General features: G+C 42.7%; 1 protein-coding gene across 4 annotated transcripts; it reads right to left on the reverse strand.

The window, feature by feature from the left end:
• Nucleotides 1-14,160: 14,160 nt before the first annotated feature.
• Nucleotides 14,161-51,531, reverse strand: LOC106610803 (centrosomal protein kizuna). 4 transcript variants are annotated; one of them, XM_045723430.2, is made up of 16 exons: nt 51,313-51,528; nt 50,538-50,600; nt 48,911-49,073; nt 47,327-47,404; nt 44,931-45,540; nt 44,412-44,718; nt 41,047-41,166; nt 40,223-40,387; nt 38,790-38,940; nt 34,466-34,628; nt 33,886-33,948; nt 32,500-32,580; nt 32,161-32,230; nt 31,592-31,631; nt 15,200-15,246; nt 14,161-14,839 (listed from the first exon to the last, which is right to left on the reverse strand). In XM_045723430.2, exons 1-15 carry the CDS (start codon nt 51,375-51,377, stop codon nt 15,202-15,204), a joined length of 2,184 nt encoding a protein of 727 aa, XP_045579386.1. In that variant the 5' UTR covers nt 51,378-51,528; the 3' UTR covers nt 14,161-14,839; nt 15,200-15,201. The 4 variants fall into 4 exon arrangements, with proteins under 4 accessions (XP_045579386.1, XP_014065870.1, XP_014065869.1 ...); XM_014210395.3 differs by lacking the exon at nt 31,592-31,631; XM_014210394.3 differs by lacking the exons at nt 14,161-14,839; nt 15,200-15,246; nt 31,592-31,631; nt 32,161-32,230 and having other exon boundaries at nt 32,260-32,580; nt 51,313-51,529.
• Nucleotides 51,532-72,089: the final 20,558 nt, after the last annotated feature.

Consider the following 72,089-nt stretch of genomic DNA (forward strand, 5'->3'; position numbering starts at 1 on the left):
GCTTCTAAAGCCATGACATCATTTTATGGAATTTTCCAAGCTGTTTAAAGGCACAGTCAACTTAGTGTATGTAAACTTCTGACCCACTGGAATTGTGATACAGTGAATTATAAGTGAAATAATCTGTCTGTAAACAATTTTTTGAAAAATTACTTGTGTCATGCACAAAGTAGATGTCCTAACCGACTTGCCAAAACTATGGTTTGTTAACAAGAAATTTGTGGAGTGGATGAAAAACGAGTTTTAATGACTCCAACCTAAGTACATGTAAACTTCTGACTTCAACTGTATGTAAATGAGACATTTCTGTATTTCATTTTGAATACATTTGCAAGAATTCCCAAAACATGTTTTCACTTTTTCATTATTGGGTATTGTGTGTGGGTGAGAGTTTTTATTTATTTAATACATTATGAGTTCAGGCTGTAACACAACCAAATGTGGAATAATTTAAGGGGTATGAATACTTTAACAGACAAAACAACTATTTAATTCTGTGCTGAGGTGCAGATACAGTGCTTTCTGTCACACCTGCTCCCGCACTTCCCCCATGGCGCTCGAGGGCGCCAGGCTCCCCAGCATTGTGCACTCCTGCCATCATCATTACGCACACCTGCCTTCCCCCGTTACGCGCATCAGCAATTATTGGACTCACCTGGACTCAAACACCTCTGTCATTACCGTCCCTATATCTGTCTGGTTCCCCGCTCTGTTCCCTGCTTCTGCATTGATTGTCGTCTGTCTTTGTGTTTCCCAGTTCTGACACTGTTCCTGTCCTGCTGCATGTCCATTCCAAATTAAATGTTGACTCTTCGTAACTGCCTCCCTTCTCCAGCGTCGTCCCCTACAGCTTTCCCTAGTGGACAGAATAGTATCAGTGGATTCAATACCTATACATGTATAGGTTACTGCCAAAATAAAGGAAACCGTTGAGTAAATGAGGGATACAAAGTATATTGAAAGCAGGTGCTTCCACACAGGTGTGGTTCCTCAGTATAATAAGCAATTAACATCCCATCATGCTTAGGTTCATGTATACAAATGCCCAGTTGCCCATTATTTTGGCTACCATGGCTAGAAGAAGAGATCTCAGTGACTTTGAAAGAGGGGTCTCAAAGGAGCATAGGGGGTTTACGTGTGTGTGTGTGTCAGTCACCAGATCTCAGCTCAATTGAACACTAATGGGAGATTCTGGAGTGGCGCCTGAGACAGCGTTTTCCACCACAATCAACAAGACACCAAATGATGGAATCTTTCTCGGAATAATGGAGTCGCTTCCCTCCAATAGAGTTCCAGACACTTGTAGAATTTATGCCAAGGCTCATTGAAACTGTTCTGGCGGCCCAACGCCCTATTAAGACACTTTATGTTGGTGTTTCTTGTAGCTCTTTACCTTGTTTGGAGCCATGAAAAGGCTTTGTGGGAGCACTTTAGACTGGAGCATTTACCAAAGTGACAAACTAAAAGCATGTCCTTCATGTGTCCTTGAGATACTGTATGTAAGGAGTATACAGGTAAAATAAACAGTTGCCTTCCAGTGGAAAGGAATTCATCTTACAGGGTACAAAAAGGCATAGAGCCCCTTTATATTAGGCATTCTCTGCTCCAAGAGGAAACTCTTTGGAGATTTGATGGAGAGTGAATTTTTCATTTCTACAGCACTTTCGGATGCCTCAAAGACACTTCGGGGTATTTTAAACAGGAACATAGGCCTACCCTACAGGGTGTTGCCCATAGAATTGCAAGACACAACAATCTAGTCATTCCATTTCAAGGTTTTATTAGTTGAATGTAGAGGATACACATCAATAGAGGCTCCTCAGAGGCGGAAAGGGAGGACCATCCTCCTCAGTGAATTTCATAAAAAATAAAATTGTGAAACATTAAAGTTATACTTTTTAGATAAAACTATACTAAATATATTCACATCACCAAATAACTGATTAAAATACACGGTTTTGCAATGAAGGTTTACAGTAGCCTCAGAAGACCTCTGTAGGGTAGCACCATGGTGTAGCACCAGCTAGCTTCTGTCCTCCTCTGGGTACATTGACTTCCTTACAAAACATAGGAGGCTCATGGTTCTTACCCACTTCCATAGACTTACACAGTAATTATGACAACTTCCGGAGGACGTCCTCCAACCTATCAGAGCTCTTGCAGCATGAACTGACATGTTGTCCACACAATCAAATGATCAGTCAATGAATCTAGTATTGAAAGCATAAGCTACAGCTAGCTAGCACCGCTAGTAGTTGAGTAGTTAACTCAAAGAGAGAGAGAGAGACAATAGTTGAACAGTTTTGAACAAATTAAGTTCTTCCAAAATTAAAAAGAAGCAAGAGAGAGAGAGAGAGAGAGAGAGAGACCTATCTATATTTGGTTGCAGCTGCCTAGTTTAGCCAACTCAAACTCCCGGCTCAAACAGAGAGGGATGCTATTTTAGCTAGCTGGCTATGGCTATCCAACACTGGAACTCTTCCAAATCAAGGTAAGATTTTGATTTTATAAATGTACTGCCAGCAGGGCCCACCGGTGTAACTGCTAAAATGCTTTCTGACTGTACACTGTACTGCATGACTATAGCGGGTTTACTAATGCGTTAGTTCTAGTATGTTGACTATGAGAAACAGTGACATAGGCCTACATTCTGAATAATAAAACATTCTGAATCCCATATTGGTCTTTCACAGTCAGGCAAACCCAAGATGTACTGTGCAAGTAGGCTAATAGTAGGACTACCATTGAAACAGATTCATGTAAAAAAAAAATGCACAGGTTTTCAGATTGATGCAAATAATCATGTAGCTACTATAGTTAACATTTAATAGAGAAGGCCTTCCCATCTACCAGAAGATGTTAGGCCTATCATTAGCATGGCTATATTTGTTCTATTCCTTAATTGTTTGAAACCTGGATGTTTTACTTCATATTATGAGGCATGTTGTAACAGTGCCTCTAGCCAGAGGGGGGTGTGGAATCAGGAGCAGGAGAGCAGACGGGTTCCAGGAGAACAAATGTTTATTACAGGCGGTCCCAAAGGCACAGCACAACCACAACGGGAAACCGCACAAAATGTAGCATCCACCCACAGGGAAGGAATTAAGTACACACAGAGGAGAAACCTAGACTCCGTTAACTAATCGAGCAAACAAAAATGTCTCACAGTAAACACATACCGCATAAAACGAAACAAAACCTGTGGTGCAGGCACGCACCCCTTTACAGTACTAATCAGTAACAATCCCGCACACAGCCAAACCTGCAGCGGGGAAATATAAACAACCGAAATCAGTACAACAAGACACAGGTGTGTAAAACCAGACAGTACTAAACGAAAAAAGGAAAATGGGATCGGTGGCAGCTAGTAGGCCGGCGACGACGACCGCTGAGCACCGCCCAAACAGGGAGAGGAGCCACCTTCGGTGGAAGTCGTAACATGTATTACTTTACTTGAAAGTAGCCTATAGCCAAAATCCCACTATAGAAACATGGAGGCAATTATTTTTTATAAAGACTCATAGGCTTTCTCTTGTTCTATTGGTTTTCTTTCAACTTTCTTTCATTGTCTAACAGCCAAGTCATATTAGCAACCCATGATAGTTGCATATTTAAACCCCCCTCTTTCTAAATTTAGAATGGCTATTTCCAGCTCTGTCCATGAAACCGCTCACATGTGCGGTGCACATTTTAGAACTGTTTCGCTGTCCGACAAGGCTCCGCTGATAGCCAGCTGTAGCAGTGGTAAGGTGTTGGGACTGCTGTTGGGACGCTGCTGTTGGGACAGCTTTATGTAGGCCCTAACAGTTTGTGGGAACCGTTTGTCACTGTTATAGTCCAATTACTGTATTGTTTAGTTTTGTGTTGTGTCGTGTAGTGTAGTGAGTTTGCCCCACGATTGACATGCTAAAATCACCACTGCACACATGCTATACACCATCCAACAAAATGCTTACTTGCAGGTTCCTTCACGACAATGCAACAACATTAACAAATAAAAAAATAAAAGAATACGATCTTAAAGTAAATGGCTCAGTAGAATAAAATAAATATTTTAGCATAAGTATACAAGAAGGCAGAATTTATTTAAGTGATAATGCCCGAGAAGCAGATGTTTAGAGGATATATTGGCACGGGTGTTAGGCCCGAGATGAAGTCAAGAAAATGTGCTCTCTAGTCAGGACACTGTTGTTCAGAGGAGCTAGCCAACAACACAGCTAACACAATCACTTCAAACTGAAGCTGGAAAGACTGCAAACTAGCTGCATTGCGTTTACTTATACCTGTTTCTATTGACATTTCTTTCTAAATATCCATAAAAATGATGCCAGCTGATGCATGATTTTGACTGGCTGAGAAAAGCTGTCTGCCTGTCACGTCCTGACCATAGTAAGTTGTTATTTTCTATGGTAGAGTAGGTCAGGGTGTGACAGGGGGTGTTTGTCTATGTTTTGTATTTCTATGTTCAGTTTCTAGTTTTGTATTTCTATGTTGGTTTTGTTTGGTATGATCTCCAATTAGAGGCAGCTGGTTGTCGTCGTCTCTAATTGGAGGTCATATTTAAGATGATGTTTGTCCCACCTGTTTTTGTGGGTGATTAATTTTTGAGTAGTGTTTATTTCTCTCTGCGTCACGATTTGTTGTTTTTGTTATTCTAGTTATTTGTGTATCGCAACGTTTCACAGAATAAATAAATATGTGGAACTACAACCAAGCTGCATTTTGGTCCGATCCTTTCGACAACCGTGACACTGCCTGTCTGTCTCGTCCCGACAAGTTCATTACTACAGCTGGAAATCGAATTTCAATATTGAAACAATGTTGCAAATGTCAGAGAGACAGACAGCAAGGTTTATACAAATCTCTGCAGTTGAAAACCAAATGCTAGTCTGAAAGAAAAGGGAGATAATGTCTAGATGCTTTTTATAGTGGAGATCAAGTTTATAAATTGCCTGGCTGGCCTGATGAGACAGTGGATTGCGCAGTGAGATGGAACAGAGTAAATAGGCATTTCAACGTCATAGCTTTAGCCGGTGGTAACTTGTTGAAGACACCGGTTGGAATGCGGTTTTAACCAATTAGCATCCAGGATTAGACCCACCTGTTGTATAAAGTCCAATATTTACATGTGTTTTGGGGAAGGGGGGATTGGGGGAAAGTGTATCATTTGTTCAGTAAAAGTCTGGTAGCGGCAGTTGTGGTGTGTGTGTGTAGTATGAATGTACTGTATACAGTACGTGTGTGTGAGTATCTGTACCCTGCTGAAGGTGCCCCAGGTGTCTTTAATAACAGTGACCTATTCATTGCTTTATGGTTTAATAGATGCAAATCAAAGCTACTCTTTGTGTAATTGTAAACTTATAAAATTGAAAGTGAACAGAAAGAGAACAATTCTTGACATAGCTTATTGAGAGCAGTGGTCACATAGGAAACTACAGTGTACATCTGATGACAGCCATGTCAACATATGGGATCCATTCATGTAACTCAGACACAATCATTGAGATTTCCATTGTTATGGGAGCATTGTTAGTCAACTGTTAGGGCACTCACACTGTTGGTTAAATGGTTTGTCATGAGTGCATCCTGCATGGTCATATACAAGCATAAAGGGGCATTTTTTTCTATGGTAGACATATCCGTTGTGATACAAACTATACATTATATGGCATGTATTCACATCACATCCAACTAAGACTCGGCTTTGTAATTGGGAGTGATGATCGTATGTAAAATGACCCATATAGCAAGTAGCCCATGCTTGATGCTTCAACAACAGATCTCATACTATATGTTGAAGAGCCGATGCTCTAATATTGTCTGTATTATCCAATAGGTATGTATACTTCAAGAAGTCATTGAGTCTTGAATCACAGAATCTCCCCTGACATGTCAGGGTGCTCTAGCAAACAAACAGCAGAGAACTGAGGATACCATCCAACCTGGAACTGAGTGAGCAGTGTTTGGTCTGATACTATTTTGAAAGCCAAGAAGAAAAAGAAAAAAGAAAAATAAAGTACATTACAATGATATATTTTACTTTATGGGGACTGAATGCTGAGTTAAGGCTGCAAGGCTTGCAAGGACAGACCAGATACAAATTCAATTAGCACTAAGGTGTGAAGTAAAAGGTGTTGAGGCCTTTGGGCCCTAGGAGTGGCAGGAGTCTTTGAAGCATCCTCTGAAGCCCCCTCCTGCTGTTCAAAGACCATCCACTGGCATTTTCTACAAGAAATCTGCCTCCAGAAATAAAAGCTTCTCCCAAGTGGGTATGACGCTCCTGTTGCCTGCTGCACTGCTGCACCTAGCGATCTGTTCACCATCTGCCCTGGCCTGTCTCCCCCTGTCTGGTAAAGGTACACCCACAACCCTCCCCCCTCTCTCCCGATCTTTCGCTCACCTCCAGCACACACGCGCTGTTGGGGCGAGTGACTCTGAACTTACAATGGCTAGCCCCATGTCGTTATATATTGAATTTTTTTCTTGTGCATTTTGCTATTTGCCTCATGACTACTGCATGCTTTGTTGACTACAAACTTTCTTTACCCAACCATGGGACGGACTATGTTTGTTACCACACTCGGGACTCTGACTCTCTATTGGTTACACAGACTTTTGGCCTCCCATCCTATTCTAACCACCTCTCGTCGGCTTTGTATTCATGTTACCTGATGAAATTGCTGTACAATATGATCTTGTTGCCATCTGATGCACATTCAGATGTTATATATCAGCACTGCAGAGCTCTCCCTGTCCTATGCCATGCCTTGATTGTATTACTGTTGATGATATCTGGAAATGTGCATGTACACCCTGGCCCATCTACTGTTGCTATCCCAAATTCTGACTTGTGCTCTGATATCTGCTTCACTGATTTCTGCTCTCGTTAAAGCCTGGGTTTGCTGCACATTAGAACACTAGAAGCTTATTACTTAAATGGATCAATTGAAAGTGTGGGTTCACAGCTCCAATCCAGATGTGTTGGTCATTACTGAGACGTGGTTAAGGAAGAGTGTTTTGAATACTGATGTTAACCTTTCTGGTTATAACCTTTTTCGGCAAGACAGATCTTCCAAAGGTGGGGGAGTGGCAATCTTTACCAAGGATCACCTTCAGTGCTCGATTGTCTCCACCAAGTCTGTCCCCAAACAATTTGATTTGCTGGTTTTAAGCATTAAAAACTTTTAAATAGCTCTTTGTTGACTGTTGCTGGGTGCTATCGTCCTCCATCAGCACCGGCCTGTACCCTACCTGCCCTAAGTTCTCTCCTGGCCCCTTACACTAAGTCTGAATTTGTTCTGCTCGGTGACCTAAACTGGGACATGCTTAAAACACCTGACCAAGTTCTAAAGCAATGGGACTCCCTAAAGCTTTCTCAGATTATTACCAATCCCACAAGTATGACTCCAAACACCCAGAAAAGGTTTCTCTCCTCGATGTTATCCTCACAAATAATCCTGATTGGTATCACTCTGGTGTTTTCTGTAATGACCTTAGTGATCACTGTTTTACAGCCTGTGCTCGTAATGGCTGCTCAGTGAAACAACCTGTCGTGATTTGTCATAGACGCTTGCTAAAAAACTTTAATGAGCAAGCCTTCCTTCATGAACTGGCCTCTGTAAAATGGTATAGAATCAGCTTGATCGCTTGGACCTTCTTCTTTGATATTTTCAGAGGTATTGTTAACAAACACGCCCCCAATAAAGAAAATGTGAATTAAAAACAGGTTCAGCCCCTGGTTTGACCGTGATCTTGCAGAGTTACTCCACCTCAAGAACTGCATTTGGCGAAAGGTTCTGCGCACACATACTCAGGCTGACTGGCTCTCGTTCAGGCTAATGAGAAATAAGTTTACTCAGGCTATCCAGAAGGCCAAAGGTAGCTCCCTTAAGGAGCAGTTCTCTCTCTGTGGTCTAACCCCAAGAAGTTCTGGAAAACGGTTAAAGACCTGGAGAATAAACCCTCTCCCTCACAGCTGCCCATGTCCCTTAATGTTGATGATGTGGTTGTTACTGACAAGAAGCACATGGCTGAGCTCTTTAATCACCACTTCATTAAGTCAGGATTCCTATTTGACTCAACCATGCCTCCTTGCCCGTCCAACATTTCCTCATCTCCCACCCCTTCTAATGCGACTATCCCCGATGCTTCTCCCTCTTTTTCCCCTGCCCCGCTACATAGTTTCTCCCTGCAGGCAGTCACTGAGTCTGAGGTGCTAAAGGAGCTCTTTAAACTTGACCCCAAAAAACCATCTGGGTCAGATGGTTTAGATACTTTCTTCTTTAAGGTTGCTGCCCCTATCATCGCCAAGCCTATCTCTGACCTTTTTAACCTGTCTCTCCTCTCTGGGGAGGTTCCCATTGCTTGGAAGGCAGCCACGGTTTGTCCTTTATTTAAAGGGGGAGATCAAGCTGATCCTAACTGTTATAGGCCTATTTCTATTTTTCCCTGTTTATCAAAAGTGTTGGAAAAACTTGTCAAAAATCAACTGACTGGCTTTCTTGATGTCTATAGTATTCTCTCGGGTATGCAATCTGGTTACCGCTCAGGTTATGGATGTGTCACTGCAACCTTAAAGGTCCTCAATAATATCACCATTGCCCTTGTATCTAAGCAATGTTGTGCTGGTATTTTTATTGACTTGGCCAAAGCTTTTGATACGGTAGACCAGTGGTTCCCAAACTTTTTATAGTCCAGTACCCCTTCAAACATTCAACCTCCAGCTGCGTACCCCCTCTAGCACATGTCAGCGTATTCTCAAATGTTGTTTTTTGTCATCATTGTAAGCCTGCCACACATACATTTATTGAACATAAGAATGAGTGTGAGTTTTTGTCACAACCTGGCTCATGGGAAGTGACAAAGAGCTCTTATAGGACCAGGGCACAAATAATAATATTATAATAATCAATAATTTTGCTCTTTATTTAGCCATCTTACATATGAAACCTTATTTGTTCATCAAAATTGTGAATAACTCACTACAGGTTAATGAGAAGGGTGTGCTTGAAAAGATGCACATAACTCTGCAATGCTGGGTTGTATTGGTGAGAGTCTCAGTCTTAAATCATTTTCCACTGTAACGCCCTGGCCATAGAGAGGGGTTTTTTGTTCTTTATTTTGGTTAGGCCAGGGTGTTACATTGGGTGGGCGTTCTATGTTCTTTTTCTAGGTTTTTTGTATTTCTTTTTGTTGGGCCGTGTGTGACTCCCAATCAGGCACAGCTGAAGTTCTTTGTTGTTGATTGGGAGTCACACATAAGGAGCAGGTTTTTCCTTTGGGTTTTGTGGGGGATTGTTTTCTGTTTTGTTCATTTGGGACCAGACAGGACTGTTTGCTGTCGTTGCTATCAAGTGTTTTGTTTATAGTGGTTCATTTTTATTAAATATCAAGATGAACACACAACCTCCGCTGCATCTTGGTTTTCTTGCGACGACGACCGTTACATCCACACACAATCTGTGCCTGTATTTAGTTTTCATGTTAGTGAGGGCCGAGAATCCACTCTCACATAGGTACATGGTTGCAAAGGGCATCAGTGTCTTAACAGCGCGATTTGCCAAGGCAAGAGACACTATGAGCGCAGCCCTATCCAGAAATCTGGCAGTGGCTTCTGATTAAATTCAATTTTAACAGAACTGCTTGTTGCAATTTCGACTAGGCTCTTGTTCAGATATCGGTAACTGGACTGTAGGCAGAGCATGAAAGGGATAACGAATCCCGTTGTTTGTGGCGTCCGTTTCGGGAAAGTACCTGCGTAATGGCGCACCCAGCTCACTCAGGTGCTTCGCTATATCACATTTGACATTTTCCGTAAGCTTGAGTTCATTTGCACACAAAAAATCATATGATGGAAAGACCTGTGTGTTGTCCTTGTTAATGCAGACAGAGAAGAGCGCCAACTTCTTAATCATAGCCTAAATTTTGTCCTGCACATTGAATATAGTTGCGGAGAGTCCCTGTAATCCTAGATTCAGATCATTCAGGCGAGAAAAAACATCACCCAGATAGGCCAGTCGTGTGTCAGACAAGTGAAAATTATGGTCAGTAAAGAAAACTTTAAGCTCGTCTCTCAATTTAAAAAAAAACGTGTCAATACTTTGCCCCTTGATAACCAGCGCACTTCTGTATGTTGTAAAAGCGTTACATGGTCGCTGCCTATATCATTGCATAATGCAGAAAATACACGAGAGTTCAGGGGCCTTGCTTTAACAAAATTAACAATTTTCACTGTAGTGTCCAAAACGTCTTTCAAGTTGTCAGGCATTCCCTTGGCAGCAAGAGCCTATCGGTGGATGCTGCAGTGTACCCAAGTGGTGTTGGCAGCGACTGCTTGCACGCGCGTTACCACTCCTCTATGTCTCCCTGTCATGGCTTTTGCACCATCAGTACAGATACACATCTTGACCATCAAAGTCCATTTGATGTCAAAAAGCTGTCCAGTACTTTAAAATCATCCTCTCATATTGTCCTGGTTTCCAGTGGTTTCCAATTGACCCCCCATAAACGTAACGGACATATACCAGGAGCTGTGCCAGGCCAGCCACGTCTGTTGACTCATCCAGCTGTAACGCATATATTTCACTGGCTTGTATGCAAAGCAATAATTGCTTCAAAACATCTCCTGCCATGTCACTGATGTGCCGTGAAATAGTGTTGTTTGATGAAGGCATTGTCTGTATCGTTTTTTTGGCCTTTTCCCCCAGCATTGTCCCAGCCACATCTGAGGCAGCAGGAAGAATTAAGTCCTCCACAACTGTATTGGGCTTGCCTATCCTAACCACTCGGTAGCTCACCATATAAGACGTGAAGCTTTCCCATGAGAGAGGAACGGTTCATGTGATTGGGTGTTAATTATTTGACTAGGCTACCTGTATTTGACACTGTGTTGTTATTTTGCTAAACACCAGATGGTTTCATTTTTTATTTTTGGCAGTGAAACGAGGCTACTCAGGCGAGAAAAAAACCTCACCCAAATGTATAGCCCCGTTGGAAAATATAAATGGACTGTTTGAAAATGTGAAGATTTATAATTTTTTTATATACTAAATAAATAAATGTGAATCACATTTTGTCGTGATGTGTGTTTTATCCTATATTTATATACTGCTCAAAAACATAAAGGGAACACTTAAACAACACATCCTAGATCTGAATGAAAGAAATAATCTTATTAAAAACTTTTTTCTTTACATAGTTGAATGTTCTGACAACAAAATCACACAAAAATAATCAATGGAAATCCAATTTATCAACCCATGGAGGTCTGGATTTGGAGTCACACTCAAAATTAAAGTGGAAAACCACACTACAGGCTGATCCAACTTTGATGTAATGTCCTTAAAACAAGTCAAAATGAGGCTCAGAAGTGTGTGTGGCCTCCACGTGCCTGTATGACCTCCCTACAACGCCTGGGCATGCTCCTGATGAGGTGGCGGATGGTCTCCTGAGGGATCTCCTCCCAGACCTGGACTAAAGCATCCGCCAACTCCTGGACAGTCTGTGGTGCAACGTGGCGTTGGTGGATGGAGCGAGACATTATGTCCCAGATGTGCTCAATTGGATTCAGGTCTGGGGAACGGGCGAGCTAGTCCATAGCATCAATGCCTTCCTCTTGCAGGAACTGCTGACACACTCCAGCCACATGAGGTCTAGCATTGTCTTGCATTAGGAGGAACCCAGGGCCAACCGCACCAGCATATGGTCTCACAAGGGGTCTGAGGATCTCATCTCGGTACCTAATGGCAGTCAGGCTACCTCTGGTGAGCACATGGAGGGCTGTGCGGCCCCCCAAAGAAATGCCACCCCACACCATGACTGACCCACCGCCAAACCGGTCATGCTGGAGGATGTTGCAAGCAGCAGAACGTTCTCCACGGCATCTCCAGACTCTGTCACGTCTGTCACATGTGCTCAGTGTGAACCTGCTTTCATCTGTGAAGAGCACAGGGCGCCAGTGGCGAATTTGCCAATCTTGGTGTTCTCTGGCAATGCCAAACGTCCTGCACGGTGTTGGGCTGTAAGCACAACCCCCACCTGTGGACGTCGGGCCCTCATACCACCCTCATGGAGTCTGTTTCTGACCGTTTGAGCAGACACATGCACATTTGTGGCCTGCTGGAGGTCATTTTGCAGGACTCTGGCAGTGCTTCTCTTGCTCCTCCTTGCACAAAGGCGGAGGTAGCGGTCCTGCTGCTGGGTTGTTGCCCTCCTACGGCCTCCTCCACGTCTCCTGATGTACTGGCCTGTCTCCTGGTAGCGCCTCCATGCTCTGGACACTACGCTGATAGACACAGCAAACCTTCTTGCCACAGCTCGCATTGATGTGCCATCCTGGATGAGCTGCACTACCTGAGCCACTTGTGTGGGTTGTAGACTCCGTCTCATGCTACCACTAGAGTGAATAGCACCGCCAGCATTGAAAAGTGACCAAAACATCAGCCAGGAAGCGTAGGAACTGAAAAGTGGTCTGTGGTCCCCACCTGCAGAACCACTCCTTTATTGGGGGTGTCTTGCTAATTGCCTATAATTTCCAACTGTTGTCTATTCCATTTGCACAACAGCATGTGAAATGTATTGTCAATCAGTGTTGCTTCCTAAGTGGACAGTTTGATTTCACAGAAGTGTGATTGACTTGGAGTTACATTGTGTTGTTTAAGTGTTCCCTTTATTTTTTTGAGCAGTGTATTTTATTTATTTTTTAATCCCCCGTCCCCACAGGAGGCCTTTTGCCTTTTGATAGGCCGTCATTGTAAATAGGAATTTGTTCTTAACCGACTTGCCTAGTTAAATAAAGGTTCATTAAATAAAGAAATAAAAAATTATTTGCAGCCTGCTACCACTGTGTTAAAAGCTAAGAGCTAAACGTGGAATACAGGCATTGCCTCTCACCGCAGTGTCAAATCAGGAAAAGTTATCTTCCAAGCTATTTATTGTGGTTATGCACCGAGTATACAAAACATTAAGAACACCTGCTCTTTCCATGACAGACTGACCAGGTGAAAGCAATGATCCCTTATTGATGTCACTTGTTATATCCACTTCAATCAGTGTAGATGAAGAGGAGACAGGTTAAAGAAGGATTTTTAAACCTTGAGGCATGAGATTGTGTATGTGGGCCATTCAGAGGGTGAATGGGCAAGACAAAAGATTGAAGTGCCTTTGAACAGGGTCTGGTAGTAGGTGCCAGGCACACCGACTTGTAACAAGAACTGTAACACTGCTCAACAGTTTCCTGTGTGTATCAAGAATGGTCCACAACCCAAAAGGACATCATGCCAACTTGACACAACTGTGGGAAGCATTGGAGTCAACCAGGATCAGCATCCCTGTGGAACGCTTGACACCTTGTAGTCCATCCCCCGACGATTTGAGTCTGTTCTGAGGGCAAAAGGGGGTGTTCTTAATGTTTGGTATACTCAGTGTATTTTGTACAATATACCTCCTCTCACAGAGTTATCTGCCGCACCAAGTATCTGTTGACCTGCTCCTTAACATGGATATTATGTTAGGGAGCCTTTTAGCAAACTCCAAATTATTCCGACACATTCCCTTTCTGTGTGAGGTGCAGGGCTGGCTGATGCCATTACTGGTAATGAGTGTGGAGTCCTACTTTAGAAGGTTCAGGCATATAAAGTCACCTAAAAGCTGACTAATGGAATCCTACTGATGTACTGAACGCCAGGGGCTTTTACAATATTACAACATAACATGGCTTTGCAAATGTTCAATATTCTATAGACATGATACAGATTAACTTTCATGTACGATTCAGAAAGGCGACCTCTCACAAGATAGGAGTAACAGGTTATTTACAGAACTGGAAAACAGGCTGAGTGGTTCAGGTGATTTGATTTCCAAGGCATTTTAACTAGTGTAATGAATATTCACTACTTGAAGGGTGAAAAGGAAAAGGGTGGATGGGAGGAGGGAGGTTGATGGGTTTAACAAACTGCATGTTTTTTTTTCACAAAATGAATTATTATGTCTTTGAGTACTGTATGTCTACTTGACCCATGATCTGATCACAAAGCATTATACAAAAATAGAACATGAAAACATGATCGTACTTCTTCTGAGCAATAAAAAAAATTGGTGAGTTTGAAATGTCATAGCAAATGAAAAGGCACATGGGAAATGGAAGAGGAAAACGAATACAGGTCTGATATAATCTTTGTATATAAGTACAACTTCACCAAACAGTTTCAAAAACATACATTGTGATCATTGTGGATCTGTTAACACGACGGTACATCTCGTCCTGGGCGATAGGCCACTTCAACAGGTCCGCAGGTCGTTTGGTAACATCCAGAGTGGCCATTGTTCTTTGTCATTTCACAGGTGACTCACGTCACTACACTCAAGCATGCTAGATGCAGACCACTCGGAGATGCTTGCAGCATTCAAAATGCATGATTTCCAGCCTAGTGCAAACAAATCGCTTCAAAAGACCCGTTTAATCTATTTCAAGCTGTTATTATGAGTTGTAAGAGTCATTCAGATAAAGAGACTGAAGAAGGGTTAACATCGGTGCGTTTGAAAACTCTTCACATACTTTAACCACAGTAAGGGGTATCAGGTTTACCATTATACATTTTTTATGATACAGTATGCATACAATTTACAACGTAGATCGAATTTAGTCGGGTAACGAATGGAAGAAAAATAAACAGTATGCAGATGTTCTCTAAAGCGCTTTCTCTCAGCAGCTTCTGTTAAGAATCCCTTTTCTCAGGTAGTCAGTCCTAAAAATCCTCAGAGTTGTCATTGTTCGTATTGTATTGAGGACGCAGAGCTGCTTCTATCTCCGAGTTGCTGTCGTCTGATTCTCCCCAGAAAGCTACAAAATAAATAACAGACCCAACATTTGACGCCTGAAACTGAATCATGAAATTCATAAAAGCAGAGATGGGGGGGGGGGGGATGGGTGTATTCAAATGCAAATAGGAACCGATAGTCATTGTGAAATGCATACTAATTACACATGTAACATGGTTATTACAGAGAGCAAGATCTTCAATAATTGTCCATGTGCCCTTTTCACACCCATTTGTGATCCATACATAGATGGATGGTTCTGACATTAGCATAACATCTCACGTGGTTCACAATATTGCTAACGTATTGCTAACAACTAGCTAGCCTGCTTGGAGATAGACAGCATTATTTAGGATGGCTTTGTAATGCATTCTAAACTCACCTTTAGACTGCAAAGCAGAGTAGGCTTTCATTTTTGTCGTTTCTCTCCTGAAAACACAACAACAAAAAAGTCAATAGCCCTGTGTTTTGTTGACAGAGCATCATTTCAAGAAGCAATAGTTAAATGTGACGGTGGTCTTTCACATTGAGAGCACTTAAGATTTCAAACGTGTATGGCAGTCGTGTCCAATAAGGATAACCTCACCAGTTGTGTCAAAAGAGACACAAACCTTTTGTAATCTCATACAAGAAACATTTGTTCAGAATTCACACAAGTCAACCACATAACAGGTAAACAGCCTTCAAGGATAAAAAATGATATCGTTGCCACACAGTCAGTGAAATCCTAGAAAAACCATCAATAAAGCTCAGTACATGTCCCATCAATCAAACGCACAACTCACACCAACAAATACCTCGTTTCTTGTACCAGTGCCCTTACCAAAATGTGTATCTAACACACACGTTACAAGGATGCCTATCCAAACGTCGAGGAGCCAAACTTCCAAGCCTAAGCCCGTTTTAAAGGAAAGGAAAACCAAAGGGAACTTCCTTGACTCCTGTTCTAATCGTGCTGAAGGACTTCCACAAGCCCCCTCTTTATTCAGAAGTGGTCCAAAGACAGGGTTGCTGGGTTCCCATAGCATCAGTGATATCGCTATGTAAATGTAGGACCCCTGAAAAGGCTTTGATGTGCCTTGATGCATATGCAGTAGGCCGTTCCACTTTTAAAGGCCTCTTCAATTTACATCATCACAGGGCCTATTCACAGCCACCACAATACATCCCAATCATCTTTCGGGTTATCGTATATACATATGGCCAGTTGTTTATATTTTTATGTCCTACGGTGAAAGTATTTTCTTTGAGATGGAACAAAAATAGGGCAGAGTTTGCTCTCTCTCTCACACACACACACACACGTTGTGTTGATTCATCTGCATCCATGTATCCCTCAATTGAAACGCATGACCCCTTTGATTGCCATCCTCACAATTACCCCCTTCTCCCCAAGCACAGCCTTGGCAGAGCCAAATGTGACTGCTGTACATCGAGTATATGAACTCAATTATGTTGGCTCTGATCCTATTTAAAGCCACTCCATCTTACAAACTATATGTTTCTGCTTTTTCCACACCACCCAAACAGGTTATATATATATATGTATATATATATATATATTATTATTTATTTTTTTAAATCCTCCCAACTCCCCATTTCTAAAAGCGAGAAGATTGCTTTCCAATACAATGCATTCAATTATGTAGTCGGCATAACTATTACGGTGCGACCATCACATTCACATATCAATAAGCTTCCTGGCAGATATTTGGATGATGTCTACCTCTATGCCTCAAGGCAAGAGAAAAAGAGTATAAGACTGAAAACCTTTGGCACTCCGAGCAGGCAAATCAAAACAGAGCCAGTCAAAAAACCAAGGTCAAGAAAGTAGATGTGTGGGATGAGGCAAGGACGCAATCACAAATGATTAGCCTGTCTGCATCTTAAAAGGGCACCTTGCGTACAGTATGTCCTTCTGAAACCCAGAGCAAGGCTTTTGTTGGGGGCCTTAAGCTTTTTAGATTACACCTTTTTTAGTTCAAAAAGGTACAGATTCAGATATGATTCAATTAGATATTCTTTATGCAAGAAAATGGCTATATTTAACATTAATTTATTCAGACAAGACAAATATACAGTGCCTTCAGAAAGTATTCACACCCCTTGACTTTTTCCACATTTTCTTGTGTTACAGCCTGAATGTAAAATGGATTCAATTGAGATTTTGTGTCGCTGGCCCACACACAATACACCATAATATCAAAGTGGAATTGTGTTTTTAGACATTTTTACAATTGAATTCAAAATGAAAAGCTGAAATGTCCTGAATCAATATGTATTCCTCCCTTTGTCATGGCAAGCCTAAATAAGTTCAGGAGTACAAATTTGCTGAACAAGTCACATAATAAGTTGCATGGACTCACTCTGTGTGCAGTAATAGCGTTTAACATGATTTGTGAATGACTACCTCATCTCTGTACCCCACACATACAATTACAGTTGAAGTTGGAAGTTTACATACACCTTAGCCAAATACATTTAAACTCAGTTTTTCACAATTCCTAACATATAATCCTAGTAAAAATCCCCTTTCTTAGGTCAGTTAGGATCACCACTTTATTATAAGAATGTGAAATGTCAGAATAATAGTAGAGATATATTTATTTCAGCTTTTATTTCTTTCATCACATTCCCAGTGGGTCAGAAGTTTACATACACTCAATTAGTATTTGGTAGCATTGCCTTTAAATTGCTTGGGTCAACTTTCGGGTAGCCTTCCACAAGCTTCCCACAATAAGTTGGTTGCATTTTGGCCCATTCCTCCTGACAGAGATGGCGTAACTGAGTCAGGTTTGTAGGCCTCATTGCTCGCACACGCCTTTTCAGTTCTGAAGATACATTTTATATGGGATTGAGGTCAGGGCTTTGTGATGGCCACTCCAATACCTTGACTTTGTTGTCCTTAAGCCATTTTGCCACAACTTTGGAAGTATGCTTGGGGTCATTGTCCATTTGGAAGACCCATTTGCGACCAAGCTTTAACTTCCTGACTGATGTCTTGAGATGTTGCTTCAATATATCCACATAATTTTCCTACCTCATGATGCCATCTATTTTGTGAAGTGCACCAGTCCCTCCTGCAGCAAAGCACCCCCACATGATGCTGCCACCCCCGTGCTTCATGGTTGGGATGGTGTCCTTTGGCTTGCAAGCATCCCCCTTTTTCCTCCAAACATAACGATGGTCATTATGGCCAAACAGTTCCATTTTTGTTTCATCAAAACAGAGGACATTTCTCCAAAAAGTACGATCTTTCTCCCCATGTGCAGTTGCTAACAGTAGTCTGGCTTTTTTATGGCGGTTTTGGAGCAGTGGCTTCTTCCTTGCTGAGCGGCCTTTCAGGTTATGTCGATATAGGACTTGTTTTACTGTGGATATAGATACTTTTGTACCTGTTTCCTCCAGCATCTTCACAAGGTACTTTGCTGTTGTTCTGGGATTGATTTGCACTTTACGCACCAAAGTACGTTCATCTCTAGGAGACACAACGCGTCTCCTTCCTGAGCGTTATGATGGCTGCGTGGTCCCATGGTGTTTATACTTGCGTACTATTATTTGTACAGATGAACGTGGTACCCTCAGGCGTTTGGAAATTGCTCCCAAGGATGAACCAGACATGTGGAGGTCTACACGTTTTTTTTTCTGAGGTCTTGGCTGATTTCTTTTGATTTTCCCATGATGTCAAGCAAAGACGCACTGACTTTGAAGGTAGGCCTTGAAATACATCCACAGGTACACCTCCAATTGACTCAAATTATGTCAATTAGCCTATCAGAAGCTTCTAAAGCCATGACATTTTCTGGAATTTTCCATGCTATTTTAAAGGCACAGTCACCTTAGTGTATGTAAACTTCTGACCCACTGGAATTGTGATACAGCAAATTATAAGTGAAATAATCTGTCTGTAAACAATTGTTGGAAAAATGAGTTGTGTCATGCACAAAGTCGATGTCCTAACTGACTTGCCAAAACTAGTTTGTTAACAAGAAATTTGTGGAGTGGTTGAAAAACGAGTTTTAATGACTCCAACCTAAGTGTATGTAAACTACCGACTTCAACTGTATCTGTAAGGTCCCTAAAGTCAAGCAGTGAATTTCAAACACAGATTCAACCACAAAGACCAGGGAGGTTTACCAATGTATCGCAAAGAAGGGCACCTATTGATGGATGGGTAAAAATAAAAAAGCTGACATTTTTATATCCCTTTGAGCATGGTGAAATTATTAATTACACTTTGGATGGTGTATCTATGCAAAGAAGCATTTACTGAATAAAAATATTCCAAAACATGCATCCTGTTTGCAACAAGGCACTAAAGTAATACTGCAAAAAATGTGGCAAAGCAACTTGGGCAACTTGGGGCAAATCCAATACAACACATTACCGAGTACCACTCTCCATATTTTCAAGCTTAGTGGTGGCTGCATCATGTTATGGGTATGCTTATAATCGTTAAGGACTGGGGAGTTTTTCAGGATTAAAAAATAAGCGGAATGGAGCTAAGCACAGGCAAAATCCTAGTGGAAAACCTGGTTCAGTCTGCTTTCCACCAGACACTGGGAGATCAATTCACCTTTAAGCAGGACAATAATTAATACTTTCTGAAAGCACTGTAAGTCAACTTTAACGAATTGTACTTACCTACAAAATACCTCAGCTATAAAATTTGACTCACAGCCCTGATCCAATTTGTCAAAGTTACAGTGGAAGCTGTTTGCAACCTTGCAGTGGACATCTTTAATATGAACACGTTTTAGACTTCAATCCATGTTCAAAATCACTTTGTAAGATTGTCTTCTTAGCAGCCATTATACCCAGCATAAAAATATATTTTTTAAGTAATGTTCAAGTCACCTTTAAGTAGGAGCAATTCTTACGAGAATGTCAACATCCACAACATCCATTTAGATTAAGTGTCAGACACTCCTATAACATTCTTTGCTTTCATTGAGAGATTGTTTGATTTAGGGAATACCAGACAGATAAAACTGTAATTACACAAAGCGCACACACACACAATCAATAGTTACATGGTCGAGTCATAATTTTGGGAAGTGCAACCTTGTAGTCCTGACTACACAGTTTTTCCATAATAGCATTCATGAAGTCTTAGTGCAAGGTGAGCTTCAAATGAAATGTTTTTCAAAACGGTCTGTACTTTTCAGAAAATTGGCAACTGAAGTGAATGTGGAACAGCAAAGAGTGTCTTGTCGTGATGTGTGTTTTGTCCTAAATTTTATTTTAATCCCAGCCCCTGTCCCCGCAGGATGCCTTTTGCCTTTTGGTAGGCCGTCATTGTAAATAAGAATTTGTTCTTAACTGACTTGCCTAGTTAAATAAAAAAATTAAAGATAAGGATGTCTGGTCTGTTACTTCCCATTTAGCCTGCTGCTACACTAACATAGCTTGTCAAACACAGTCCCTCTTATTTTGGATAGGGACGTATTTTACAAAATTATACATCAGCTCTTACGGCATTGCATCCTAGGCTACGACATCTGAAAACACAGACATAATCAATATGTATATATACACATACATATATACACACACACACACACACACACTCCTTTTTAAAATCTCAAGCCATTTACAGCAACATGTTACTTCTTCTCCCCGCCACTGTAATGACGGTAATAAATACATGTTTCCGGGGAATAAACATGGACTATTCTTTTATAACTTCTGCAGGCAGCATGGGAATGATCCGTCAGCTGCTCCACTTCAGACAGGGACCGGACTGATTTTCAAGACTGGGCCATTACCATAGAGAGCCCAGGACGCCAATGACCCCTTCAATCTAATATTACATTTCCATAAACATTTATGCCAGTTCATATTGTGCTGAGTTTCCCTTAATTGAGGCAATGTTCTGAATATGTAAGACAGACCGGGCTAGCCACTGTTTTGCACTCTGGTAGACAGAGGTGAACGTAATGTGAAAAATGCTGCAAATTATAGCTACCATTGAAATGCCTCCTTTTTGTAGAGTCTCCTTCCTGGTTTTTGTGATTGTTACATATTACTGTTTACCTTATGTTATATCTACATTACAATAAGGTTTGTGAGCAGGAGGACTGGCATCTTTCATTCACAACTTCATGATTTTTTCCCCTCGCATTTCATTATTGTCTATCATTAGGTTATAGGCCTTGCAGAATTAAGAAATGTTGTATGATACATTTGGTACAAATTATACAAAGAAAGGAAATATCAATATAACCAATCATGTCATATCCCTTATAAAATAATTCCACAATTACAAATCCGTATTATCCTACTGCATTTCAAAAAGAGGACTTTATTTTCCCCCAATTAGACATGCTTATTGCTAGTGTCTAAGTAAAGGAGACCTAGGCCTATGACTACCTCCTTCGCTTCTCATATGCTATCCTTTCAAACTGCACTATATAATGATTGTGAATGTTTTTGTAATGAGTTCATTGGAATGAAGGTAATTTGATGATGTGCTTCCATAATGGAAAAGCTATGGATTCTGTCTGGAAAAATAATGCTTACCTGGCATTTCATATACTGTTAGCACGGCCTGGTAGAGAATGCTGCCTCTATTTACCCTTTTCTTTTTTAAGCTCCTAACACCCACACAGAAATGCTAACAGCACAGGCACTCTAGCACAGCGTTTGTCTAAAGGTAAAGGGAAAAAAAGAGGGAGACCCATCACCCCATCACTCCCATCAACTCCTACTCCCTTCCCAGCTATGACCCACAGCTAAATTGTTTAGATGTTGAAAAAAGCAGAGGATTAGAGTAGGATGGAGCACTCAGGGGATTCACCGATTCCACTCTGTGCTCTCTAATGTGTGAGTGCTCTCTGCTGGCCATAAAGGAAAACTGCAGCGCTGGAAATAGTGCCACAGATTCACACTCGGGTACATTCATTGATAGTAGGTGGCTCCTTCATTGGAATCACAGCTGCTTGCGACAGAACATAATGACTGACAGGAAAAAAATATATAGATTTTTGTTAAATTAAAATTCTAGACCAGTGAAATTAGTCACAAGTTTACAATAAATTATATACTGAACAAAAATATAAAATACAATGTGCAAAAATTTCAAAGATTTTACTAAAATCGGTCAATTTGAATAAAATTCATTTCAAATTGTATTAGTCACATGCGCCGAATATAACAGGTGTAGACCTTACTTACGAGCCCCTAACAGAGAGTAGCAGCAGTGTAAGGGGGGGGGGGGGGGGGGGGGCAATGCAAATAGTCTGATTAGACTAGATGCTCGGGAGTCTCATGGCTTGGGGGTAGAAGCTGTTTAGAAGCCTCTTGGACCTAGAAACTTGGTGCTCCGGTACCGCTTGCCGTGCGGTAGCAGAGAGAACAGTCTATGACCTGGTTGGTTGGAGTCTTTGACAATTTTTAGGGCCTTCCTCTGACACCGCCTGTATAGAGGTCCTGGATGACAGGAAGCTTTGCCCCTTGATGTACTGGGCCGTACGCACTACCCTCTGTAGTGCCTTGCGGTCGGAGGCCGAGCAGTTGCCATACCAGGCAGTGATGCAACCAGTCAGGATGCTCTCGATGGTGCAGCTGTAGAACCTTTTGAGGATCTGAGGACCCATGCCAAATCTTTTCAGTCTCCTGAGGGGGAATAGGTTTTGTCGTGGCCTCTTCACGACTGTCTTGGTGTGCTTGGACCATGTTAGTTTGTTGGTGATGTGGACACCAAGGAACTTGAAGCTCTCAACCTGCTCCACTACAGCCCTGTCGATGAGAATGTGGGCGTGCTCGATCCTCTTTTTCCTGTAGTCCACAATCATGTCCTTTGTCTTGATCACGTTGAGGGAGAGGTTGTTGTCCTGGCACCACACGGTCAGGTCTCTGACCTCCCTATAGGCTGTCTCGTCATTGTCGATGATCAGGCCTACCACTGTTGTGTCATCGGCAAACTTCATGGTGTTGAAGTCGTGCCTGGCCGTGCAGTCATAAGTGAACAGGGAGTACAGGAGAGGACTGAGCACGCACCCCTGAGGGGCCCCTGTGTTGAGGATCAGCGTGGCGGATGTGTTGTTACCTACCCTTACCACCCGGGGACGGCCCGTCAGGAAGTCCAGAATCCAGTTGCAGAGGGAGGTGTTTAGTCCCAGGGTCCTTAGCTTATTGATGAGCTTTGAGGGCACTATGGTATTGAACGCTGAGCTGTAGTCAATGTATAGCATTGTCACATAGGTGTTCCTTTTGTCCATGTGGGAAAGGGCAGTGTGAAGTGCAATGGAGATTGCATCATCTGTGGATCTGTTGGGGCGGTATGCAAATTGGAGTGGGTCTAGGGTTTCTGGGATGATGGTGTTTATGTGAGCCATGACCAGCCTTTCAAAGCACTTCATCGCTACAGACGTGAGTGCTACGGGTTGGTAGTCGTTTAGGCAGGTTACCTTAGTGTTCTTGGGCACAGGGACTATGGTGGTCTGCTAAAATCATGTTGGTATTAGACTCGGACAGGGAGAGGATGAAAATGTTGGTTGGTCAGCGCATGCTCCAGTACACGTCCTGGTAATCCATCTGGCCCTGCGGCCTTGTGAATGCTGACCTGTTTAAAGGTCTTACTCACATTGTCAGTGGAGAGCGTGATCACACAGTCTTCCAGAACAGCTGGTGCTCGCATGCATGTTTCAGTGTTATTTGCCTCGAAGCGAGCATAGAAGTAGTTTAGCTCATCTGGTAGACTCGTGTCACTGGACAGCTCTCAGCTGTGCTTCCCTTTGTAGTCTGTAATGGTTTGTAGGCCCTGCCACACCCGACGAGTGTCAGAGCCAATGTAGTACGATTCAATCTTAGTCCTGTATTGCCTGTTTGATGGTTCGTCGGAGGGCATAGCATGATTTCTTATAAGCTTCCGGGTTAGAGTCCCACTCCTTGAAAGCGGCAGCTCTAGCCTTTAGCTCAGTGCGGATGTTGCCTGTAATTCATGGCTTCTGGTTGGGGAATGTACGCACGGTCACTGTGGGGATGAAGTCATCGATGCACATATTGATGAAGCCAATGACTGATGTGGTATACTCCTCAATGCCATCGGAGGAATACCAGAACATATTCCAGTCTGTGCTAGCAAAACAGTCCTGTAGCTTAGCATCTGCTTCATCTGACCACTTTTTTATTGATCGAGTCACTGGTGCTTCCTGCTTTAATTTTAGCTTGTAAGCAGAAATCAGGAGAATAGAATTATGGTCAGATTTGCCAAATGGAGGACGAGGGAGAGCTTTGTTCCCTGAGCGTTTTCTTGTTGCTTATGGCAGAATACAGCTCATTCAATGCTGTCTTAGTGCCAGCCTCTGACGGTGGTGGTATGTAAACAGCTACGAAAAATACAGATGAAAACTCTCTAGGTAGATAGAGGATCTCATGATAAGCTGTAGGTCGCACTACCTCAGGCGAGCAAAACCTTGAGACTTCCTTAGATATCGTGCACCAGCTGTTATTTACAAAAACACATAGACCCCTTATCTTACCAGACGCCGCCGTTCTAGCCTGCCGATACAGCGTATAACCAGCCAGCTGTATGTTGATAATGTTGTCGGTCAGCCACGACTCCGTGAAGCATAAGATATTACAGTTTTGAATGTACCGTTGGTAGTTCAATCTTGCGCGTAGGTCATTGATTTTATTTTCCAAAGATTGCACGTTTGCTAGCAAAATGGAAGGCAGTGGGGGTTTATTCGATTGCCTTTGAATTCCCTCCGGACCCTTTTTCTCCGCCTTCTCTTCACGCAAATGACGGGGATCTGGGCTCGTTCCCGGGAAAGCAGTACGTCATTCACCTCGGACTCATCAGACTAGTTAAAGTAACAAAAAGGATTCTGCCAGTTCGTGGTGAGTTAAATAACGTCTGGACATCAGGACTGTGATTTCGGTCATAAGAGACGGTAGCAGCAACATTATGTACAAAATAAGTTAAAGACATTTTTTTTTTTAAGTTACAAAAAGTTAAACAACACAAACAAACAAACAAAAAAAACCACGTAAAATGTCAGCCTTCTTCTCTGGCGCCATTTGGCCCTAATCTATGGATTTCACATGACTGGGCAAGGGTACAGCCATGGGTGAGCCTGGAAGAGCATAGGCCCACCCACTGTGGAGCCAGGCCCAGGCAATCAAAATGAGTTTTTCCACACTAAAGGGCTTTATTACAGACAGCACTCCCCTCAGATGATCCCACAGGTGAAGAAATTCAATGTGGAGGTCCTGGGCTGGCATGGTTACACATGGTCTGCGGTTGTGACGCCAGTTGCCAAATTCTCTAAAAACAACGCTTATGGTAGAGAAATGAACATCCAATTCTCTGGCAACAGCTCTGGTGGACATTCCTGCAGTCAGCACTCCAATTGCATGCCCTTTCAAAACTTGAGACATCTGTGGCATTGTGTTGTGTGACAAAACTGCACATTTAGAGTGGCCTTTTATTGTCCCCAGCACATGTTCCAATTTGTACGTCGCTCTGGATAAGAGCGTCTGCTAAATGACTTAAATGTAAATGTAATGTTGCACCGGTGTAACGATTAATCAGCTTCTTGATATGCCACACCTGTCAGGTGGATGGAATATCTTGGCAAATGAGAAATGCACAATAACAGAGATGTAAACAAATTTGTGCAAAATGGAACATTTCTGGGATATTTTGTTTCAGCGCATGAATCATGGGACAAATACTTCACATGTAGCATTATATGTTTGTTCAGTATACAAATTGTTTTAACTACTTAAGTTAGACAACTTACTTATTGGAATGTGACATATTTTCTTTTTCCACTTTCTACTTACTTTTGTCATGAAAAATGAAAACACTTTACATTGTGTGATTAAAAGCCCAGTGCAGCCAAAAAGTTGATTTTCCTGTGTTATATATACTGCTCAAAAAAATAAAGGGAGCACTTAAACAACACATCCTAGATCTGAATGAAAGAAATAATCTTATTAAAAACTTTTTTCTTTACATTGTTGAATGGGCTGACAACAAAATCACACAAAAAGAATCAATGGAAATCCAATTTATCAACCCATGAAGGTCTGGATTTGGAGTCACACTCAAAATTAAAGTGGAAAACCACACTACAGGCTGATCCAACTTTGATGTAATGTCCTTAAAACAAGTCAAAATGAGGCTCAGTAGTGTGTGTGGCCTCCACGTGCCTGTATGACCTCCCTACAACGCCTGGGCATGCTCCTGATGAGGTGGCGGATGGTCTCCTGAGGGATCTCCTCCCAGACCTGGACTAAAGCATCCACCAACTCCTGGACAGTCTGTGGTGCAACGTGGCGTTGGTGGATGGAGCGAGACATGATGTCCCAGATGTGCTCAATTGGATTCAGGTCTGGGGAACGGGCGGGCCAGTCCATAGCATCAATGCCTTCCTCTTGCAGGAACTGCTGACACACTCCAGCCACATGAGGTCTAGCATTGTCTTGCATTAGGAGGAACCCAGGGCCAACCGCACCAGCATATGGTCTCACAAGGGGTCTGAGGATCTCATCTCGGTACCTAATGGCAGTCAGGCTACCTCTGGCGAGCACAATGGAGGGCTGTGCGGCCCCCCAAAGAAATGCCACCCCACACCATGACTGACCCACCGCCAAACCGGTCATGCTGGAGGATGTTGCAGGCAGCAGAACGTTCTCCACGGCGTCTCCAGACTCTGTCACGTCTGTCACGTGCTCAGTGTGAACCTGCTTTCATCTGTGAAGAGCACAGGGCGCCAGTGGCGAATTTGCCAATCTTGGTGTTCTCTGGCAAATGCCAAACGTCCTGCACGGTGTTGGGCTGTAAGCACAACCCCCACCTGTGGACGTCGGGCCCTCATACCACCCTCATGGAGTCTGTTTCTGACCGTTTGAGCAGACACATGCACATTTGTGGCCTGCTGGAGGTCATTTTGCAGGGCTCTGGCAGTGCTTCTCCTGCTCCTCCTTGCACAAAGGCGGAGGTAGCGGTCCTGATGCTGGGTTGTTGCCCTCCTACGGCCTCCTCCACGTCTCCTGATGTACTGGCCTGTCTTCTGGTAGCGCCTCCATGCTCTGGACACTACGCTGACAGACACAGCAAACCTTCTTGCCACAGCTCGCATTGATGTGCCATCCTGGATGAGCTGCACTACCTGAGCCACTTGTGTGGGTTGTAGACTCCGTCTCATGCTACCACTAGAGTGAAAGCACTGCCAGCATTCAAAAGTGACCAAAACATCAGCCAGGAAGCATAGGAACTGAGAAGTGGTCTGTGGTCTCCACCTGCAGAACCACTCCCTGTAGCTCAGTTGGTAGAGCATGGTGTTTGCAACACCAGGGTTGTGGGTTCGATTCCCACGGGGGGCCAGCACAGAAAAAAAAAAATGTATGAAATTGTATGAAAATGTATGCATTCACTACTGTAAGTCGTTCTGGATAAGAGCGTCTGCTAAATGACTAAAATGTAAATGTTTATTGGGGGTGTCTTGCTTATTGCCTATAATTTCCACCTGTTGTCTATTCCATTTGCACAACAGCATGTGAAATTTATTGTCAATCAGTGTTGCTTCCTAAGTGGACAGTTTGATTTCACAGAAGTGTGATTGACTTGGAGTTACAGTGTGTCGTAGATCGGGATCGGAGATCGAGAGATAGAGAGAATACAAAATATTATGCTCTTTCCATGACATAGCTTAGACCGGGATTCACCTTGTTAGTCTATGATCCCTTATTGATGAAACTCGTTAAATCCACAAATCAGCGTAGATGAAGGGGAGCAGACAGGTTAAAGAAGGATTTTTAAGCCTTGAGACAATTAAGACATGGATTGTGCATGTGCGCCATTCAGAGTGCATTCGGAAAGTATTCAGACCCCTTGACTTTTTCCACATTTTGTTACGGTACAGCCTTATTCTAAAATCGATTAAATAGTTTCCACCCCTCATCAATCTACAAACAATACCTCATAATGACAAAGCAAAAACAGGTTTTTAGAAATGTTTGTAAATGTATAAAACATTTTTTGAAATATCACATTTATATAAATATTCAGACCCTTTACGCAGTACTTTGTTGAAGCACCTTTGGGAGCGATTACAGCCTCGTGTCTTCTTGAGTATGACACTACAAGCTTGGCACACCTGTATTTGGGAAATTTCTCCCATTCTTCTCTGCAGATCCTCTCAAGCTCTATCAGGTTGGATGGGGAGCATCACTACACAGCTATTTTCAAGTCTCTCCAGAGATCGGGTTCAAGTCCGGGCTCTGGCTGGGCCACTCAAGGACATTCAGAGACTTGACCCGAAGCCACTCCTGCGTTGTCTTGGCTGTGTGCTTAGGGTCGTTGTCCTGTTGGAAGGTGAACCTACGCCCGAGGTCCTGAACGCAGTGGAGCTGGTTTTCATCAAGGATCTCTCTGTACTTTGCTCAGTTCATCTTTCCCTCTATCCTGACTAGTCTCCCAGTTCCTGCCAGTGAAAAATATCTCCACACCATGATGCTGCCATCACCATGATTCACCGCAGGGATGGTGCCACGTTTCCTCCAGACGTGACGCTTGGCATTCAGGCCAAAGAGTTCAATCTTAGTTTCATCAGACCAGAGAATCTTGCTTCTCATGGTCTGAGAATCTTTAGGTGCCTTTAGGCAAACTCCAAGCGGGCTGTCATGTGCCTTTTACTGAGGAGTGGCTTCCGTCTGGCCACTCTGCCATAAAGGCCTGATTGGTGGAGTGCTGAAGAGACGGTTGTCCTTTTGGAAGGTTCGCTCATCTCCACAGAGGAACTCTGGAGCTTTGTCAGAGCAACCAGTGGGTATTTGGTCACATCCCTGACCAAGGCCCTTCTCCCCCGATTGCTCAGTTTGGCCGGGCTGCCAGCTCTAGGAAGAGTCTTGGTGGTTCCAAACATCTTCCATTTAAGAATGATGGAGGCCACTGTGTTCTTGGGGACCTTCAATGCTTCAGAAATGTTTTGGTACTCTTCCCCAGATCTGTGCCGCGACACAATCCTGTCTCGGAGCTCTACGAACAATTCTGGAGGACAAAAGGGTGGAGGCGCGGGGGCTGTTTGAAAAGACCACCTGAAATTCAGCCTGTTTTTGTGGGAGGGAGTTTTGGCCTTGCATGGTGACATCCCCATGCGGTAAATTAGTCGATAGACAAATAGGAGAGTTCTAAACCGCTCTGCCAATAAGAGCTAATTTTCAGTTTTCCACTCCCCACTCAAACCACTCCCAGACAGCCCTAGTAAAATTCTTGCTTGAGAAATTGTTATTTGCTAAGAAGTTAATTTTAGTTCTTTTTTTAACCATTTTAATTGAAGACAATCACAGTATGGTACTCAGTTGCTACCCGTAAAAACGTCTGCTTTAACCTATTAAACAGATGTATACACTATATGAATACTGTTAGATATGATGTGATTGACTGTGGGAGGAGAGGAACTCAACGCAGGAGAGTGACCTCCTCTGTTTCTCGTTGCCCAGTCCCAAATCAACTCACAGTGGGCTATATGGAGTTACACCCATATTGCTTACACAATTACAATGCTTTCAGATCTACAAATGAAGGGCCATCAAGTGTCTAGGGGTAGGAGCAAGCATTTGTTTTTAGACTGGGTATGCGTCTGCCTTTGCCATGAATTCACAATGAAAAGATTGTCACCATATTATTTCTCTGCCGAAAGTCTCTGAACACATTTCTGTCAGCTGTGTTCTAAATCAGGCTCAGTTAGTTTGTCTACATGTTCGTCGGTCTCTCTACCTGGCACCTTCTGGTGCCTGATCTTGGTTTTTCCTCCCTCTCGCTCGCTCGCTCTCCCTTCCTCTCCCTCCCTCCCAGTGTTCTGTGAGATGCCACACACATTGCTTCTTCCTGCCTCTCCTCCAGAGGACTACCTTCTGATTATGACACTTTGTCTGTCAGAGTGATTGGGGGGGGCGAATGCCTGAGCACATCCTGTTGTCCAAGGGAACGCTCCACACTAATTGTCAAGTCAAGGTTTTTGTCAAGCAGGAAGAAGGCATCACAAACACATCACTCACTGATTACTGGAGAGATCACCTATGTTTTCTTTTTCAGTGTGAGAAGTTTTTCTTAGATCAAGGCCCAAAAAAAATAAGGAAAAAAAGCAAAGAAAATACAAAAACAAGAAAGGAAAATCTGAAATGCCTACAGTAAAACAAAGAAAAACAGCACAATGAATCTTGCACAACAGGAAGCAGTGGCATGCACCCCCAGACAAAGGGGAACAAGTAGTCTTTACATGGAGTGCAGCTGCTTATTAAGTCTCACTCCTTGCATTATTCCTTTTATCCCCACTCAACCACAAAGTGATTTTGCTTTACCACTCACAATGGCAGCAAAAGATTTCTAATGGATGAATCCTTAATAAACTGTTGTTGCAGCTCAGTCTGCCTGACCATGATTTACAATACAACAAACAGCACATTCTATACTCTCTGAAAAACACTGTGTGGAGGAGAGAGAAAAATACTGAATATGAAAGACCTTGATTCTCTCCAACGCCATAATAGTGAAATGAGCACATATAAATGTGTTAAGAGTATTTCTTTGCATCTTGTATCGACTGCGTGTATTTAATCTGTAAAGCTTATTAAAGGCAGTCATTGCTATGCAAAGCAGCACCCAGCGCTTTTCTCTTGCTTTTCAGCTGAGTGTAGTGTTTGGCAAATAGGACTGCCCCCCCACCTCTCATTCTGCATTCATAACATGCAACATTTGCACAATGCATCTCTCAAAGGCTCCTGAATAGAGGACCGTAATACTCATGTAAACAACTGCAAACCAATTACTTAATGAATCGGGCCCACACATAATGAGGAGCCACACAAAGGCCTATAAATGCATTTTTTGCACCAAAGCCTCTGCTTTAAACTACAATCCCTCAGCTGTAGTCTAGGCTTAACTGGGAAATCATAATTATTGTCTAAGACAACAGAGAGGAAGCCATTTTTTGAGTCCAGCCACAGAGTCGTTTGATGTCACTCATCAGCTCACTGACAAAATAAAGCAAATCATTTAAAAAAAGGATGAAGTAGAGGGGAAGAGAGGAAAATACATAAGGACAGGGTGAGAGAGAGGAATAGAGAAAGGGGAAGAGAAAGGGGGAAAGAGATGGGGAGAGAGACATTAAGATAGAGTGAGAGAGAGAAAGACATGGCAGAGCATGCTGCAGTGTTATGCTTCTGTTCAAGTGCAGGGTTTCCAGACCACTTGTAGAAGCAATAAAGCGCAAGAAGTGACTGTGGTAAGTGGAATGCTTAAAACGGAAGCATCCGGGGGTGGGGAAATCACAGAGGAGCAGGAAAGAGGTACGATGGTGACCGCTCTTAGCTGTCGCTCTACAACAGATCACTCCTCCCCTGACCAGATTAGGTGTCAAGCATGCAAAACTAGTCATTAGTCTCATTTCAATAATTTATGCACAGGACCAACACGGCCACAGTAGCCAATCAGAGCGGTGTGATTCTCTCCATTTCCTCGCGTTTTATCGCCTTCCCATGCTCCTTAATGACAGTGGAGACAGAGCGATCAGAGGGTCTGGAGTCTGAAATTGGCTCATGTTTATTAAAGAGGTATAGTCATTGGGCTGGCACTGGCAGACAGTAGCGCCTCAATAGAACTGGGCCATTATGCCCTTCCCTCTGCTAATAGGTAGACTGAGAGACCCGCTGGCCTGGCCAGGGAGACGCACACTTTGGGCCCTTGTGTCAGCGTGGTGCCCAGTAATCACATGAAATCAGAGAAGATTATTCCTCATAACGTTTACCCAGCCATTACCTTCCCAAATGGGCTCCCGGTGAAGAGCCGCTCTGAGGACCTACAATTGCAGATTTTGATGAAGTCGTGTTGATATTCAAATGCGTGAAAAACATGCAGCTATTCAGACGTTCTTTTCCTACCACTCAACGCTTTGATTTGAGCAGCCTAAATGCAATTCAGGACGTGGGGAAGCTCTGGAAATGAAGGGATGTGTCGTCTTTAAACTCATCCTTGTAAGTCTTCTTCTCAAAACAGTTGTTTCTGATTTTCTATTTGTTGAAACACAGTTTGTACACATAGTACAAACCATTTGGGGCCGGATTTAATTTTCCAAACTAGTTTAGTTGGCAAAGGTCTGGTTTTATAGCTAGTCTCCTTTAACAAAAACCCAATAAATAGTGAGAGCAGGCTTTAGGCTTGATAACAGTCTGGCCTTTTCTTTTCATGCACAAGTTAATGGGTGGCGCCCCCTTGATCTAATGGAAATTAACAGGGAATTATGAGAGCTACATGCAAATGGACATCATTCACTTTGGTGTCTGGTGGCCTATTTCCATAAAGGGAGTGAAGAAGAACAATGTCCTTACCAAGGGTAAGGGTCTTGATGAGAGGAGCGCTCAACCCTCCCAGTATTCTCTTCATAGCCATCATTTATTCCTTAAAGAGCAAACAAGACAGATCAAACATTTTGACGTGCATCTAATTACACGTTAATATATGTTGTGTATTGACATGTAGGTAAATAGACGAAGAGGAAAAGCACAGAAGACCGACAAAATAAAACTTGTACACATGGTGGTATTCTTTATATAACACTTGTGCCAATTCTTTATAGAACAGTGAGACATATGGGCAGTGTTGACTGATGATTAGGCCACGGTGGCTCGCTGGAGGGGTGGGGTGGTGCAGACGCCGTCTCCCCTTACCTGACAGATCCTCCTCGTCTCCAGAGCTCTGCTGCCTCGCCTGTGTGGCAGACTGTTTAAGCAGCTGATATGCTTTTGTCTCTGTTCCAAAAACACAAAATGTCAGAGTTAAATATTGACTCAAGGCCCAGGTTTCCAACTTTCAGAGGCTGTGTGTTTGATGAGACAACACGCTCCGATGGCTGGCTCTTTGGGCCTTCTGATGAACGGTGGGTCAAAACACAGCGCAGGGCCGGCTAAGCTGTGTATTTAAGCAGTGTGCATACACACACCAAGGGGAGTAACAGTTTCCACGACACCATAATCACCCTCCACCTTATCTCTGTATCAGGTTGGCAGGCACCCCAACTCGGAAGAGAGAGATTTTCTTTCAATAAAACACTAACTACTTCCATATACAGTGGATTAGGTCTGATATTTGAGAACTACACAGGCTTTATAATCTATAGAGCAGCTAGCTGTATGTCATAAATGGCCAATTGTCTCAAGTTGATGACACTAACACACGACGGTAAATCGAAACATAAAAGCGTTACATCTGGTCGTTTTAATCCAAGTTCAGGCCAGGGGTCGAGTTTACACATCCAAGCATGCTATCCATAGGCAAGAATCCTTTGAACTCTGTGGGCAACAAATGTATGTTTGGCCTTCCAGAAATGATGAAACAATGGAACATTTGTATGCCAAATATATCTAAGTATCTGTCCATTGTAGTTGTCTTGTCTGTCAAATCGTTTGCTCGGACTAACAAGTGCATGTCACTTTGAGCATTTACAGCCACACATTATTAACTCATTACCTTCGGTTGCCCAGCAGTGGCTCCAGCCATGCAACTGGACTGGCAATTTTTCTTTTCAAAACAATATTTTGCTTTTAATTAGTTGAGAGTTGAAACTGGGCTAGTTCTGTGGTCCTGCGTCCTTGGGGGTGTTCCACACATGAAATGCCCAGTAGGAAATCCCATTGCCTAGTGTAATAAGAAATCATTTTACATTTCTGAGATTCTGGCTGTGGACTAGTACACAGGCCGCTTTCAGATCCAGTCTTTTCAAGTCTGCTGCTGCACAGCATTGTTTATAAGATAATGAGAACCAATGACAGATCTTTGGCTACACCCCGGTGTCCTGACAATTAAACAGCTGCATTATGCGGGTGCGAATGATCAATTTGGCCTCGCCTCTGCTCTGGCCGGCTGAAAACATGCACTGTTTCTCCAGTATAATTAGAGGAACTGCACAGCTCTTCAGGTGGGACTTTGACCCCAGATTCACCTTGATCATCCTACCACAGCCATCCATTTAAAAAGAGCCCATTATCGGCTGCTGTGGGAGGAAAACAAACGGCACACAAGAACTCTGAATGCAAGGCTCGGTACTGCCTTTTTACCTTTAATAGGAATACTTTCCACGGGGCTCTCGTCTTGGCTGTCCTCTTCACCACTTTGTAGTCCTGTAAGAAAGGGAGGCCCACACAGAGCTCAGAGACAGGGGGAGGCTAGGCTGGGACTCTGGGTTTCCCTTTGTCTGAATAGAAGGCCCTATGAAGACTGAGGCTGCCAGGGATTCAGAAAGAGGCCTATGGTGAAAGTGTTGTGATTCTTTGTCATATGGGGGAAGTTTCCTTTCAGTGCAGCGATTGCTCATACTTAACAGAAATGGCACCATTCTACAAAACGCTCACATCCCAACCTCTCTGTCTCACTGGGCAATTACTGACTTTTCTCAGTTTGAAATGTTGTGTAAACTTAAGTTGCAGTATGTGCAAATTACTTCTGATTGAAAAAATGATAGTCTAAAAACATATGCATCATTGGACAGGGTCATAATCACAACTTCCCTCGTTAGTTTTAGTCTTGAGGCTGGTTATACAGTTCATTATCATAACCGGAGAGTGATGCATCACTACAAAGGAGTAGCACATTAGCTACCAACTGGCCAGACAGAAATGGTGACAGAGGGATAATGACCTTGCATCCCTGCGGCGCGGTGCTCCTGAGAAGGTCTGGCTGGTTGGACCTCCGCAACGCTGTCGTTGAGAAACGAGGGAAGGCCACAGGATGACGACTCACTCTCCACCGAGGGGCACTCCTCACTGGACCGGGACAGAAGTGTCCTCAGCAGCACTTTGGCCTGCAACCATGGCAAATTAAAACCACATTCTCACTGCTCCCACATTGTGAAGGGAGTGTCAAATTGAACTCCTAATGACTAAACAAGTAATGTACCCAGGCCTGGCTGTGGCACAGAGTACTGCACACATCCTGACTGTGACAAAGAAAATAACTAGAAATTCTCTCTGGTTTAAGCAAAAGAGATTATGCTCTCCCTCTCTTTCTACTCTCCCTCCCTCCCACACACACACACACACACACACACACACACACACACACACACACACACACACTCACACACACACTCACACACACACTCACACACACACTCCTCTCATCCATGAGATTAGACAAGTGCCTAAAGAACGCAATCATACTCGCTTTAACGTGAAATGCGTTAAGTTATCTCCACTTGGCGGAGAGGATTGAGACAAACTGCTCTCTTCCTTCCTCTCAACTTATCTCCCGGTAGACGAGGACACACACAATTAAGAAGAGCTGCTCCATGTGAGGAGGAGGGAGATGGACACGGTGATTCCATTCACCGTATCAAACCAGCCATCATCATCATCATCATCATCTGAGCAATAGGCCCTCTCTTGTCTTCAAAGCCTGCCTCTCGGCTCAGACGGCTGTTCACAACTTTTAATGAGCGTTAATATGAAGGGGAAGATCAGGAGGATTTAGAAACAGACAAACCTGTACAATATTAGTTGTGATCGGCAGGTCATCGGGAGACTGATAGCGTGTACAGGCTTTCATATCCTGAGAGGAGAACAAACACCCAATCTGATCTTTTCTTCCTACTCAACACTCACAATCCAAAAATGTCCTGATCCCTCCTCGTGATATTTCTCTTTTTAACTATATTCAAAATGCACCACATAGTGGAGAGCGCTCTCACAAACCACTGCAATTGAAATATCAATGAATGCAACGGTTGGCCCTTCAATATTCAAAGGGTCTCTGAGTGTGCATGCGAGATGCATGCTCCCGTTGGTCACAGAGTGGTGAAGGCTGTGTGGCAAGACGTGAATGGAAATTCTGTTTGGGCTCGTGTGTGAGAATGAGGGAGAATAAGCTGTTGTGTGGGTTTGTGAGAGGGGGCGAGAGAGAGAGAGAGAGAGAGAGAGGGGGCAGGAGAGAGAGAGAGAGAGAGAGAGAGAGGGGGCGAGAGAGAGAGGGCGAGAGAGAGGGTGAGAGAGGGCGAGAGAAAGAAAGAGAGAAGGGCGAGAGAGAGAGAGAGAGAGAGAGAGATAATGAGAGAGAGAGAGAGAGGTTTACACTCAGGCTCTTCCTGATGCGCTTGGACATGGTGATCAGGATTGCGGCACCTCTCTTCTCTTTGTCAGTTCATATTTTTAAGAGCCTCTACAGCCTCGCAAGAACCAGAGCTAAAATGCTAGCAGCCTTTTCAGGAGATTGGACACAAATAAGATTGAATATAAATCAGTTTCAAAAAAGAAGAAAGAAATAAACAAATATTCCCTACTCCATCAAATGTTAAGAGATTAATCTGTACAGACCTACTCATTGATTTGTGATACAGTTACAGTCAGACGTTTACATGCACTTACGTTGGAGTCATTGAAACTCGTTTTTCAACCACTCCACAAATTTCTTGTTAACAAACTATAGTTTTGGCAAGTCGGTTAGGAGATCTACTTTGTGCATGACGCAAGTAATTTGTCCAACAATTGTTTACAGATTATTTCACTTATAATTCACTGTATCACAATTCCAGTGGGTCAGAAGTTTACATACACTAAGTTGACTGTGCCTTTAAACAGCTTGGAAAATTCCAGAAAATGATGTCATGGCTTTAGAAGCTTCTGATAGGCTAATTGACAACATTTGAGTCAATTGGAGGTGTACCTGTGGATGTATTTCAAGGCCTACCTTCAAACTCAGTGCTGCTTTGCTTGACATCATGGGAAAATCAAAAGAAATCAGAAAAGACCTCAGAAAAAACAGCCGTCATACCGCTCAGGAAGGAGACGCGTTCTGTCTCCTAGAGATTAACGTACTTTGGTGCGAAAAGTGCAAATCAATCCCAGAACAACAACAAAGTACTTTGTGAAGATGCTGGAGGAAACAGATACAAAAGTACCTATATCCACAGTAAAACAAGTCCTATAATCGACATAACCTGAAAGGCCTCTCAGCAAGGAAGAAGCCACTGCTCCAAAACTGCCATACAAAAGCCAGACTACGGTTTGCAACTGCACATGGGGACAAAGATCATACTTTTTGGAGAAATGTCCTCTGGTCTGATGAAACAAAAATAGAACTGTTTGGCCATAATGACCATCGTTATGTTTGGAGGAAAACGGGGGAGGTTTGTAAGCCGAAGAACACCATCCCAACCGTGAAGCGCGGGGGTGGCATCATCCTGATGTGGGGGTGCTTGCTGCAGGAGGGACTGGTGCACTTCACAAAATAGATGGCATCATGAGGTAGGAAAATTATGTGGATATATTGAAGCAACATCTCAAGACATCAGTCAGGAAGTTAAAGCTTGGTCGCAAATGGGTCTTCCAAATGGACAATGACCCCAAGCATACTTCCAAAGTTGTGGCAAAATGGCTTAAGGACAACAAAGTCAAGGTATTGGAGTGGCCATCACAAAGCCCTGACCTCAATCCTATAGAAAATTTGTGGGCAGAACTGAAAAAGCGTGTGCGAGCAAGGAGGCCTACAAACCTGACTCAGTTACACCAGCTCTGTCAGGAGGAATGAGCCAAAATTCACCCAACTTATTGTGGGAAGCTTGTGGAAGGCTACTCAAAACGTTTGACCCAAGTTAAACAATTTAAAGGCAATACTAATTGAGTGTATGTAACTTCTGACCCACTGGGAATGTAATGAAATAAATAAATCATTCTCTCTACCAATATTCTGACATTTCACATTCTTAAAATAAAGTGGTGATCCTAACGGACCTAAGACAGGGAATTGTTACGAGGACTAAATGTCAGGAATTGTGAAAAACTGAGTTTAAATATATTTGGCTCAGGTATATGTAAACTTCCGACTTCAACTGTACATGTGTCAAATTTACAATGACAACCGTGAGCACACAAACAAAGAAAGCAACAGAGGATTCAGGAAGGAAGATGAGTTGCAATGATGGTACCTTACTCTTATCTCAATCTTTCAGCCTCTGTGGGCCTGGTGAACAGTCTGTGTCATTTCATGGCCGGTTTAATTGGGCATGCTCTGCTGCAAGGTCAATGAGTAGGGAATTTCAAAGACTCCCACCTCTGTTGTGAAGAAGGTCTAATGGCTGCCTCATTCACGTGGGCCTGGGCCACAGCAATACTTCAGCTAATAACAAATTAAAGGCCTGTGTTTTTCAGGACAATAAGCCACAGGATGAAAGGAGTCTGGGCTGAGCCTGTTATTTGCGATTAGCGCATGGGTCACAGTTTCCTTTTGGTCAAGGTCACCCTGTGTAGCAATCTGATGAACGGGAAGCACTACATTTCACACACACACAAAGTGCTATTGCCTTCTTAACATCGAATGTCCACACAATGGCTAGTTACTATCTTTAAAAGACAACTAACTTATGAGATCCCTTGCTATGACATCTTGTTCTCTGAGGTGTAGTACTGTATGTCTGTACAGATGTTTTATCCGGGTCTCCTGAGTGGCGCAGCAATCTAAGGCACTCTGCATCGTAGTGCTAGAGGCAGAACTACAGACCCGGGTCACAACTGGACGTGATCGGGTGTCCCATTGGGCGACGCACAATTGGCCCAGCGTTGTCCGGGTTAGGGGAGGGTTTGGCCGGGGGGGCTTTACTTGGCTCATCGCGCTCTAGCGACTCCTTGTGGCGGGCCGGGCACCTGCAGGCTGACCTCGATTGTCAGGCGAACGGTGTTTCCTCCGACACATTGGTGCAGCTGGCTTCAAGGTGAAGAGGGCGGGTGTTAAGAAGCGCGGTTTGGCGAGTCATGTTTCGGAGAACGCATGACGCAACCTTCGGCTCCCGAGCCCGTTGGGGAGTTTGCAGTGATGAGACAAGATCGAAAATAGAAAAAGCGGGTAAAAAAAATTCTAAATAATAATAAAATAAGTATATCCTTGTAATGTATGACATGTGCTTCCTGTGCATGACAGAGTTTGTACTGTAGGAAAAGGTACTGTACTTTGAAGTGTATTGTGAGATGCATACCTTGGCACTATAGGAGGCGTTGTATGGCAGCAGCAGTGGAGTGAACAGCTGGACGAGGTGCTCGGGGGTGAGGACACGGTTGTCCTTCAGCAGAAGGGCGTGCTTGAACCAGCGATCCCACAGAGGAGCAGCATCAGAGGGGAGACGGGAGCTGCAGCGTGGAGGACACGCAGTACCGTGAGCGAGGATCACAGGCTTGTATCTTACCACAGTAAGATTCAACATCTTTCATTACAGCGAGAGAATGCATTTATACTTATACTGTCCATCTATATAGTGTAAACACTTCAAATATAAACCATTATGGAGTTGGGTCATTCATGCATGTAACGGTGAGAAGAAAAAAAACGTTCTCAAAATTTGTATATGGAAAGAAACACACATGGTACGCCTAAAGAAAAGGTACCGTAGTTTGACATCTTGATATATTGACCAAAGTTGACTTATTTTATATTTGTGAATTGAAATTAACCTAATGACACATAAGTTGGCTACATACTGAGAAAAGGTCAAGCGACCACAGTAGGGTATAAAAGATACTGTATCTCAAGACACTTTCTTTTTGCCTGAATACAATGAGGTATTCAGGCATAGCACAGCTTGGAGCTATGGTTCAAAATGGAGCTCCTCATTATCAAAAGAAACCAGTCACAGATAGGGCATTTCATTTGCTCATGACATTCACACACAGAGTTACTGCTTGAGGTAACACAAATGACCTTTACATTTGTGGAGGATGGAGATGTGTTCACGGACATTCAATTCAATCTCAACCTGTTCTAAATATGTGCTTCCCCTCTCCTCTGAACTCCAATCAAACCTTCAAGAAAAATGCACAGGAACTAATCTGCTCTTTGTCTGAAAAGTGGAATTCATCTTTGAATCGGTTCACTTTTCATTTGGACGGTGAGATTGTCTATTGGACTCAGTCACTTTTAGAGCACTGATATCTCTGCTCAATGACTCCATTATAGCTCACATTTATTACAGGAGCAGAGTTGAAAATGTTCCCGTCTTGACTCACTCAGACTTGATGGAATATTTAGCAAATATAACACTAAGGGACCCTGAAGCAGCAACACAAGACCAATTGAAGCATTTTTCTACCTGGGTTTTTACAGCACATACATGCTGTCTTAAATAATTATCAAGTAATTATCCCAAAATAATATCAAAAGCAATTAATAATTCTCTCTAGAAAAGAAAAGGACGCAAAGGAGAAAATAAACATTCTGTACATGAAGGCTCAATTTCAAAGGGTCATAACATTACTGACCAGCATGAACCTGAAGATCATTATAACCACCTCACCTATCACACACTTCTATATACGATTGAAAAGAAATGCATCAAATGATAAATCCAATTTTCAAAACAGTGACATCAACAAACAAAAAAAGACTTATCTGGTGCAGAGTTCAAAGAAGCTTTACCTTATTTTCCTGGGCTCGGTGGTGGACCAGTTGGAGCTAACTAGCTCTTCGGGTAACAGGCAACCCATTGACATGGTCCATGACAACCTCTGAAGCTGGTGAAGGACGACTGCTCCACATGCATCAAGGTCCTCTCCATTCAAGCCTGCCCTGGCGTTACAAAGGCTGACGAATATATAGAGCGGAGTGAGCCATCGCCATGGAACCCGGGGCTCAGCCCAGCAGCCCACAGGTCAGGAGTATAGAGCACAGCAGCTGCTCTCAGTACACCCCATGTTAGGGATGAGCCACAACACACACAAGCCACAAACACATGGCAAAGGCCACAGCAGGAGACCAACACACACAATTCACTGTCTGACAACTAGGTGACAGTAGTTCTGATCATTCTGGCAAAAAGGCAAGAAGTTGGGAATGTTATTTCCTTCCCTGCTATTCTATTGCAAACACTTATTGATAATAAAACATTTGTATCTTCATCCTCTTGTACAAACATTTTATATATTTAGAAAAGTGGTGACTTTCGTTTCAAATGACACATAGCCAGTGAATTTCAATGACTCCCAAATGCCAGGAGGACCATAATTCAGCAGCAAAGTGCGGTTACTATGACAATCCGGTGTCTTTGAAAAACCCTTAGAAACCAAGATGTGCTGCAAGAGCATTGTTGGTGCCAAGTGATGACACTTAATTTAAAGTGAGAGCCCTTGGCGGCAGGTTAATACATTTTCCCCAGATCCATGAACACTGGTTGATAATGAAAATAATTGCAGCCAAACTCAAGACAAAGACCAATATCGTTTCTAAATACGGAAAGAGCTTACCTGATCACTTTATTGCGTTTGCTATCGCCAAGTGACGAGACGCAGTACACATTTCTTTCTCCTCTGTGGAATCGTTCTTCGATGCTCTCCAGTAGATGGAAGAATCCCTCCATGGACAGCCTGAAAGAACATATATATGAAGACACAGAAACAAAATGTCTGACTGGATTTGAACCATATGTATTTACAGATTTTTCCTCTCTCTGTGTGTGTTTAAGAGGTCAAGGCACAATGGTAGCATTTGTATTGATTGACATGTTAACCAATGTCAGAGATGGGCCTTCAACCATTCAATTCAATGTCAATTGATGCGGAGTGAATACCAGGCAGGAAAATAAAGTGCCTCAGCACTGGGTAGACAGCTAATAAACTGAGGGATTAGGAGCATAGAACAAAACTGTCCTTGTCTCATTTCAATATAACAGGGGCCTGGAAATGATGATAGAAAAACAATAATTTCATCCATATTCGGACAGCTAACATAGCCCAACAAGAAAAAACCCAAGATGATTTCTTTTGGTGAGAGATTTACACTTTAATCTGGCCATGTGAGGCTGTAAAATGAGAAATGGGTGCCTAACGCATGTGGATTTGGGGAATCCATCTCTTTCTTGAGCATTAAGCTCTGGGTGGCCCTCATTGAATTCCCCAGAAACCCCAGCCAAGATCCTGAGCCCCCCAACATAAAAGGGGCAAAAACAATGTATGACAATCTATAATGGGCTCCGGGGTTAGAGGTCAGCAAACAATTGCTCCTTCCCTTTTGCAGGTTGTTTCCTGGTAACATCCTGATTAAGCTGGCAGCTTGAATTATATCCATGACATGTAGTGCACCATCCATCTGCGCTAAGTCCTCTTCAATGCAGCTGAAGTAGCATGGGTAAAAGCTCTGCCTTTTTCCCTCCCGTCAGCGTGGGCCTTGAAATCGTCATCAACTTTCTCTACATTTTATTTGTCAGTGCTCTTCAAAAAAGGGATCTTTTTACAAAAAAGGGAATTAGTTGTGTGCACCAAACCTCTCCGTATTGTTGCGAGGGCTTCATCGCGAGGTCTCATACCACACGTTTGGTGTTGCTGTGTGTGTCTGAGTCTCGACATCATCAGGAGTGTATTATTAGTAGGGATGGAAGGGGGTCAGCCTCTGGCGAGCGATATAACACTGACACTGTGTACAGTGGACATTTCAACATGATTTCCTAAATGTAATGGTCTCAACATGAGTGATTGGTGTCAGATCACTTTCAGGGCATTTCTTTCACACACACAAAAAAAAGGGAAAATGCTGGAAAATACTAATAGTTGTATCAAATGGAGAGACCTGGTAAAACAAGTAACACTGTACAATAATTCTGACTATTAAACGGTTGTATGTGAGAGTACACAATAACCAGTCAATTCAGACTAACCAGTACAATCCAGACAGCCTTTGTCCGTTTGGAACTATTTCTAAGTAATGCCCTTGATTAAGGGGGTTCGTACTCAGACACTTCATATAGCTACAGACCCTCCACATGTTTTGTCTTCTAAAATCATCTCACAGCTGACACAGCCATGACGTAGTTGTCTAAACAACAACATAATACAAGTAATTCCCAGTCACCACAAGAGACATTACACAGTATCTTCTAATTATGTACATATTTCCATCATCATCATTCTTTTTTTTAAACTACTTTTTATTACTTATTTGTTAATATTAAGATAATTTTACTGCACTAAAGAGAGCTTACAGGTAAGCATTTCACTATCACTGTATCAGTGTTTTTTTTTTTACTTCATGTTTTCATGTTTTGTGTGGACCCAAGAAAGAATAGCTGCTGCTTCTGCAAAAGCTAATGGGGATCCTAAATAAACAAACACTGCATCCCTGTGAAAGACTCCAGCCATTACGATGAGCACTAAAGAAAACCCAAGAGGGTTTCTGTTCTCTACTCCCTCACCCAGGTCACACCAGGGGGAAATATAATGGAATAATGGAATGAATTGCCAACGCTTGTTTTCCTGCCTGGGAGCTGAATGGGAAAAGCGATATAAACTCTAACCTTGACGTTGAGTGAGGCCGCGTGGCACTGGAGACAGGCTGCTCTGATCAAAGCTTTGTTTCCCCCCCTCATACACAGGACTCCATGTTAACAATGGAGAGCTCAGATTCTCCCCTCCCCATCACCGCCACAACCAACCACTCTACAGCTTCTCTAAAGGGCACAGTGGAACATTTAAATAGAGTACACAACACCTAAACAAAAACATTCATTGTTCAGGTTCTAAGTACAATAATTTGTCTGTTTTATTTTCATTCCATGTCAAACTTCAACCCTGATACCAAGCAAACAAAAAAAAAAAAATGTGTAGCAGATCAAATGTTAAAATAGTTTGGACTGTAAAAAAAAAGTGGTATTTTTGTGGCCTTGGAAAACATTTGTACAATACACATGTACAACTGGAAGGTGAGGCCTATGCATTGAGGAATATTCACCCATGCATTGCAAAATCTAAATCACAGACAAGCTACAGTTACTTCTAAGAAATACCTTTGAGTTTCACCCCCAAACAGTTACTTGTCTACCAACACATATACTGAGAATTATTGTAACACATAGAGGAAAGATGCATATTACAGCTACGTCTATAGCCTGCAATCTGACTTTTTTCAGAGGACAGTAAAGATCTGGATTGAGGGACAGAAATTGTCACTCCCTTCACTGTGCAAGCCATCACAAGCAATCCTTAAAATCAGAGGACACCAAGCGCTGGATTTCTTAGTGTGAGTGCCTGTCCACATGCCCACCCTCCAGAACACTCAATGGAGCCACAAATGTCCTCCTCCACTGAGACTTCCTGAGGTCTCCCAAGCAGAAAATTGCTCTGTCACAGTATTATCTTGGATTATGGCAATAATGTTTGTCACGGGTCCTAAACCCTCCCTATAAGGTGCACTGAGGCTAAAGCGGCTGCTGCTGAGAAGCAGTGAGTGCGGTGGGTCGTGTGGAGCGGGACTCCCACCATCCTCTCTGACGGCTACAGATGTGGCTCAATTCAACTGTCTTGAGCAGAATCCCCAGTACAGCCTAGTTATCCTGCAGCCCTGTTCAGCTTGGCCACTCTGGAACATGCTCATGTAGAGCTGTAGCCTCGCTGCTTTAGCATGCCCCTATGTTTAATTTACTCAACAATAAAACTGAATTAAACAGATAGGCTGAGAGGAAAATGTAGAAAAAATGTTTACAAAATTAAAAAGAACTGTGTTTGTTATGATGGCTGACATAAGGGCTTAATTGAATGTCACCAAATGAATAGACAGCTCTTTCCAGTGCAGTGCAACACTTCACTGAGACCGAAATGTAAAGTACATAACGAACTCCTACCTTTTCAATGGGATTTCTGGAGACGTGGATTCGCTACGTGATTCTGGTCTGTTCCTAGGCTCTGGAGTGTCCAGTGATTGACTGTGAACACTGGCGCTGCGGAGCTCCCTCTCGCTGGGTGGAATAGCACTCCTCTGTGGTGGGCTGTCTGTCCTCCTGGTGTGGCTGTCTACATGGACTACACCCTCTGGCACCTTTGGTAGCTCAGCCAGGTCAGACTCAGTCAGGGAGATAGACAGGTCACTACCACTGCTGGTCACTGACAGCTCCATACTGGAACTGGATCTACTGAGGGTTTCACTCTTCTCTGAAAACACATACACAACAGGCTATTTCAATCACTGTGTATATGTAGCATTATAAAGTCAAAATATAGGCATTTCAGCAATTCCTTAAAAGGAACACGTTTCAATCCAATTGCTAAGGAATAAAGTACTAGCTAGTACAGTCAAACAACGTACAACATACAGTCTGTATATCTTCTGGCATGCAATATCTTTCAGTAATAAGATCACCAACCTGGCACATCTTGAGATTCTTTTCCCAAGTCAGTTTGAGGCGGTGATCTTTGCAGAACTCTCTCCAAACCTTCTTTTATGCTCTCCTGATGACCAGACCCTCTACCCCGAGTGTATTCTGCAGGTGAATTCCTGTCCCACATATGGCTGATAGTGTTGGGCGATGGGCTATTCTTCTCAGGCCTCGTCAAGGTCACTCGAGGTGAAGTCAGTTGTTCATCACCTCTAAAAGGCACGCCGGCGCTGGCTGTTAAGGTACGAACAGATGGAACCACTGCCGCCGTCCTTTCATGTTTGTCACACAAATTACAGCCGTCGGGGGAATCGTTTGAGCCTGAAATGTCAACTGATAAAGACGCTCCGCTCTCGGCAACGACCTCTCTGGAAACTTTGGAGTCATTCAAAAGGCCACTTTGCAGGCATTCCGAGGCATGTGAGAGATGATCTGGCGAATGACGCTCCGCTTGTCGTAAGTGTATACTTGTGGTGGCATCTTCAGCCGCGGAACTTCTGGAGGTCTGGCGACCCATGAAGATTACAGATGGTTGGCGTAAACCCCTGGCCTGTGGTAAGGGGGACTCACCCTGAGGATGGCAATTCAACAAATCTCCCTGAAAAACAGGAAACAATAAAAAAAGGTAACCCATTCACGGTTACTCAATGTCAAATAGCAAAATGCTTATCAAAAGCAATGCATTTTGGAGATCAGTTCTAGGGGTGTATTGTGTAACTCCAGTTAAATTGACTGCTAATTCATATCATTATGCTCAAATAATATCCCCAAGAGCAAAAATATCTCGTCACAGTCCACATTCCAATTTGAGCAATGAAAATTCGAAAGACAATGGTACTTCAATTCATATGTAACCATAATAACACGACATACCATAGACAAGATTGGCAAAATAGCATGAAATGGTCAAGGATACCCTTCAGCCACAAGCAGCAGAGACATTTCAAGTTGGTGTTGGTATAATATTGCTCCTACAATTTTCTGCTTCTATAATTATGTTTTTCTCCTAAAAATGCAACACTTGCAAATTAGGTTATAGGGGCTTTTTCTTCAAAAACAAACAGCGGAGTGTTTTAAAAGGATCACTTTTTCTGTTAAAAACGCTGTTTATTTGAGTCAAGGTCATATTTATTTCCAAACCCTCTTTCAGAAGAATGTTACACGATCAATGTTTTAACTTCTAATCTTATAAGCAATCCTCTGTACAAGTTGTGATTCATGTCTGCTATGGCACGAAGGGGGTCGGAGAGAAAGCTAAAAAACCTTCCTCCAAACATAATAACAAAAAGTATGGCTTCTGTTTCTTTTCTGATAAGAGTCTTAAATACCAAACAGTTAGCTGCTTAATAACATTCACTGTAAACCATGCAGCTCTGCCCAGCAGATCCACAAAGTAGGTAAAAAATAGGAAAAGTTAATTTCTTGGCTGAGTGATTCCATCGGTAGCTGCAGGGCAAAGTAGAAAGTGTTTCACTAAAGTAGCAATTGATTCTTCTATCAATCTGTGGCACGCGCGTGCTCTTCCAAGGAATGTATTAAATATGAAAATCATATCCCGTTATCATCTGTCTCCAGCTTTCAGCCCGGTAAGCTTCCCTTAATGAATGCTGTAGCCTGAGGGACATGCACACTGCCAGCAATGGCTTGTATGCATAATGGAGTGACGGTACCATTTTGCTCATTACAATATCGCCAAGCTGAGGGGGGGGAGTTGTGCACACAGTCACAAGTGACTGCTCTAGACAGCATGCTCCAAGTTATTATGAGATGTCTTAGACATTTCATCTAAAAGAGCTTTAACTGCGTTAAGTGAAGGAAGAAGCAGCTATAGGCTTGAACTACATCGCTTGTACAGATGCACCAGCCAGGATTAGACACCTGCATTATTACAGACACAGTTAAAATGTATACTGCTCTACAGATTTGCTCTGCATAATGTCTACTTTTCTTTGTTGTTCCAAAGCTGAAAACACAGTTTGATAGAGCTAAGATTGGCATTATCCTTACAAAAAAAAAGAGATTTGCCATAAGAAGAGAATACTATGCGAGTCAAATATTTTTGCCCAAATCTTCTGGAATTCTAAAATATATGAATTGCATTATACATGGTACGCATTTCCCAAAGACTATTTTAGACTGTATAACTTTTTTATCATATAAATGACCCTTATATAAAATGAACTGTACAAAACATAGGGCAACCTGCATTAACAAATTGTAGACTACTACTACAGCCAGAATGAAACATACCAGTAGCTTAGTTGCAAGTCATGCATGTTCTTTCAAAAATGTGTACATTTATTCTAATCAAAGGTTAGGCTTACATCTATCTTCTAATTTACTTTTTTTTGTAATTTCAAGAGACTCTTAATTATTATTATTACCTTGTCTATTTTAAGATTTGTCTCTTCTTTCTTCTGCCTTGCTGCCATAAATCTGGAAATTCTATTCAAGCATTCAACCTGTGAAATTCAGGAAAAATACAGACAGTACAGCACAATTAATTTAGCAAATGTCCCTTTTCAAAGTGATCTATAATTCTAGATCTATTGTACCGTTTTTCAATGAGTCAAAAAAAAAGGGATACATCATTGGACATTGTCCTTATCAGAAAAATCTACATAATGAACATGTCATTATCTTGGTAATTGTATACATAGGATGTTTCTTCAGTGTGATAAAACCGCGTTAAACATGTTCTGCAAACACATTTACAAACATAGACGACAGGAGCTGGTGAAATCCAAAGTGTCCAAACATGAGAGTTAGTCACCACGGGTATTCCCCAGTGAGTGTCCTCCATGGTGCCTGCAACACTCTTAATCATCTGAGTAGCCAGACTGACTGCCCTAATCCCAACTCCAATTAAACAGTCTAATGGTGCAGTTAAGGGCACTGGGATTAACTCCAACATCCCAGGCCTTTTCGTCAAAACAATACCAATTGCACACAAAAAAAGCTACTTTTGTTTATCAAAATTACTAAATACACTTGTTATCTATTTGCACTGATTCTACAGCGACTGATATCAACAATGAAGTCACAAATGATTATGATTACGGTCAGCATCATTTGTATGCATGTGTGTGTGGTCGTACTGTATTGTACTGGAGAACTAGGCTGAAATATCTAAACAAAAAACAAATAGTGACTTAGTCTACAAAATATCTACACTTGAATATTAAAGGTACCTTTTCACAGTTGTTTGACTGCTTGACAATTAAGCCATAGCACACTTGTAACGGGAAGATGAATGAAACAACGTAACAACAGAAAATGATTTCTAAAAATCAACTACAAACATTTATGAATCATAAAGCATTAAAAAATAAACAAAGCAACTGCTTGAGGGGGAAAATAAACCTCTGGAGCACTTCACTGTCTCAATATTGGGCAATTAATTTAGCGAGTCATAATTAACCAATTTTGTTAATTTGATATTAAGCTGTAGAGCACTGTTGTTGAGTTAAGCGATAATCTGACTCGTTCATTGTTTTCTCTTGCTCATTTGCCTGCAGTGATAAACTGCAGTGTTCGAGTGTTTACTATTGTTACATCAAGCAAATGAGTGTAAATATCCCTACAGTGTACGGCAATTAGAGCATGATACTAAGGCAATTGACAATAAGAACATCATTGAAGTGCGTGCATCATATTTTTGAAATTCCAAAACATTTTTGTGTTGTGAAATGGCCTTGTAAATCATGATCCCACACTCACATGAACTATTCTTCAGTACATAAGGGACAATAGAGCATGAGCGTCAACCATAGGTTTACTGTACAGTGATCTTTACTGAATCATGTAAAAAGAGTATAAAATGTGCTCTCCATCTCAATCATGTAAAATGTGGTACCGTTTGCAGAGAATCATAAACCTTTTAAATTCACAATGCCTAATATCAACTCTGCAGCTGTGGCTACACACTGAACAGATGAGACACTGGCACTGCAGTGTCCCAGTCTTACCTTGTGTTCATCCAGAGGGTTACGGTCAGGACAGTGCTCCTTCATGCTCATTTCAATGCACTCCACATCTCTCAGGAGCTCAAAGTTTCGAATTTTCGCTTGTTTTTCTCTCTCACGGATTTCCTTGAGATAACCACGGAGTGTGGCACACTTTATCTGAGAACTTAAGGCAATAAAGAGATGTATTTATTTAAGGACACTCTTGCAAATAAAAGCCAGATGTGCAGTACTATTCTTCCACACATTATTCTAATGAAATGGTTACTACGGCAGTGTTTCCCCTATATTAATTTAGCTGCGGCACCCTGCCACTCTCCCCCCAATTAAAATATTATTATTTTTAAGATGGAATGTGCAGTAGAGGAAAAAGTGCCACTATCCGCCACCGCAGCCGTTGCTATTGTTTTTTCTTACGATGCAGACGTCGCCCGGCGTGACAAGAACATTTGCAGTACATCATCTGCTGTTCTATCAAGCATAAAATTATGTCTTAGGGAAAAAACAGTGTTCGTTGTTTGCAGTAACGTCTTTGTTGTTGTAATTTCGCAAACGGACGTGGCAATTTCATCATTAAGAACTCCAGCTTTAAATATTTCTGCCAAGACATGCCTTTAAGATCAGAGTGACAAGTTACAATGTACAGTATATTTGTAGCATTTGATGCATTCAGAGTATTTTGGGGGTTTTCAATTAGGTAAATGCAGATGGGAAACCCCATGCTTCAGCCCATTTATTTAAATTTGCACTCTAGTCTCTTTTCCCCTCTTATCACCTAGCACCACTATTTATTTTACCTTTATTTAACTAGGCAAGTTGGTTAAGAACAAATTCTTAACCAAGAACAGTGGGTTAACTGCCTTGTTCAGGGGCAGAACGACAGATTTTACCTTGTCAGCTCGGGGATTTGATCTTGCAACCTTTCGGTTACTAGTCCAACGCTCTAACCACTAGGCTACCTGCCGCACCAATGCTGCATCAATTGGGCTACAGGTTAATAAAGGGAAAATTATATTTCAGATGGTGTCAACATACTTACATTTTCATTCATTTTGGAGTAGAATGTCCTTTAAAAAGTCACCAGAAGTGACCTTCTGACAGTCGTTCCACCCCCCAAAAAAATATTCCCCCGCTACCTTTGCCACTGCTGCTGAAAAATATCCTAGGGGAAACACTGGACTATAGAGTAGGCCTATCTCTATGTTTTGTTTTCACTGGCATTCCTCATTAGTAGCTGAACAGTTTAGAACTTCAGTGTACAGTATAAAACATTTTTTTTGTATATAAAAAAACACTTTACATTATATAGGCCTAATTCATACCTGAGTGACTACCAGTGAAATAACTAGCATACTAGTATAGCCTAATAACAGTGGTACTATGTAGTCCAACTGTCTGTACTTACATAACCACTACAATGTCATGCCTACACAGGTTATTGCTCATCGTTACCCTGGAATAAACCGTGTGCTGTACCCACATAAAGGAAATAGAACAATTTGGGATGAAAAGTAATAACTGGATAGCTAATGAGTGAACTGTTATTATGATTAAGGGTTTGATAAACAATGCACATAAAGCTAAACTGCTAGCTAACGAGCTACATTGTTAATTGTTGGGACCCACTTACCCTCTCTTGTCAGATCTGCAGTAAGCAAACAACTCCCTCTCCAACTCAAGTCTCCTCTTTTCCCTACAGGAATAGATGAAACAGATGTTGGCTACATAGAAAAAAAATATCTTTGCATCATACGAATAAAAACTGTTATAGGCAACAAACAAAGACGTGTCCCCATAACATACTAGCTTCAGCAGCCCCATGCACGCCCACAATAGTGGTGTTCTGTGAGTAAAAACGTCCAGATGGTCGTGCACGGAGCTAAACGTACAGTAACCGTCAACTTTATCATAGTTAGCTAGCTACAGTCACTAGCTAATTATTAAACTACTGATTAGTAGCCTTATCTAACGTTGCTGCAGTTCTGGTAAGAATGACATGTTTTACCAGTTCGTATGAAACCGGTATTGCATACACAGTGACATGAGTAACAGTAGCTATTTAACGCTAAGCTAGCCCTATCAAGCTAGCTAACGTCGTTAGTTTGCTGTTGGTGTAAACCCCCTACTAAGTTGGTTAGCTAAAGTTAGCTAGCATAACGAAAATATGCAATAGTTATTGTTAAAATAATACATTGAGGTTACTTACACGTCTTTTTCAAGGCATAGTTGCTTGCTAGCGTGTCAATCTTGCTAGCTAGTTAGCCGTTGCTAATGGTTAGTTAGCTAGCCACTTTATCCAGTGACACATGGCGTGAAAGGCAGCAGCAGTGTCGGGAGAGTGCACAACTCAAACTCGTGGTGTCAAAGGGGCCTGGCGCCAAAAGGAAAACGGGTTAAAATCTTACCTTTCGTGCATGCTTTGTTGAATGGATCCAATTCTTTCATAGTATTGGTCCTTACAGAACGCCATGACAACAACGATCCTTGCCCTTTGCGCCCCGTTTTGTACAAGCAGCGAAAACGTAGCTACTGAAAAGTGTTTATGCTGGTTGCCATGAGCACCACTTCCCAGAGATCCCCTCTTGTAAACAACAGGAGCGGAAAGTAGAGAAGTGATGTGATTTGCGCCTAGCGCTGGTCTTGGATCAGCTTTCAGACTGTACCAATGACTGTATATGAACCGTACACTCATGCAAATGAAAAATGCATTTGGAATCAAAATAATTATTGCATACATACAGGGAGAACGGGCATCATTTCCCTATAATCAAATCAAATTGTATTAGTCACATGCGCCGAATACAACAGTGAAATGCTTACTTGCGAGCCCCTAACCAACAATGCAGTTTAAACAAAATACGGATGAGAAGAAGAGACAAAAGTAACAAGTAATTAAAGAGCAGCAGTGAAATAACAATAGTGAGACTATATACATGGGGGTACCGATACAGAGTCAATGTGTGGGGGCACCGGTTATTTGAGGTAGTATGTACAGTTGAAGTCGGAAGTTTCCATACACCTTACACAAATACATTTAAACTATGTTTTTCACAATTCCTGACATTTAATCCTAGTAAAAAATCCCTGTCTTAGGTCAGTTACGATCACCACTTTATTTTAAGAATGTGAAATGTCAGAATAATAGCAGACAGAATTTATTTCAGTTTTATTTCTTTCATCACATTCCCAGTGGGTCAGAAGTTTACATACACTCAATTAGTATTTGGTAGCATTGCCTTTAAATTGTTTAACTTGGGTCAAACGTTTTGAGTAGCCTTCCACAAGCTTCCCACAATAAGTTGGGTGAATTTTGGCCCATTCCTCCTGACAGAGCTGGTGTAACTGAGTCAGGTTTGTAGGCCACCTTGCTCGCACACACTTTTTCAGTTTTGCCCACAAATATTCTATGGGATTGAGGTCAGGGCTTTGTGATGGCCACTCCAATACCTTGACTTTGTTGTCCTTAAGCCATTTTGCCACAACTTTGGAAGTATGCTTGGGGTAATTGTCCATTTGAAAGACCCATTTGCGACCAAGCTTTAACTTCCTGACTGATGTCTTGAGATGTTGCTTCAATATATCCACATAATTTTCCTTCCTGATGCTGCCACCTGATGCTGCCACCTGATGCTGCCGTGCTTCACGGTTGGGATGGTGTCCTTCGGCTTGCAAGCCTCCCCCTTTCCCTCCAAACATAACAATGGCCAAACAGTTATATTTTTGTTTCATCAGACCGGAGGACATTTCTCCAAAAAGTATGATCTTTGTCACCATATGCAGTTGCAAACCATAGTCTGGCTTTTTCATGGCGACTCGTTTTACTGTTTACTGTGAATATAGATACTTTTGCACCTGTTTCCTCCAGCATCTTCACAGAGTACTTTGCTGTTGTTCTGGGATTGATTTGCACTTTTCGCACCAAAGTACATTCATCTCTAGGAGACAGAACGCATCTCCTTCCTGAGCGGTATGACGGCTGCATGGTCCCATGGTGTCTATACTTGCGTACTATTGTTTGTACAGATGAACGTGGTACCTTCATGCATTTGGAAATTGCTCCCAAGGATGAACCAGACTTGTGGAGGTCTACCATTTTTTCTTTTTCTGAGGTCTTGGTTGATTTCTTTAGATTTTCCCATGATGTCAAGTAAAAAGGCACTGAGTTTGAAGGTAGGCCTTGAAATACATCCACAGGTACACCTCCAATTGACTGAATTGATGTCAATTAGACTATCAGAAGCTTCTAAAGCCATGACATCATTTTCTGGAATTTTCCAAGCTGTTTAAAGGCACTGTCAACTTAGTGTATGTAAACTTCTGACCCACTGGAATTGTGATACAGTGAATTATAAGTGAAATAATCTGAAAAATTACTTGTGTCATGGACAAAGTAGATGTCCTAACCGACTTGCCAAAACTATAGTTTGTTGACAAGAAATTTGTGGAGTGGTTGAAAAATGAGTTTTAATGACAACATAACTGTATGTAACCTTCTGATTACTTGTGTCATCCACAACACGGCCAGGTCTCTGATTTCCTCCCTATAGGCTGTCTCATCGTTGTCGGTGATCAGGCCTACCACTGTTGTGTCATCAGCAAATGTAATGATGGTGTTGGAGTTGTGCCTGGCCGTGCAGTCCTGAGTGAACAGGGAGTACAAGAGCACGCATCCCTGAGGGGCCCCTGTGTTGAGGATCAGCGTGGCGGATGTGTTGTTACCTACTCTTTCCACCTGGGGGCGGCCCATCAGGAAGTCCAGGATCCAGTTGCAGAGGGAGGTGTTTAGTCCCAGGGTCCTTAGCTTATTGATGAGCTTTGAGGGCACTATGGTATTGAACGCTGAGCTGTAGTCAATGAACAGCATTCTCACATAGGTGTTCCTTTTGTCCAGGTGGGAAAGGGCAGTGTGAAGTGCAATGGAGATTGCATCATCTGTGGATCTGTTGGGGCGGTATGCAAATTTGAGTGAGTCTAGGGTTTCTGGGATGATGGTGTTGATGTGAGCCATGACCAGCCTTTCAAAGCACTTCATGGCTACAGACGTGAGTGCTACGGGTTGGTAGTCGTTTAGGCAGGTTACGATCCACAGGGATTGTGGTGGTCTGCTTAAAACATGTTGGTATTACAGACTCGGACAGGGAGAGGTTGAACATTTTAGTGAAGACACTTGCCAGTTGGTCAGCGCATGCTCCAGTACACGTCCTGGTAATCCGTCTGGCCCTGTGGCCTTGTGAATGTTGACCTGTTTAAAGGTCTTACTCACATCGTCTGTGGAGAGCGTGATCACACAGTCTTCCGGAACAGTTGGTGCTCCCATGCATGTGTCAGTGTTATTTGTCTCGAAGCGAGCACAGAAGTAGTTTAGCTCGTCTGGTAGGCTCTTGTCACTGGGCAGCTCTCGGCTGTGCTTCCCTTTGTAGTCTGTAATGGTTTGTAGGCCCTGCCACATCCGACGACCGTCAGAGCCGGTGTAGTATATTTGCACGGTAAAATGAAATTACTATAGCTCATTTTTACATATTTTGTTTGAGTTGCTTTTGAACGCAAAAGACGAATTAAAAACAGTATTGGTATTGTTGAATTCGATTTTCATAATAGCAAGCTAGGACTGATAGTTTGGTTAGCCTAACGAGCAAGTCTGTTTGTTTGGTTACCACGGCAACTACTGTATATAGTTGTCACGTCCTGACCAGTAAAGAGGTTATTTGTTATTGTAGTTTGGTCAGGACGTGGCAGGGGGTGTTTGTTTAATGTGTTTCGGGGTTTGTTGGGCAATGTTCTATGTTAGTATATTTCTATGTTCGTTCTAGTCTTTCTATTTCTATGTGTAGTTTATTGGGTTGACCTTCAATTGGAGGCAGCTGTTCCTCTTGTCTCTAATTGAAGGTCCTATTTAATAGGGGTGTTTTTTCATGGTTTTTGTGGGTAGTTGTTTCTTGTTTAGCTGTGTGCCTGACAGGACTGTTTTCGTCGTTCTTTTTGTTCAGTGTTCATTCTTTTAATAAAGAAGAAAATGAGCATTCACATCCCTGCTGCATTTTGGTCCAATCACTGCGACTCCCGTGACAATAGTAATCTTGCTAGCTACTTGTTTAGTGGATATTGAATATATTTCTACCGGCAAATGAACACATTAGTAGTGGCAAATGTGTTAAATTATAGCCATAGTATAAAATGAATAATCAACTCCGGGCTCTATGTGTTCTCTGGATAATAATGCAACTCCGTGGAAGGTCAGTTCCACTCCACTAGCGCGTCGTGGAACACACCTTCCACGTCGTTCATTATATTCCATAGAACACATAGCCTCTCGTTGATGATCCCTGACCTAATCTACTGTCATCATGACTCGTGGAAAATAATAGAGGGAGAGATCGAGGCATTTTTACACATTTTTTTTTACTGCTGATGTAGTGATTTGCATTGGTCAGCAACGATTGGATATTTGGATTGACACATTATTCAAGCCAAGATTTTCTACAATGCATTATTCTACTCATGTTCTTTACTATCATTTCAGTAATTTTCTGTGATAATCTTCCCTTTTAAATACGAAGTGATGTACAGTGTAGCCTGGCTTGACATAGCAGGCCTTGAGTGGACAGAAGATGCGGCTGTAGACAGAAGATGCGGACAGAGTGGACACAAAAAAAGTGGACAGAAGATGGACAGTAGATGTGGACAGAAGATGCGTGGACAGAAGATACGGCTGCTTCAACAAGCAGGGTAAGCCCCATGCATCTCATATCCCTGATCCCAATTAATATCAGGGAGACTCAAAGAAACTAAAATGACTAGGGAAAGCTTTCTTAGCCGTAGGCTCTTCGGCCTACAGAACGTGCCTCCAAAATTATCAACAGCCTGTTGTAGGTTTTTGTTAAAGGTCTGTGTGCTGCTAAATAGCTAAATAGAAGCCAAAACGAATGCATGAGTGATGCACATGTAAGCCATTATTACTGAACAGATAAACGCTCTGTTCTCTGTCCATGGTCCTGATGCAGCAGGCTTCCTTTTTTTCTCCAGTAGCCACAGTATCCCCACGGATCATGCTTTGCATTTCAGAAGTTCATTGTTGACAGCTCTCTAATGTCATGCCACGTTCTGACTGATGCTACAATAGCGGCACATCATTTTGTGTCTCGCTACGGACGCGTCACCCACAGCCGAGGTGCTGTTATTGTCAGCCCCTCCAAATGCAGCCCCTAATCAAGCAATTTCCCCAATTCCAGCCCCATCAAATTGCTATTTAGCTGTTGAACTAGGGAGTTTTGCTGTCCTTTTCATATGTTAATCGCCCCTATTCAACATCTCTCTGTGAGGCTATTTGTTGTGGAATAAATCCCCTTGTTTGCCTCCTGCATGTATAATTGATATTGTTGCGGGGCTCTTTGTTTGTGCTGCACAGAGCTGAAAAGCACTACTTTGGAGGTGATGAAGTAAGTGAGACTCGAAATCACTCTTTCTACTGGGGCCCAGCCCAGCCAAGGTTGGTGAAAGTGATCAGTCCTCCTATTAGATTTGAATATTACAACACTGTATCATATGATGGGATGCATGAGATGTTTCTGTTCATTTACAGTCAGCTATAACTTCCCATCTGCATATGAACAACCTTGAAACACAATCTGTAGTAGAAGCCCAAATTTTGACAATTACAGTCAGTTAGCATGTACTTGTGGAATACCAACAACAACCTGCCTATGGGTTATCCATCATAGCAAATACATTCAAATGTTCATTTTTTCTTTACTTATCCCTTCCACTGACACACACATTCAGTCTCCGCTTTACGTAGGTTAACTTTCTTATCTGACTCTTGAACCTTGAGTTACATGGCAGTCTCAAGAGATAAGTAAGCCTACATATTCCACTTTTACGGCTCCAGACCCATACCATACATCAAAACATACACTGCCTTCAATCCTATTTCAGTTTTACTAAGAAATGATTCAACATAAAACCATTAATGTCTGTTTTGCCTGGGAGAGTATGTATGGAATATAAACAGCACAATAGGCCTATCCACCAACAGCAGTAGTCATATACATATTTGGGAAAAGCCAGCATGTTATGTTTTATCAGTTGATGCTTAATGGTAAAATGGGGCTTTATTATTTGAATTATAATATATGCATAGGAAAATAGAAATGTGTCCATTTCCAATTGTATTCCCATATAGAATTATTGTCCCTTTTCTTCCTGCTCCTCGTCTTGTAGAATAGATACAGTATGTAGGGTAATTGATATGCCTTAACAGAGGTCTTGATTTGCATGAGAATTAACGGCAGTAAATTAAATTGATATTCTGTGCACATCTCAAATTATTCCTTCAGACCTTTGTTTCCCTGCTTGGCAGAGCCCGGGTTCAGCTGCTAACCAGACAGAAACATCTGGGTGGTTAATAATTTGATTATAGCTTATAGAAACGCTCCCCAAATGATCTTCTCCGAAGACTCAGATTTCTTCTTGTGTCAAACTTGGAACAGTTGGCTAAGGCTGGGCTTTCTGTAATGCACATGTTGGGTTTATCTGTTTTGTGGCTATTCTTCCATATCCTAGGTCTTCATGGCTTTTGCTCACTCTTTTCACTATCATTTAGATTTTGGATCAATGTTTGGGGTTAATTCAAACCTCCAGTCAATCTGACGGTGAGAGTTAAGTAAAATATTTTACAGGTTAGTTATTGTGGCCAACATATAAAGGATCTACAACTGCATTTAATATTCATTCCAAACATTGAAGACATTGTGATGAACAATAAATACAAGAAAAAGCTACATATTTTCCTGGTAATAATAGCCATGGAAGGAATAGCATTTAGTACTCAATAGGAATAAACCTCCCATTTCTAATGTGTCTAAGGGTAGGCCATTGTTTGACTGGAGCTCAGATGAGTCCCACTGAAATTGCAAATAAAGTGATTTTCCCCCCACAGAATTTATTCTACATCAGAATATAAAAGCTGTCAAGTTCTAGGTATGGGTTAATTCAATGGTCACTTGTTTCTATAATTGGCTTATGCCATCAGAAAATGAGATTTGACAAGCTTTTATCATTGTTTCAACAATTGGGCACTTGAAGTTGGTATAGCTATATTTTGATTTTCACACAGTCATATTAAAGCTGAAATGGGGCTAGCTAATGATATGAGTTATGTCTGTGAGAAACTGTCCACCTTCAACAAATAATAAAACAGAAAATAGGTTTGTTTATTATTGCCAATCGTCACATAGGCGTCAAATTCGGTCTATTTGATACAACACTTCATTGTGGATCCAAACAAAGCAGCAACATGTTGATGTGTGTGTGGTATGTACATGTATGTGTGTTTGTTAATGTTTGTGTGTGAGACAGTCAATTATGAGTTAAGTGCTGTCAAGTGGATAAAAAGGTGCAAAAAATCCCCCCTTTTTAATTGTATGGCCAGCAAAGTTAATAAAGTATGGAGTGGGGATCGATGAGACGGAGTTTCTCTGAAAGCTTTTCTTCACGGGTGAAGATTAAGAGGCAATTGGACACAGAGAGTCTCAGAAACGAACGTCAAGATGCCGTATCACTGCTGCCAGTGACTATAATTGTCCTACTAATCCAGAAGACGTCTCCAGTAAGTATTAGTCCTCCCACACATACTCTGAATGGGTGTGGTTTGAAGCTAATTTGAAAACAAAGCATTCTGTAGGATGGCCATCTCATCAGGCTAACTAGGAAGGACAGTGCATGCTAACTAGGAAGGACAGTGCATGCTAACTAAGAAATGACAGTGCATGCTAACTAGGAAATGACAGTGCATGCTAACTAGGAAGGACAGTGCTTGCTAACTAGGAAGGACAGTGCATGCTAACTAGGAAGGATAGTGCATGCTAACTAGGAAAGACAGTGCATGCTAACTAGGAAGGACAGTGCATGCTAACTAGGAAATGACAGTGCATGCTAACTAGGAAGAACAGTGCATGCTAACTAGGAAGGACAGTGCATGCTAACTAGGAAATGACAGTGCATGCTAACTATGAAATGACAGTGCATGCTAACTAGGAAATGACAGTGCATGCTAACTAGGAAATGACAGTGCATGCTAACTAGGAAGGACAGTGTATGCTAACTAGGAAGGACAGTGCATGCTAACTAGGAAATGACAGTGCATGCTAACTAGGAAATGACAGTGCATGCTAACTAGGAAGGACAGTGCATGCTAACTAGGAAATGACAGTGCACGCTAACTAGGAAGGACAGTGCACGCTAACTAGGAAGGACAGTGCATGCTAACTAGGAAGGACAGTGCATGCTAACTAGGAAATGACAGTGCATGCTAACTAGGAAGGACAGTGCATGCTAACTAGGAAGGACAGTGCATGCTAACAACGAAATGACAGTGCATGCTAACTAGGAAATGACAGTGCATGCTAACTAGGAAATGACAGTACATGCTAACTAGGAAATGACAGTGCATGCTAACTAGGAAGGACAGTGCATGCTAACTAGGAAATGACAGTGTATGCTAACTAGGAAGGACAGTGCATGCTAACTAGGAAGGACAGTGCATGCTGACTAGGAAGGACAGTGCATGCTAACTAGGAAGGACAGTGCATGCTAACTAGGAAATGACAGTGCATGCTAACTAGGAAGGACAGTGCATGCTAACTAGGAAATGACAGTGCATGCTAACTAGGAAGGACAGTGCATGCTAACTAGGAAGGATAGTGTATGCTAACTAGGAAATGACAGTGCATGCTGACTAGGAAGGACAGTGCATGCTGACTAGGAAGGACAGTGCATGCTGACTAGGAAGGACAGTGCATGCTGACTAGGAAGGACAGTGCATGCTGACTAGGAAGGACAGTGCATGCTGACTAGGAAGGACAGTGCATGCTGACTAGGAAGGACAGTGCATGCTTCACGGCCACATGCTCCAGTGAATATAAAGCAGTTTAATTGTGCCAAATTGATCTGAATTGAAAGTACTCTGTTAAAAGCAAGAGATGTCACCAGAGATGTAACCTACCTTTGAAAAGAGTGTGAAAGGTGTCCATTATTAATGCAATAGCGTAAATCATTATTAAAGGTAGGCCATTTACAGATTACTATACGCATTTCTATATCAGTGTTCAATGGACGACTTGAGGCATTACATTGACCATGATGTTGCATTTGTTGGTGATTTGAATAAGCATCAGCAAAGTCTAGAGTGCTGTCTGAGAGGACAATGGATACAGTGTTGGTAAAACAAAGCCTTGTCGATGAGGACGGTACTCTCCTGTTTGTTTGTTGCTCGGTTATGTAGATCTTGTGATGTCACAGGTTGGTAAGTGGATTCATTCTCTTTCTCTGGAGCCTTGGCACCGGCTCTGAGAGAGAGGAAGCAGAGTATCGTCATGCACTCAGACATGAGGCAGTAAGTCGGGTGTTTGAGTGACAGACAGCAGTATCAGTGTCAGTGTGGAGGGCAGTGGATGAGGCCAGCAGTGTGTGTGGCAGGCTGGCTGGCTGGTTGATGAGAACCATGTTGTCAGGGTCGTGTGTGACATCCAGGGCCTGTCTGGGCCCTCACATGAGGTTAGAAGTCTATGTCAACTCGTCTAAGCTGTAGCATGTGGAAATGCACCTCCATGTTTACCAGCTCTCTGTCTGTAGCTGACAGGTAAACCATCTGTCATGTGGTGGGTCAGAGATCTGGAGTGATCCCATTACAGATGCTGTGCTGGTGCTGGGTTCACTGCAGTTTCCTTACTCTGTCTCTCTGATGTTTTGGGGTGGGGGTGCTGAAATGTTCTCTCGACCGGGGAGGTATGACAATAGCAAATAATGATACGATATTAGTAATACAGTGATGGTGATATAACCATGGCGATAATACGGTTTTGTCAATACTGAAATAAACCATCATATCTTTGATGTTGACTGCTCATTGTCTGGAAACCTCTACCCACATTGAACGAGATGTTTGGCCCCCTCTAGCAGAGAGGCCCAGGTTACATGTCACATCCACGTCAGTGCATTAGTGAACGTTTATTTGTTGTGTGAGGGAGCCCTCGCTCGAATCCACTTTCAAGGTCACACTCGATTGACACTGCCACTGGATGTTGTGCTTATGTGGGTTTAGTCTCAGAGGTCAAATTATCCTTTAAGTTGGAATGAAATTGGGAATAGTGGAGGCAAGGATCAGCCCTGAGCCCAGGCCCTGGCTCTCCTCAGTATTAAGCCATCACAGTGATGTAAGCTCATATAATGAACCCTTTCACCGCTACCACTGCACCAATATCCCTACAACACAGCATGCATATTTATTGCAGATTGTGAGTGTGTGAACGTATTAGCGTGTGTGATTGTCTGCGTGAAAGTGTGTGTGTGTGTGGGTGAATGTGTGTGTGTGTGGTTTGTCTTTTTCCTGTGAGGAGCAGGGGAATCGTGTTACTCTCCGACTGATTAGAAAGCTCATGCATAGGAAATCACGACCGAGACGCTGGTCCCCATCTGCCCACAGTGCAGGTGAAAACAATTTACACATCGGCAGGCTAATGGATACATTCATAGGGAGCAGAGAGAGAGAGAGAGGGAGTAGAGGGTAGAGGGAGAGAGGGGCGCGTTAATGGGCCTGGGCCAATGCAGGTCAGTGGCCCTGGTCAGACAGCCAAGTCAGATAGCAGCGTATCAGATGACACATAATCGCCGGGTCATGGACTAATGAGTGTGGTCGCGCCCTGGCCCCCGTTGTAAATACACTTGTAAACAATTCTGTGGGTGAAACATGGCAATAATATGTTGATTCAGCAGGTAATGAGGTGCTCCCAGAATCAATACCCCTGTCACCCTCTCCCAGCCGGGCCAGTGGAGAGCAGCTAGCCAGGTTGCTGTGTGCCTCTGCGGATGACCTTTCCGCTGCAGTAAGGACACGGCGCGGTCTGAAGAGGACTATTCTCATATTGCAGGAGGTGCTGAGTGCCAGAACTTTCATTCGCAGCAAGCAAATGAACAGGCAGCCCCTGCATGCTAATGAGCGGCAGGCTATTTTCCACCTTTTTTATCTGCACATTATGCTCTTGACTTTGGAGAAGGTGGGAATTAGGTTGGACCTCAGTGTCAGACTGCCTGATGGTTCTGCTCAGGAAAACTGGTAATTGAAGCCGATGGCTGCCGCGGAGGAGGTCTGAATTTGGAAATAAACAGTTTCAAGCACTGCGCGTCATTTCTAGAGAGATGACAGGGGGAATAGAAATGAGCTGTCTGGATCTAATGTGGTTTCACAGCAGGGGAAAAAGGGTCCATCTTTTAGATAACAATTCCACTCATTAGGACTTCAATGCAGCCATAATGACAGCAGCCCCGGGTTGTTAAATTCAGAGAGGGCAATTAGGAAAAGTCCGCACCCAAAGAACCCAAATAAATGCAGATGTGTCGCACGGAATTCTGTATGTTGTTGTTATTTGACATTGTGAGATACATCTAATTGCTTTGAAGGGGAAGTAAAAAAAAAATAATGAAATGGCCTCCTACTGAGTAGTTCTTATCGGCGTGGCAACTTTGTCATTATTGCTTCTTTATTAGCATAATGGGAAGTAGACCAATTATTTCTCCTCTCATTGGCAAAGTGACTCATTTGTGTTTGTTTCTCAGCTTATTAAGTGTGAGGCTTTAAACATCTTCATCTCAGTGTGTATGTTTGTGTGTGTGTTGATGCATGCCAGCATGATACTATACTTACTGTTTACACCTGTTATGAAACATTGCACAGATTTCAGGATCATAATTAATGTTTTTAATTGGTGCAATTATCAAAGTATAGCCATAATTACTGGAGCTGAAGCGACAACTGACTGCCTTTGCAGCATATGGCAGTTCTGCTGAAATAAACAGAGGCTATGAGAAGGGGGACTTTTGAAAGCACATTTTTCTGCTGTATATTCCATCGCAAATTCTGGAGATGTGGCCTCTTCGCCTTGTTCCCACTTGGCTACAATCTTCAGAACCCCCCGTGGTGATCACCAAACTTCTCTGTCATTCAGACGCTGGAGCATGGTGGTAAGCTGTGTGTGTCCACTGCATCGCCCTCCCCTTAGGAGACGCTGCATCGCCCTCTTTCAATTTCCAAAGGATTATCAACAACAATGCATTTCCTCAGCAGATGTGCAAACTTTCTCTCTCCCCTTTCTCCCCTTCCCCCCCCCCCCCCCCCCCCCCCCCCTTTCCCCCCAAACTTTACTTAGCTGACATTTTGAGAAGCATTCCATGAGCTGAATGATGTTTCTCTATTTATAACTAGTTGCAACATGGCGGCCATGGTCACTTCCTCTGTGTCTTACAGTATAATAAACAACTTGTTTATACATCCACAAATGACTTGGTCGGTTAATCCCTGTTGCTTTTTAATGTGGCATTATTGTTGCATGTCAAAAACACAACCTTCCCCGAATGTGGAATTGATGCGGCGCAGCAACCTTGATGTGGCGAGAGAGACCGCGGGGGTTTCTTAGCTCAGATAGACTTCATGCTCATGAATAAAACAGAGGGTTTAGGGCTTCCTGTGTGGCTAATTCACAGCTCTGAGGTTTCAATCTGTTTTTATGGTGCTTGGGTGGAACAATTTCGCTTCCCAGCTCCAGGGCTACAGCAGGTAGAGGATTCTCGGCTGCTCATACAAGCTAGTAATTTGTCATAATCAATCATTGTGCTTTTGTGAAGTCGACACAAGCTGCAGAGACATGATACTTTCTTCTTTGTTTTCGATTGTATGGAAGAAATTTTTTATTTATAACGTCATCGAAATGGAGCTTGTATAAATATTGTGGGCCGACGTGGTTTTGTCACTCATTTTCAGTGGTGACATTACATTTTAGTGCCTGCTATTGTTTGTTTACAAAAACTTGTTTAAATGCATCCCGGTAAAGGAGATCAATCAATTGGAGACTTATTACATAATTATTGCTGATTAGCAGGACCTTGTCTTGCACGTTATACCTACACCGAGCTCTAACCAGGAGACATAAGATTAAGAGACCTGTTTCAAGCACCATCCTTCAACTTGGTCAAATAAAGCCCTATAGCTAAAACTCCAGATACTCTCAGACCCTAGTTTCTCTGTTTCTGTCACTCAGGGCAATTAGTCATGAGCAAAGCGGTTCTTTTCCTTGTAAGTCTTGTTTGCAGACTCATTACTGGGCCCTGCTGGTGTCTCCTGCACTGAGAGGAAGTCAAACAAAGCGCCACTCACACCCGGCGGCTCTGCAACAGAAGCAGGGCCCGGACCCACCACCAAACGCTGAGAAGTGAAGGGCTGCGAAAACAAACCGCTACGGAACACCCTTCACTTCTACTCCCGTCGCAGTCACAACCCGCCACCTCCTCTCTCTCACCACCACTCTGAAGTGCTGGGAAAACACACCAAGGTGGTCCCCTGTACAACTCACCATTTTACAGACCAGCCCCCAGATACAGCACCTCCCCACCTGGTCCATCCTCTACTTACCTTCTCTACTCAGTTTAACCTGCCAAACCCTAACAAAGTGAGCTGTGGGTTTTAATAGAAGGGTAGGACACATAGGCCTAGATTTCTGTACACCTGGGTCTTCCCAATCTCCCTCTCTTCCCTCTCCATCTCTGAAACAGACAGACAGAGGGGACCAGCTAATTAAAAGCAGACAGTGCTGCTGTGGCCAGGCATAGTGTACAGTGGAGCTGAGCTGGGGACCACAACACCACAGCAGCTCGAGCTCCAGTTCATCTCAACCAATTAGCATGTGAGCATCAAAGCCGGGGCGGCCATGAAAGGGTGGGTTCAGAGTAGACATTGTTGTGTGCGTGGTCAGCAATCAGCATGGCCCCCGCTGTGAGATGGGTTGTGTTTACGCCGTTTAAACATCGTACACAGTCACGTGACGTGGCTCGCTACAGTGGAGGCCTCGTTTCTGATGTTGTTCTCATAACGCAGGACTGAACTGAATCGTGGATGTCCAGAAGGAAAACAACGTATTATGATGTGTTTTATGTTTTCTGGGACAGTTTGGGGGTCATTTGCTTTACAACTTCCATGGTTTGACTCAGAGAATATTGCAGTGTGAAATTCAAATGAGGTGGAAGAAATTCATATATGAAATGGTAGCCTATATGGCATTGGGAAGAGTATATGGTTTATGATATTGTTCATTCCCACCTGACTGATAAAATACCACTGAAAGTGCTGAATAATATGGTGTAGGCGAGCTGCCTGCAGAAAAACATACTTCATAGAACACATTGTGTTCATGCTGTATGTGTACTGTATACTGCGTGTGTCACAGTTTATTTTCAGTGAAGATATTGGTTCTCACTTCAACTGGTTCTCCAATCCTCTCCTCTTACAAAATTAGCCAATTTCCCCTCTCCTCCAATGACTCGCCTGCTATCCATATCCTCCCTCATATGTCAGTTTCGAGTGTCTGAGAGAGAAAGAAAGAGAGAGAAAGAGAAAGTGAGACAGAGAGAGGCAAATAAATAGTAAGTAAGAGAGAGAGAGAGCGAAAGAGAGAGAGAGCGAGAGAGAGACGTGCTTGACCTGCTGAATGGGCAGGTGCCTGCCGTCTCTGTGGGTCAGTGGGAGGAGCAGCGATAGGATCTGAGGGGAGCTAGAGGAGCCGGGATGGCCCCTGTGTTTCTCCCTAAAGCCTTGAATAAGCCTGCAGTCAGCAGAGACTGGATCCCCAGGATTAGGACGAGGGCAGGGCTGGAGTGCTGCCACTCTCCCTCTCAGCGGCTGAGCAGGAACTCCTCATTATACCTGAGGTGCAAACCATCACTCATGGTGCTTGGCCCTCTCAAACTGACTGTCCCATCATTGTCTGCCACCAGGACTGGAAGGACTGCAATCTGTTATGGTTGATATATGAGAAATTGGAGGTGTTGTGGTCTACATTCCTTGATCCGAAGTAAACTGGATTGACAGACCAATCTCTCCAAAACTGAAGTAAACTTTTACAGGGCAGCAGGTAGCCTAGCGGTCAGAGCGTTGGGCCAGTAACCGAAAGGTCGCTGGTTTGAATACCCGAGCCGACAATGTGAAAAATCAGTCGATGTGCCCTTGAGCAAGGCACTTAACCCTAATTTTCTCCAGGAGTGCCGTACTACTATGGCTGACCCTGTAAAACAACACATTTTGCTGCACCTATCCCGTTTAAGTGACACTGAAACATCTATTTCTTTAATCTATTCCGTAGCGATTCCTTCAGGTCTTGAATTTGACGGACTAACGACACCCTCTGGGATGTGTGTGAATGGAGGCTACATGCGTGTACGTCTGCATATGTTAGCATGTCCACATCTGAGAGGAATTTATATCCTGCTGCAGCTAACGCATCCCTCACAGCACACTGACCAAGCTAATAGCCAATCATATTGATGGGCCTTTGCTAATTTATACATTTATTTATATATTTCCTTGGCTAAACATAATTAGTGATTACTGCCCAGTGTTTGAAAAGCAATAGTTCTTAGTGAATTAGAGAATGATTATTGCATGGCAAATCTACTTCATTCTAAATATGGTAATTAATGGTCTATGCAGTGGGAGCATTGGTTAAAAGCACTAGTAACCTCACCCAAGCTTCAAATGTACCACACTCTAAATTGCTTGACATGGGTTTCTTTTGAAGGCTATATTTAATTGAATGACATACAGTAGCCAGTTTTGAGGCTAATGGAATTTACATTATATGTAAGGGATCTGGTGAGGAGTCACTTAACCATCCATTATGCTGTGTTTTTGAGCCACACTATTTTCTTACTCACCACATTTAAATGGCCACGATTAAATCAGGCTTGTAATATAATTAGTAACTGATAAAAGTAGAAATGTAAAATGTAGCTTAGACATTATCATATAGGAAATTGGGGGGGGGGGGTGGAGAGTTGAACATTGACAGAGTGATTATGAAGTTGCGGATACACTGAGGATAAAAACACATTGATCATAATGGGTTATTTCATTTACTGGGGTGATTTTAAAATAACTGACAACCCCATCACACAATATTGCTCACTATTAGTTTTGATAGAATAAAGCATGAAAAGATATGCTGTATGAAAATAATAGAAACGCTTGAAGGGCGAGCATCATCATCTCCTAGCAAGGCATCCCCGCAGAGCCATCTAGTGTCAGTAGTTACTGCACTGCACGCTGCGTGCAACATCACCAATCATCACCTCCACACTGAACACTGAACACTGAGGGGACACAAACAGACGGATGCACTCTAAGTGTCTGGCTTAACGAAGATTTCCTCTATAAACATGTAATTACAACCTTTTACAGACAAACCAGGCAGTGTTGCAGCTATTGGTATATTACCCACTCCCCATCACTGTTCTACAAGCACCAAACATGTTTAACCACAGTGATGGTATTTGATTGTCTATTGAATATGGCTCAGTAATGTTTGTGACAACAATGATACTACAAGACAAAAACAATAGTTGTCATATGTCACTGTGACCACTGACCAATAGCTTCATGCTGTGGACCAGTGTTTCAAAACTTGGGTAAGGGTGCCCCCACATGGCCACTAGTATATTGAGTCGCTGACGTGCTCAGAGGCAGGCAGCGTTTCTGTCTGGGAGGCTGCAGTCGTACCCATTGTGTTCTTGGAACACGCTTAACATCCAGCTACTATCAGGATTATGATAAAGAATTAACTGTAATTGTAGGTTTGAATTATATTATTTTCAGAGTAATATTACACCATTTTGGGATTTATAATAAGTTAATCAGTGGCAGGTAGCCTAGTGGTTAGAGTGTTGGCCCAGTAACCGAAAGGTTGCTTGATTGAATCCCCGAGCTGACAAGGTAAAAATCTGTTGTTCTGCCACTGAACAAGGCAGTTAACCCACTGTTCCTAGGCCGTCTTTGTAAATAAGAATTTGTTCTTAACTGACTTGCCTGGCTAAATATAGGTTAAATCAGAACATGATCATTGGTCTATTTCTCAGGTCTTGAAGAATGTCACTGACTTCTCATATGGACCTCTAAACATTAATGATATAGTTTAATCAGTGGTATTAGAACTCAGATGATACAATATGTAAGTATGTCTATGTAAATGATCACAATGTTTCTGTATTTTCTAATGTATTTCTAATATATACTCCCATCTCAGACAAGACGAACCAGAGATAGTGCCTAAACACTCATAGACTGCAGCAACAGTTGTTTTAGTCAGACTCTGTAGCTTTAGGAGAAAGACCCAGGCTGAGGCTCTGTAATTTGCAGTCTGGTCTGAGCCTATTTCATTGTGTGTCGTTAGGCGCTGCTGTTCAACAGTATGGAAGTCTATTAGGTGAGGCAGAAATTGTAATGATGGACACTGAATTCTGGGAATCAGCTGCTCAATATAGGCCCCTAATTGCTTAGCAACAGTGTTTCAGGCCTCTCATTTGAGATCAAGAGTTTACTGGACTGGAGACTCCGCTTTGGAGAAATAGAGCTTGTGACATTAGATAAGACACGCTAGAAATGGGCTCTATATCTGCTTCCTCTGTGCCCTCCTCTTCCCCCCCCCCCCCCCCGTCTTTCTATCTCTCTCTCCCTCATGCTCTCTCTCTCCAGACCCACTGAACCACCCCTCCTCCCTCCCTCCCTCCCTCCTCCCTCCCTCCCTCCTCCCTCCCTCCCTCCCTCCCTCCCCGAACCCTTCCCCACCAGGATGATTATGTTACCTTTCACATGGCTGATGTATTCAGTTCACTAGATTATTTTCTGTCATCTCAGTTAATTGAATTCTGTCCATCACATTTAGATGTTTTTGCATTTGCATAAAGGTTAGAGTGGTGAAGAGTGTCAAACTTCAATTTAGACAATGTCACTCAAAATAAGTATACCGGGCTCTCTCTGGAGGTGGTTATTTCCGGATTTTGCCAGATTTGAAATATATTTATTCTTGGGATGTGGGGCTCTCATATACATGTAAATATAAATATGTAAATAACCGGATGGCTCTCTGATATTGGGTCCATGACTATGTGTGTGTGTGTGCGCGTGCGCGTGCATGAGCATGCGTGCGTGTATGTGTATGTAGAGTGTGCGTGCGTGGGTTGTTAGTGTGTGTGTGTGGTCATGGGGTCTGTTTTGGTTGCCCTCATGGCCGGTGTGTGACACAGACAGTGTGTGGGCTTCACTACTCCCTATTGAAGCTGATGTCTCTCAATAGGTGCTTCCTCCTACTCCCATACTCACTGTCAAGTACTTCTAACCTCCAAACTACAAGTGCCGTATGAAAACAGTGCACAGGGCCATGGTGGGAGGGGAAGTCGAAGGACCTACCACAATCCCATGTGTTAAAACGCACACGCATGCGCCCACACACACACACACACACACACACACACACACACACACACACACACACACACACACACACACACACACACACACACACACACACACACACACACACACACTCCTCCATTGAGTTTTGAACCAGTCTCTCCTCGGCGGGCAATCTGTTAAATCGCTGCGACTGACAGAGGGAGACGAGGCATAATAACATGTCACACAATGAAACATAGGAGAGAGAGGGGGGCGACTGTTCCTCCCTGTCAGCCAAGAAGACCTGGGCCAATTCACATTTAATAAGTGTACCGGAATATCCAATTATGTTTGCTTTTGAAAATTGATTCATACGTCTTTAGTGGCAATTTTCATATTAGCCTCTTTCAAATAAACATCTATTAGGTTTATGTATCCCATCCTGTGGTGCTGCAGCACAGCCCCAGCTAAAATAAGTCTGTGTCAGTTAGTCAATAAAGAGGAGCCTGAGACGACGGACAGATTAGAGTGCTTATCTCTTTTCATCAACTCTGAATGCGGACTGAATTGAAGGTCAATATCTGACGATTCTCCAGAGCTGAGCAGGTGTCTGAGAGTATGGATTTGCGGCGCTCACAGCGCCACTGGCCCTCTTTGTGGGCTCGCCAAGGCCATACTTTACATGATGTTCCAGTCTCTTTCTCAACCCTCCTCTCCTCCATCCTTCCCTCTCTTTCTCCTCCTCCACCCCCTTATTCTCACCATTCTGAGACTACAGACATGTAATCCTTCCAGACAGTAGCCTCATGGTGTGAGTTATCTGTGGAGGCTTAGGAAATTATGTTGTCTTTTGAGAGGCCCAGAAAGGTATTCTGTTTGTATTATTCACAATGAAATGAAAGACAACAGCAAACTGGTATCGACTGAAAGCCTGCCATCATTTCACGTGAGTGCTCTGAGGCTCTGAGACGAGATGGGAGAAAAATTCCTAGTCTGGTTCTAAATTAAAGAGAACAAATATGAGGACATAAGTACAGAAGCCAAGAATCCCTCTTTCAATGGGCCATCTGTTTACAGCCATTCTCAAGGTTGTTTATTATTGATTATATCTCTTTCTCCAAAACCCACGCCTCAGATAAAGAGCTGCAACAGAATTTCAAACTTATCAGGCTGAATATGTGTGTGTGCTTGTTTCTTTATTCAATTTCTTTTTTTAATAGAACCAAATGTAAAGGTTGTGTCTGTGGAATGGGAGTGGACCAGAGGCAGTAGCTAATGGCCTGTAGAAGACAAACGGGCTGGGGACAGGGCAGCTGTCTTCTCCTCCAGGCAGACTGACACACTGTTTGTGTTTCAGCTTAGAGCCCAGTTCAAACTCCAAAACCACACCAAACAGTGGATAAAACAACATTCCCTCTCGAGTGGTGCCACACGCGAGCCAGACGAGTGTGGCCAGGGTGTGTGTGTGTAGGGCAGAGGCTGGGTGTGGATAGCCATGGGCTGAAGGCAGTGAGGTGCTCGTATGGAGGGCCTTGTCCAGTCTGTCAGAGGGCCCTTTCGGCTACTCTCCTCTCACACAATGCCTGTGTGAAGGGGCTCACTCAAACAGGAGTCTGGATGCTGCTAAGCTGCTAGGCTGGAGCAGCAGTCTGCTGCGGCCCTTCCAGGTGTAGAGCTATCTCAGACCACTCCTCAGGCCAGCCGGCCTTACTCCTACCCCCAGGGAAGGCCACATCCGACTTTATCTGATCACACAGGCCGGTGTCCATCAATATGTATCGATGTAGCTACAGAAACAGGCTCTCGTAGGAAGTTAAAAAAGGTCACAAAATCTATAAAGTGTTTATATATGCTGGCTAGCAAAATGATGTTCTAATGAAATGAAATATTTAGTAGTATTTAGTAATATTGACTAACGAAGATGAAGTGATCTTGACCGCTGTCACAATAAAATGATTGAAACAGTCACAGCTTCTTTCATGAATTTCAAAATCTACAACCGGCTGGATGAAAAATGTTGATATATTTTCGCTGAGCTGAATAATAAAAAAAATATATATATTGCCCGCTGAGTATATCTTTGAATGGAGCACTTTATTTGTGGACGCATCTGTAACGTTATTGTGTCCATTTTTATTCATGCCCGCGAAGTTGTGAGCTCACCCTAAGCTTTTATTTACATGGTAGTCTTTCTCCTGCGCTACAGGAGTGCCTGGCGAGCTTCAGATAGGTCCTTTCAGAACCTTACAATGGCCTGCTTCAGCAGCTTTTTGTTGCCGTAACGACCTCTTTCTTCTTAACATTCCAAATGGCTTTGGTTCAAACCTGGAGGCCTTGATGGACAAGGTTCTATGGAATCAATCAACTGCTACCCGCAGAAGATTTTAACATGCTTTAATGTTGGGCTTGTCTAGTTGTCCTTTTGATATATAAACCTCACGCGACAAACGTCTAAGACCCAAGTTTCTATTCTATTTTCTCTCTTTGTGCAAAGTGGATTTTAGAGAGGCCTCAATGTGGGAGAAAATATAGCCGGGACACAGGGGATAGACTGAAAGCTATTGTCATCTATGGTCATCTTGTTGGGGGCAGAATGTACGTTTTTATAATTCTTGAAATAATTGAAATATACCCACATTCATATTTTGTATATTACTTATGCTAGTCAAGACATGTAATTCCTGAAAATAAAAAATATATTGTATTTCCTCAAGGGATTATATAAGCAAGGCAAACATTTCATTCTAATGTTAGTGGTTTTGAAAAATAATCAAAGGACTGAGATCTGCACTAAAGAAATGAGATGCAACAATGATGCCAACATATTTGTTCATGAATATTGAATTGTCTACTAACTAATGTATGAAAAGATGACAAATACACCTGTGATTTATTTTGGTCCCATTTGTGGCAGGGACT

Source organism: Salmo salar, chromosome 09 (genome assembly GCF_965601325.2).
Source record: "Salmo salar chromosome 09, fSalSal1, whole genome shotgun sequence".
In the NCBI taxonomy this organism is placed as follows: domain Eukaryota; kingdom Metazoa; phylum Chordata; class Actinopteri; order Salmoniformes; family Salmonidae; genus Salmo; species Salmo salar.

Bases quoted from the DNA above. Each gene is read 5' to 3' on its own strand.
- LOC106610803 (XM_014210394.3), bottom strand. From the start codon at position 51,377: ATGGCGTTCTGTAAGGACCAATACTATGAAAGAATTGGATCCATTCAA. The intron at 50,601-51,312 runs GTAAGATTTTAA...CTATTCCTGTAG, and splicing joins CAACAAAGCATGCACGAAAG to GGAAAAGAGGAGACTTGAGT. The intron at 33,949-34,465 runs GTCATTATCCCT...CCTTTCTTACAG, and splicing joins CCGCGCCGCAGGGATGCAAG to GACTACAAAGTGGTGAAGAG.